The sequence below is a fragment of the Gossypium raimondii genome, chromosome 2 (assembly GCF_025698545.1).
Source record: "Gossypium raimondii isolate GPD5lz chromosome 2, ASM2569854v1, whole genome shotgun sequence".
Lineage (NCBI taxonomy): Eukaryota > Viridiplantae > Streptophyta > Magnoliopsida > Malvales > Malvaceae > Gossypium > Gossypium raimondii.
The window spans coordinates 40,254,225-40,325,953 of NC_068566.1; the positions used below are offsets into that span (position 1 = coordinate 40,254,225).

At 34.2% G+C, this 71,729-nt stretch overlaps 5 protein-coding genes and 1 long non-coding RNA gene across 8 annotated transcripts in view; 3 read left to right on the forward strand and 3 right to left on the reverse strand.

Moving 5' to 3' along the window:
* The first annotated feature begins 23,186 nt into the window (after window positions 1–23,186).
* LOC105788752 (tubulin beta-8 chain) lies at window positions 23,187–25,372 on the forward strand. Its single transcript, XM_012615790.2, has 3 exons — window positions 23,187–23,688; window positions 23,778–24,047; window positions 24,497–25,372. The coding sequence occupies exons 1-3, from the start codon at window positions 23,295–23,297 to the stop codon at window positions 25,165–25,167; spliced, it is 1,335 nt and encodes a 444-aa protein (XP_012471244.1). The 5' UTR covers window positions 23,187–23,294; the 3' UTR covers window positions 25,168–25,372.
* A 1,278-nt stretch (window positions 25,373–26,650) lies between these two features.
* LOC105788753 (uncharacterized) lies at window positions 26,651–27,604 on the reverse strand. 2 transcript variants are annotated; one of them, XM_012615792.2, is made up of 4 exons: window positions 27,510–27,604; window positions 27,263–27,389; window positions 27,084–27,160; window positions 26,651–27,003 (listed from the first exon to the last, which is right to left on the reverse strand). In XM_012615792.2, the coding sequence occupies exons 2-4, from the start codon at window positions 27,361–27,363 to the stop codon at window positions 26,828–26,830; spliced, it is 354 nt and encodes a 117-aa protein (XP_012471246.2). In that variant the 5' UTR covers window positions 27,364–27,389; window positions 27,510–27,604; the 3' UTR covers window positions 26,651–26,827. The 2 variants fall into 2 exon arrangements, with proteins under 2 accessions (XP_012471246.2, XP_012471245.2); XM_012615791.2 differs by having other exon boundaries at window positions 27,263–27,383; window positions 27,510–27,582.
* Window positions 27,605–28,080: 476 nt separating this feature from the next.
* On the forward strand, window positions 28,081–29,818 carry LOC105788754 (mitochondrial import inner membrane translocase subunit TIM10). The gene is made up of 6 exons (XM_012615793.2): window positions 28,081–28,242; window positions 28,324–28,378; window positions 28,727–28,779; window positions 29,075–29,113; window positions 29,243–29,312; window positions 29,576–29,818. Exons 2-6 carry the CDS (start codon window positions 28,337–28,339, stop codon window positions 29,627–29,629), a joined length of 258 nt encoding a protein of 85 aa, XP_012471247.1. The 5' UTR covers window positions 28,081–28,242; window positions 28,324–28,336; the 3' UTR covers window positions 29,630–29,818.
* LOC105788751 (serine/threonine-protein kinase BSK5) lies at window positions 29,760–33,441 on the reverse strand. Its single transcript, XM_012615789.2, has 10 exons — window positions 33,071–33,441; window positions 32,776–32,987; window positions 32,557–32,692; window positions 31,899–32,032; window positions 31,691–31,796; window positions 31,445–31,530; window positions 31,121–31,309; window positions 30,670–30,834; window positions 30,292–30,405; window positions 29,760–30,166 (listed from the first exon to the last, which is right to left on the reverse strand). The coding sequence occupies exons 1-10, from the start codon at window positions 33,141–33,143 to the stop codon at window positions 29,924–29,926; spliced, it is 1,458 nt and encodes a 485-aa protein (XP_012471243.2). The 5' UTR covers window positions 33,144–33,441; the 3' UTR covers window positions 29,760–29,923.
* Window positions 33,442–36,434: 2,993 nt separating this feature from the next.
* Window positions 36,435–41,367, reverse strand: LOC105788755 (uncharacterized). Of its 2 annotated transcripts, none has more exons than XM_052627511.1 (3): window positions 41,026–41,367; window positions 37,175–39,729; window positions 36,435–37,073 (listed from the first exon to the last, which is right to left on the reverse strand). In XM_052627511.1, exons 2-3 carry the CDS (start codon window positions 39,623–39,625, stop codon window positions 36,783–36,785), a joined length of 2,742 nt encoding a protein of 913 aa, XP_052483471.1. In that variant the 5' UTR covers window positions 39,626–39,729; window positions 41,026–41,367; the 3' UTR covers window positions 36,435–36,782. The 2 variants fall into 2 exon arrangements, with proteins under 2 accessions (XP_052483471.1, XP_012471250.2); XM_012615796.2 differs by having other exon boundaries at window positions 37,175–39,768.
* Window positions 41,368–70,429: 29,062 nt separating this feature from the next.
* Window positions 70,430–71,729, forward strand: part of LOC128034809 (uncharacterized) — a 2,009-nt gene continuing 709 nt past the window's right edge. The window contains exons 1-2 of the long non-coding RNA XR_008190881.1: window positions 70,430–70,618; window positions 71,194–71,266. This is a non-coding gene — a long non-coding RNA (uncharacterized LOC128034809). The remainder of the gene's footprint in view (window positions 70,619–71,193; window positions 71,267–71,729) is intronic.

Genomic DNA, 71,729 nt, shown 5'->3' on the forward strand with positions numbered 1-71,729 from the left:
GGAGATGGCTTATGAACTTGAGGTAATTGCATTTCCCATTTATTAGGGTTTACATGGTGTTCTCATTTATTAGGGTTCAATGTTTAGAATTGGCGTTATGTTTGTCTAGGGTTACCTCTTGTAGAAGGCGTTTATCGGGATTCAGAGGTCGAATATGACGAAGATTTTGAATGAGGTGGGTAGTTTAAAGAATTCAAGATGATGTTTGTTGCTTACTGGCGTTGTCAACAAATTTAATCTCTTTTTTCTTATTAGGGCATTTGCTTGTTGATGGGAAAGTCGTTCTTAGACCAACCTCTTTTAGCATGAAACGATTAGAGGTGGGGAAACTGCCGGGATTATTACATTTCCTGTAAGACCAGATCCTTGACGTTATTTATTGGGAAAAAACCAAAAGCAGCAGCGGTGGCAAAAACTGATCTCGTGCATGATTATTAACTCGTGCTATTTAGGTCAACAGAAGCCCTAATCACCATTCCTAATAAATATTAACTTTATTTATTGTTGTTATTGTTGACACCATTTTTTTGATAAAACGGGGTTGACTTGGATTTTGAAAATGAAAACGAAAATGGGAGTCGCCATCAATCTTTTTTGATGAGGTGTGATCGGGCCACCTCGAAAAGTGGTTGTTTTTAATAAACAATTTGATTTTATTAAAACAACGATTTTGGGTCCACGAAATTCAGGAAAACGGGTTCGGGAGTCGGTTACGTACGAGGAAGGATTAGCACCCTCATAACCCCAAAAATTGGCACCTAGTTGATTAATTAGTGTCTTAGTGTCGAAGATTGAAAATTTTGAAGGATATTAAAAATACGATCATTTATTGAAATGTTGAAAATTTTCGAGAAAATGGCATATTTCACATTAATCGAGGGAAAGAATTATATCCAGTAAGTGAGGACACAATATCTTGAATTCCCGATGCGCGAATGGATGCCAAAAATTTACTTATTTGAAAGATATTTGGTTATCTCGGTTTTAGAAAAGACCATATTCCGTAAGTTAGAATACAATCTTTTATTAATTCTCGAGATTATTTAAAAAAAGAAAAAGAAAAAATTTGAAAAGATTCATGTATTTAGATTTATCGCAAAAATCGAAACCCTGTAAGTTAGGGTACAACTTTCTCGAATCTAACACAAAATTTTGCTTATTCAAAAGTCATAATACAAAAGGATATTTTGCTATTTAGGTTTAACGAAGAGATCGAAACCCCGTAAGTTAGGGTACAATTCCTCGAATCACCAAAGCACATAAATATTGCCTTATCGGGACTTCATTTATCTTTTGAAATTTTAAAAGGATATTTTGCTATTCGGTTTTAGCGAGAAAACCGAAACCTCGTAAGTTAGGGTACGATATCTCGAATCACTAAAACGCAAAATATTGCCTTATTTTTTTTAAGTTTTTTCTTCTTTATAAGTTTGGACAAAATTATGAGTTACTTAAAAATATACGATGAAATAATATAATGTGTTGATGTAATTGTAAAGATGAATCTAGCATCAATAAACAAGTCACAACAAATAAAACCATAGAGCGAAAATGCATGATAAAAATAACGCAACAATGTTTACAAGCAAATACACAATGAAGTACACATATATAAAAGAATGACAAAATAATAAAAGTATTTGGTTAAATGATTATAAACAAATAACTAATAATAAATAAATAACTATACCAAAATAAATAAATATGGGTTATAAAAATGCGATAAAAAATCCATTTTGAAATCAAATAAGAGTGGGTTACCATTAAAATGGATTTTGAGTCCAAATTTAAATAAATAACTATAAGGATATAGAAAAAGACTAGATTGAACTCAAAATACAAGAGATGGGGAAGAAATCGAAAATAAAAAACTAACTGACTAAAATGATAAGCGCAAGGTCAAAAAGGGGGCTGAAAAGGGAATTATTCCCATTCCCATGCGCACCATTTCACGCAGGACCAACATGGAACACGCAGAAAATTTGTAGGGCCAAAATTAAAAAACAAACAGGACTCAATTGCGCATACTGGAAAGGAGAAGGGGCTGATTGTGCAAATAGCCCCTCAAAGCCAAAACGCGCGGATCCTGGCTATCGGGTCGGGTCATGCATGGGTACCCCCATACGGCGCCATTTTGAGGCCACTAAAACAGACCTCAAACAGCGTCATTTTGCATTTCTTATAAAGGTAAATTTTATTTAAAAAAATCGTTCTGCCATTAGAAAATAAAAAAAACTGTTAGAAACTCTCTCCCTGTTTTCTCTTCTTCCCCAAATCTGGCCAGAGCGCCAGCGAGCTTTTGCGGTGGCTCCGCCGCAGCTCCACCTTAGCTCTGCCATGCCGAAAGGCTGACTAACTTCTGAAACCCAAAAAATTATTTTTATTTTTTAAAAAATCTCATATTTTCTAAAATACCCAACCGATATAGGTGCTGTGAAATGAAAGTAAAAAGAAAAAGAAAAAGAAAAAGAATGGTCTTTCGGCCTTACTGCCCTGTCAATTGCGACCCAGGCAAAACCCTAGAGGGTTCTCGCGGCCTCGACGAACGGAGGAGACCTCCGACGATGGCGCGCGGTCTGGCCACAAGTACGTTTCCTTGCCTTTTTTTATATGTTTGAATGTATATAAAAGAATAAATAAAAATATTGAAAAGAAATCACATAAATATTGAAAACAGAAAAACGAAAGTGCAAAATCACATTAGTTTTTTATTTTTATTTCTTAGTGTTCGTAAAAGGAAGAAGAAGATTACAAGCATCAAATTAAGGCCTTTATAGCTGAAATACAAGATTTATTTTTGTTTTCTTTTCTGTTTTTTTCTTTGTTTGCCTGCTTCTGCTTGTTGGCTTCTTGTTGGCTTCTTGTAGGTGGTGTCAGAGAAGCGTGAAGGTGACGTGCAGCAAACGCGTGAGGCCGACGATTTGTGAGCGGCGCAAGTGGAGCGTATGCGACGCTGAAGGCTTAGGGCTAGGTTTTTTTGCTAAAAATTTTTTAGTTTGTGGGCTAGGGTTGTGTTGTTTTGTTTTAAGCTTTGAGATTTGGGTTTAATTGGGCTTGATATGTAATGGGTCATTTTCCTTGTAAATGGACTATCTAAACTCCATCATTTTGGTTTTATTTTGGGATATACTGGGCTCCGGGCAAAAATGGGCTATTACAGCTGCCCCTATTTACTCGTTGTCGTGTAACAAGAACAGAGCAAAGACTAAGAAAGACGAATTTTGCCCAGTCTCGTTGAGTCTTGACTTATTTTAGCGCTTCTCTTTTCAAGTAGCTTCATTCCAATCCACTGCGTCTTGTTGCTTGGATATACTCCACTGCACTTCAGAGAGATACGACTTGTAGCTTCAATCCACTCTGCTGTAACTTCAAGGGAACGAGATTGGTATCTTTAACCTGCTCCACTGCAACTTCAGGGAGATAAGACTCGTTATGGTAGATTTAATCCGACCTACTACAACTTCATGGGTATAGGATTCATCGTTTTAATTCGCTTCACTACAACTTCAAGGAGATAGGATTAATAGCTTCAATCTGCTCCGCTGTAACTTCAAGGAGATAAGATTGGTTTAACCTTCTCCACTGAAACTTCAGGGAGATAAGGTTTGATATGATCTGCTCTACTGCAACTTCAGGAAGATGAGATCTGTTATGATAGATTTAATATGTTCCACTGAAACTTCAGGGAAATACGATTCGCTATCTTTAATCTGTTCCACTAAAACTTCAAGGAGATAGGATCCATCATCTTAATCCGTTCCACTGCAATTCCAGGAAGGTAGGATTAATAACTTCAATATGCTCCACTGCAATTTCAGGGAGATAAGACTTGTATCTTCAACTTGCCCCACTGCAACTTTATGGGGATAAGGGTTGCTATTTCAACCTGCTCTACTGTAACTTCAGAGAGATAAAGTTTGATATGATCTGCTCTACTGTAACTTCAGAGAGATGAGATCTGTTATGGTAGATTTAATCTGTTCTATTGCAACTTCAGGGAAATACGATTTACTATCTTTAATCTGCTCCACTACAACTTCAGGGAGATAGGATCCATCATCTTAATCCGTTCCACTACAACTTCAGAGAGGTAGGATTAGTAACTTCAATCTGCTCCACTGCAATTTCAGGGAGATAAGACTTGTATCTTCAACTTGCCCCACTACAACTTCATGGGGATAAGGTTTGCTATTTCAACCTGCTCTACTGTAATTTCAGAGAGATAAAGTTTGATATGATCTACTCTACTGCAACTTCAGAGAGACGAGATCTGTTATGGTAGATTTACTCTGTTCTACTGCAACTTCAGGGAAATACGATTTGCTATCTTTAATCTGCTCTACTGCAACTTCAGGGAGATAGGATCCATCATCTTAATCTGTTCCACTACAACTTCAGGGAGGTAGGATTAGTAACTTCAATCTGCTCCACTGTAATTTCAGGGAGATAAGACTTGTATCTTCAACTTGCCCCACTGCAACTTCATGGGGATAAGGTTTGCTATTTCAACCTGCTCTACTGTAACTTCAGAGAGATAAAGTTTGATATGATCTGCTCTACTGCAACTTCAGAGAGACGAGATCTGTTATGGTAGATTTAATCTATTCTACTACAACTTCAGGGAAATACGATTTGCTATCTTTAATTTGTTCCACTGCAACTTCAAGGAGATAGGATCCATCATGTTAATTCGCTCCACTGCAACTTCAGGGAGGTAGGATTAGTAACTTCAATCTGCTCCACTGCAACTTCAGGGAAATAAGACTTGTATCTTCAACTTGCCCCACTGCAACTTCATGGGGATAAGGTTTGCTATTTCAACCTGCTCTACTACAACTTCAGAGAGATAAAGTTTGATATGACCTGATCTACTGCAACTTCAGAGAGACGATATCTGTTATGGTAGATTTAATCTGTTCCACTGCAACTTCAGGAAAATAAAATTTTCTATCTTTAATCTGCTCCACTGCAACTTCAGGGAGATAGGATCCATCATTTTATTTCGCTCCACTGCAACTTTAGAGAGATAGGATTAGTAACTTCAATATGCTCCACTGCAACTTTAGGGAGATAAGACTTCTGTCTTCAACTTGCCCTACTGCAACTTCATGGAGATAAGGTTTGCTATTTCAACCTGCTCTACTGCAACTTTAGAGAGATAAAGTTTGATATGATCTACTCTACTGCAACATCAGAGAGACAGATCTATTATGGTAGATTTAATCTGTTCCACTACAACTTTAGGGAAATACGATTTGCTATCTTTAATCTGCTCCATTGCAAATTCAGGGAGATAGGATCCATCATTTTAATTTGCTCCACTGTAACTTCAGGGAGGTAGGATTAGTAACTTCAATCTGCTCCACTGCAATTTCAGGGAGATAAGACTTGTATCTTCAACTTGCCCCACTACAATTTTATAGGGATAAGGTTTGCTATTTCAACCTGCTCTACTGTAACTTTAGAGAGATAAAGTTTGATATGATCTGCTCTACTGCAACTTCAGAGAGACGAGATCTGTTATGGTAGATTTAATCTATTCCACTACAACTTCAGGGAAATACGACTTGCTATCTTTAATTTGCTCAACTGCAACTTCAAGGAGATAAGATCCATCATGTTAATTCGCTCCACTGCAACTTTAAGGTGGTAGGATTAGTAACTTCAATCTGCTCCACTGCAACTTCAGGGAAATAAGACTTGTATCTTCAACTTGCCCCATTGCAACTTCATGGGGATAATGTTTGCTATTTCAACCTGCTCTACTGCAACTTCAGAGAGATAAAGTTTGATATGATCTGCTCTACTGCAACTTCAGAGAGACGAGATTTGTTATGGTAGATTTAATCTGTTCCACTGCAACTTCAAGAAAATACAATTTTCTATCTTTAATCTGCTCCACTGCAACTTCAGGGAGATAGGATCCATCATTTTAATTCGCTCCACTGCAACTTCAGGGAGGTAGGATTAGTAACTTCAATATGCTCCACTGCAATTTTAGGGAGATAAGACTTGTGTCTTCAACTTGCCCTACTGCAACTTCATGGAGATAAGGTTTGCTATTTCAACCTGCTCTGCTGCAACTTCAAAGAGATAAAGTTTGATATGATCTACTCTACTGCAACATCAGAGAGACGAGATCTGTTATGGTAGATTTAATTTGTTCCACTGCAACTTTAGGGAAATACGATTTGCTATCTTTAATCTGCTTCATTGCAAATTCAGGTAGATAGGATCCATTATTTTAATTTGCTCCACTGCAACTTCAGGGAGGTAGGATTAGTAACTTCAATCTGCTTTACTGCAACTTCAGAGAGATAAGACTTGTATCTTCAACTTGCTCCACTGCAACTTCATGGGGATAAGGTTTTCTATATCAACCTGCTCTACTGCAACTTCAGAGAGATAAAGTTTGATATGATCTGCTCTACTGCAACTTCAGAGAGAAGAGATTTGTTATGGTAGATTTAATCTGTTCCACCTGTAATAGCCCATTTTCGCCCGGGCCCAACGAAATAAACCAAAAATAAATAAATTAATAGTCTCAGTCCATTTACAACCCAAGCAGCCCAATTACGCATTAACCCTAACCCAACAAGCCCAAAACTAAACAAGCCCACAAAGTTAAAAATTTTCAGCCAAAAAACCCTAGCCACATGTAGCCACTGCCCTCTAACCTACACGTGGCCTCCTCGCACACCTGCGCCGCTCACCAATCGCCGGCCTCACGCATCTACCGCACGCCACCTCCTCCACACGTATGACGCTTCTCAGTCCCTGTAAAATAACAAACAACATGCAACAACATGGAAGAAGTCTACAAGCAACAAACAAACGCAAAACGACAACAAATAAGGATTAAAAGTTGTTTAGATCCGGCTATAAAGGCCAAAAAAAGAAACCATTGTACTTCTTCTAAAAGAAATTGAATAAAAAAAACAAAAACAAAAGACTTTGATTTCAAGGTGATTTTTCATTTTTTTTTTGCGTTTTAGATCTATTTTTTATATATATATGTATTTAATTTTCATCTACAAAAGCTAAAAAAAAGGAAGGGAAAGGGAAATACCTGAGGTTGCCCGCAAAGCCCGTCACTGGAGCCTTATTCGGTCGTCGAAATCGGGACGGGAGAGGGCGTGGGTTCTTCTTCTTCTTTCGGTCTTAGGGCCCAGAAGGCTAGGCCTTCAAATCTATATTTTTTGAATCAAGCTGAAAATCTGATCTCCGCGTCGCTCCAACCACCGCCTATGGTGGAGCCACGGCGGCACAGAGGGTAGCCCTATTAGCCGGATTTGAGGCTGTTAGAGAGAGAGAGTTTGAAAGCTCTCTGAATAATTTTTAAAAAAATTTGGATCTTCACCATTTTTATATTTTAACCGCTGCAATTTTGAACCCGTTTCAATTAGGTCCCGCGCAAAACGACGCACTTTAAGGGTCGGGGATTAATTTCCCACTTGGCCCTCGCGCTTTTGCATGCGCTTCAATTGACCCCAGATTGCTCTTTTTCGGTCCAAATTTCTCCCACTGATTTTATTTTAATTCCAATTCGATCCCCAGTTGATTTAAATTCAAATTCTATTCTTTTTTAAAATAAAAAAGGGGCAAAAACAGTTATTAAATATTTTGTTTAATATTTCGTTTAATTATTTGTTTTCAATTGTTAACCAAACTCATACATTTTTCGTTTTATTTATAGTTCATTTGTTTTATGTATATTGACTTAAGCATATTATTTTTGTTTTTATTTTTACTATCTATTTATTTTTTTAATTTCAAATATTTCCAAAATTTAGATTCATTAGTTAGTATATGCATTGTCGTTGTTATATTCGTATTGTTGTATTTGTTATTTGTATTACTATTATTCATGCATGTTGACACTAGAACTTAAATATCAAAATATTCGTACTTCATTATGTTTATTATGCCACGATTATGTAAATGCATGTTGTATTATTATTAATAGCCATGTATAATTCCTTTTGTGTGTCAAACGATTTCTTTGAGAGCATAACGAATCAAACGTGTACCTCTTAAACATTTTGTTCATTCTTACTCAAATTCATCAAGAGAAATATCCAAAAAATAAAGAAATATTTTGCATGTTAGAAGTACGAGAAAATCGTGCCCTAACTTACGGGGTTTCGGTCTTTCTCGTTAAAACTAATAGCAAAATATCCTTTTAAAATTTCAAAAAATGAAAGGAGTCCCAATAAGGCAATATTTATGCGCTTTGGTGATTCGAGAAATTGTACCCTAACTTACGGGGTTTCAATTTCCTCGTTAAACCTAAATAGCAAAATATCCTTTTAAATTATGACTTTTGAATAAGTAAAATTTCGTGTTTAGATTCGAGAAGGTCGTACCCTAGCTTACGGGGTTCCGATTTTCACGACAAATCCAAATGCATGAATATTTTCAAACATTTTTTAAACGATCTCGGGAATTAGCAAAAAATCGTGTTCTAACTTACGGGACATGATTCCTTTTCTAAACCCGAGATAATCGAATATCCTTTAAAACCTTTCAGCATTTATTCTCGAGTCGGGAATTTAAAGACATTATGTCCTAACCTACGGGACGTAATTCTTCATCTCGGTTAACATAAAATATGCCCTTTTTCCTCAAAAATTTTCATCGTTTCAATAAAGGATCGTATTTTTAAAATTCTTCAAAATTTTCAATCTTTGACACTAAGGCACTAATTAATCAACTAGGTACCAATTTTTGGGCGTTACGAGGGTGCTAATCCTTCCTCGTACGTAACCGACTCCTGAACCCGTTTTCCTGAATTTTGTGGACTCAAAATCATTGTTTTAATAAAATCAAATTGTTTATTAAAAACAACCACTTTTCAAGGTGGCCCGATCACACCTCATCAAAAAAGATTGGTGGCGCGACTCCCATTTTCGTTTTCATTTTCAAAATCCAAGTCGACCCCCCTTTTAAAAAAAACGGTGTCAACAGTTATTATATACAAAGTATATAATTTTGATTTTGATAAAATTATTGGTTATTTATAAATTTATTTTAACATCTTTAATGAGTGGATTAATACCCATCAATTAGTAGAGAAACATATTTTAGAGGCCAAGTCGATTTGATGGTTGTTAAATATTGGATAAGAAAATTTTTTGAATTTTGATCCATAGATTCATAATGTTTAAAGTAGTTTTATGAAGAAAAAAAACTATAGAAAATAAAATGAATTAGAGCTTTTGATTGTTCCATTCGAGTAAAGGTATTGAATTTTTTGATTCTTGTGTACATGGAAGGGAAATAATTATTCTTAAGAAAATTTTCTGGAAACGCCTTACCTTTACAAAATAGCGATTTTGGATCCAACAAATTTTTATATACAACAATAAATACAACTTGCAAACTCATAAGAAAGGTGTCACTATTAAGTCTGGCAGTTTATGAAATATTTGACATGTGTCTTATGATTGTTGTTACAATCTTTTATACGAACCACTATATAGTGAAATTTATATTGAAATCCTTTAAGAATTTAGAATGCTAGAAACATATAGAATTTTCTAGGAAACTGTTCAATATGTTTGTGTAATTATTTATATGAATTGAAATTATTTAAACATACATAATAAATTATTTAAAAATTCTTTTAATTTTTTAAATCTTATTTTACTCGTACATTTTTTATCAAAATTATTTACGCGTTTTTATAATTTTATTAATCTATACTATATATAAAGTTGTTGACTAAGTTGATATCACGAGTCAACTCGACATCAACTTAGTTATGAAATTACTAAAATATCCTTACTTTAAAGGGTAATGATTATTATTATAAGGGTATTTTATCGTTTCATACTTTCATATAATATTCAAATAAAATAAATGAAAAACATTATTTGAAAATCAAATACAATACCAACAATTTCATAAAAAATCCTTGCCACTCCATTGATAATCATTGTTAATATATTTTTATAAATATATTTTTAATATAAAATATTTTCATTCACCACATCGTTGATGTGATAAAATCTAGTTATTATCATTTCTTTAAAAATAATAATTATTAAATATTTCGATTTTTATGCACTTCTATTTTTCACTCTTTTATTGAGTGTACTAGTATACGTAAAGCAGTCTATAACAATCCAAAATTCAATATTGTCGAAAAATGTGGTTTTGGAATCTCATTTTCGTCAACCATGTTTGTAAATATTAAATATTAATATTTGCGAGGTTAGTATAGAAATATATTAAATTTTGATCTAGTAATTTCGTCTAATTGGTAGTTAATTAAGGTACAAGTGTAATGACCCTAAAGTCAGTGGTGTTGGAAAATCTAATTTTTTGGACCCCATTTCCGTAAATTGAGATCGTAAATATTTTTATTAAATATTTAAGGAATTATATTAGAAGTGAATTGAATTTTGGATAAGCAATTTTATCGAAATAGTGATTTATTAATGCACAATGATTAAATGGTAAAAGTGGAAAAAGTTCAATTGCCAAATAATCTTTAATTAGAACTTAAAGTAAAGGCTTAATGTGGCAAATTTACCACTATAAGAATTTTAATGGATGGTGGCATAATAAATTATAAGGATATGTCATAAAATTTAATTAAAATTATAATATTTATAATAAAAATAAAAAATGAAATAAAGGAACAAAGTGGAAAGAAAGAGATTCATCTCTTCTTTCTTCTAAAACCACAACTGAAATTAGAGAAGAAGAAGGGTTCAGCCATAAGGGTTTCATATTTTGGAGCTCAATTGGAGCAATTTAGTCTCTCTTTTTTTTGTAATTTTTATATTTTTGAAATCTTGGGAGTTTAATTTAGTTGATTCGTGTGTTATTTTTTGAAATTGTTAAAGTTTTGTAAAGACGCCATTGATGGATTCTTAAATTTTAGTGTTAAATAGATAGATTTTAAATTTAGGAGTGAAAAGGACTAAATTGTGAAGTTAATTTATACTTTTGTACAATAGGGACTAAAATGCACAAATCTCAAAATTGTAGTAAAAATAGAAATAGGGATTCCTAATTGGACTATAGTGAAAACAAACTCAAAATATGAGTTTTAAATTGAAAGTTATGTTAGTCCCGATTTTAGGGACTAAATTGAATAAAATGAAAATTTTGTATAAATTGATGATTGATTCTTAAATTGTTTTTATTTTGATAGTGCTATGTGTTTATGTTAATTCATAGCTAACGTCAACCCAAATTTTTCGAAAAGAAAGGGAAATAATAAAGTCATCGACGAATAGCTCAGAGTTTACAATTTGTATTTCTATAATCCGAACCTTTCCAATTGCTGCATTTATGAACTATGTTGCATGGTAAGATCATAAGGTAAGTTGAAAAATGATAAAACGAGCTTATTTGAATTGAATTTGATTGATTGATTGTTAGCAATAATGACTAAATTGAATAGTTTTGAAAATATTGTATATTGTTGTAAATGTGCAATTGAATCTGTTTTGTGTTGCAATAAGTTGTTTCATATGTGGAATTGAGAAATTGATTATAATGAAATTCAAATAAGGGTGGATAGTGGATATCGAATTATATAAGGCCAAAGATGTGAATTTGATATTGCACGATTTAATCGATTTAAGTGATATATGGAAAAATGCATATGTTGCAACTATGATAGCTCGATTTAAGATAAGCAAAATAAATTGTATAATCAAGTGATGTATTAGGACTTGTAGATTGACATATTAATTTGCACTTGAATTTTTGTTTGTTGGTTCATGCATTACATGTTTTATATTATGTTCTAATGTTCGAATATAAAAATATCATTGAGTCATACTCAGTAGAGGTGCTCATGGGCCGGGCCGGGCTCAACTAAAAATGTAGGCCCATTTACTAGGCTTGGGTCAGGCCCAACCCAAAAAATGGGCCTAAAATTTTGCCCAAGCTCGACCTGAATAAAAATGATAAAACCCAGGCCCGACCCGGCCTGCCAGTATTAATTTTTTATATTATTTTTATATAATTTTAAATATATATAATACTAAAAAAATACTAAAAAAATCAAAATAAAAATTTCCCAACAAATTGAAAATAAATTTTAAAAAATATGTAGACTTAAATAACACTAAAATAAATGTAACTTAATAAGCAAATGCCTCTAAAATAATAACAAAATCAACAAATGCCTTTAAAATAATAACAAAATTAACAATAAAATAAGTTTTATACAATACCCAAACAATAACAACAAAATAGTAGCAACATAATAGTAAAATAATAGTAAAATATGGAGAAAACAACAAGAAAATAACATTAAAAAACAAAAAAATAGCATATTTTTTTTGTCCTTCAGTGAATTAGGGCCGAGCTCGAGCCAAAAATGCCTTACCCGAGGCCCGACCCTTCTTTAAACGGGCCTTATTTTTTGTCCAAGCCCATTTTTCGGGCTTATATTTTTGCCCAAACCTTCCCACATTTCGGGTGGGCCTCCGGGCCGGGCCAGGTGGTCCGACCCATGATCAGGTCTAATACTCAGTATACAATTTTGTTTTCTATGCGCAGGTTTGGATTGATCCCGGACATAACAAGTGGTGATGTTTCTTGTAGTTTAATGGCATGAGTCTTATGCTTATATAATGTTAAATTTGAAGATGAATTGGTATTTTGATGTACTGTGTATATAAGTTGGTACGAATTTTTGGTATGGTATGAACCATGTGGATGTATCATGGTGTTCATGATGTGTGGGTTAGGTAAGTATACTAGTTAATGTGGGTATGTTTTGGAGATGCTAATAAATGCATTGGTTAAAAATGATTTGGATAGGGTATTAGCATATGCATATATATATGTGTGTGTGTAAAGGATGGAAAAGGTTGGAATTGGTGTTGCTAGTTGAATGTTATTGAGTGATGATAGTGTTGGTCATGTGGAATTGAGGTTGGTATATTAAATGAATGTATTTTTGGACTTGTTAAAGTGTCTTGGTACTGTTCATTTGGTCATTTTGAGAATGAGAATAGCTTAGTTGGGTGTTAACTGAAAATTGCATGTTTTGTGAGTTATTTTTGCAGAAACAGCCTGTGATGTTACGATGTCGTTCGTACGTTGTCGCAATGAGGGATCCACATCGTGACGTTAAAAATAGAGACGTTGGGATGAGATTGAGCCCAAGTCATGGCGCGACGAGGATTTACGTCGCTGCTACGAGAGCAAGATAGTGAGTCACGCCGTGATGAGGAACTCCCTCGCGTCACAACATCGACCTTGAAATTTTGAGACTTTTCATTTTAGTCTTTCATCGGTTTTAACTTTGCTTTAGAGCTTCCATAAGCTCATACAAAGCTTGGGAATGATTGCATTTCACATTGAATGTATAATTGTTGATTCGTTTCAATAAATTGCAGAATTTGATCATAAATTATTGTAGATGCTCCGATACTGAATATGACATCCCTTCGCTCGGACTTGACGACCGAGTCGGGTAATTGGGTGTTACATAGTCGAGACGGTGGGTTTATTATATCTAATACTTAATATTTATAAAGAACCTGATTGAATTTGGTGTCACATAATAGAGGCCTAACTCAATCATGAAGTTACAAAAAAAAGTATAGTTTTCTTATAAAAAAAACCAATATTATTTTAAGTGTATTTTTGTTAGTTTAAATTATGTAAAATTCTAAAAAAATGTATTTGTTGGGATTTGAATAAAACACCATAATTTTGGTAAAAGTATCATGAAGGTCTTTGTATTAAGAGTTAGATTGCATTTTGTCCTCTCTATTAAAAAAATGAGCAAATTAGTTCCTATACATTAAATCAAAGAGCAAATTAGTCTTTCCGTTAAAAAATTACCCATTTCAATTGTTAAAAATTGGTCCTTACATGTCAACATGGCATGCTAATATCATTGTTTGGTTAGTCTATCAACCACGCTAGTTTTTAACAGTACAAGTGGATGAAATTTTTAACTAAAATGACTTATATGCTTCTTTGAACTAATGTATAGGTACTAATTTGCCAATTCACTCATATCATGTCATGATCTACACATGGCATACTACGTATCACTATTTTATTATTCCATCAACCACGCTAGCTTTTAAAAGTACAAGTGGATGGAGTTTTTAATAGAAATGACCCATATGCTCTTTCAACTAACGTCTAGAAACTAATTGGCAGTTCTTTTAGTAGAGGGGCAAAATGCAATCTAACTCTTAGTACAAAAGCCTCCATGATACTTTTACTTAGAGGTGATCATGGGCCGGGTCCAGAAAAAATTTTAGGCCCGTTTTCTAGGCTCAAGCCCGGCTCGGCCCAAAATATGGGCCTAACAATTTGTCTAAGCCCGGTCCGAGAAAAATTGCTAAGCCCGAGCCCGGCCCATATTAAATATATATAATATATATTTGATTAAAAATAAAAAATAAATATTTAATATATAATTCGGGCCGAGCTGGGCCGGGCCCAGGCCAAAATATTTTTACCCGAGGCTCGACCCGTTTTCTAAACAGGCCTCATTTTTTTGCCCAAATCCATTTTCGGGCCTATATTTTTACTCGAACCCTCCCATTTTTCGGGCGGGCCATCGGGTCAAGCCGGGTAGCCCAACCCATGATCACCTCTACTTTTACCCCATGGCTTTCAATATTTTAACTTAACTTCACCATTTCACTAAGGCTTATATGAAAAATATGCACTCAAACTATGCAAATTTTCTCATTTAGACACCTAAAGTTTTTTTTTTGGGTCAAAGTAAACACCTAAAGTTTTATTATGTTACCACTTTAGGTATCAATTGTTAACTCCAATTAAAAACTTCTAAATCAATCAAATTGTGACACATGACATTTGTAAATATTTTTATTTAATTTAAAATGCCACATGTCATAATTTGAGTAATCCCGATATTTTTAAATCGAGTTAACAATTTAAATATTTTTATTTAATTAAAATGAAACATGTCATGATTTGATTGGTTTAAATTTCTTTTAACTGGAGTTAACAGTTGATTACCTAAAGTGGTAACAAAATAAAACTTTAGGTACCTAAATAAGAAAAGTTGTATAATTTGATTATCTATTTTTCATATAAACCTTTTCTTGAGGCTTCATTTTATGATATTAATTCCTAATAAATATATTTGGTATATAAAATTTTTTTACAAATATCATAGATATGTAATCCATTCTCAATAATAAGTTCAATGATTTGTGAGGTAAAAGTACAATGAAGAACCCTGTACTAAGAGTCGAATTGCATTTTTCTCCCTCAACTAAAAAAAAAGATCAAACTAATCATTCTACATTAGATCAAATAGCAACCTGATCATTTTGTTAAAAGTTTCATCAAATTTTGCTATAAAAAACTGAATTTTATACATTAACATGAGGTTATCGTTGGATTATTTTGTTAGCCACACAAACTTTTAACAGTATAAAATGTGACTCTTTGATCTAACATATAAGGACTAAGTTACCCATTATTTAAGTAAAATAGACAAAATTGTAATCTTTTGTGATTAATAAGGGTTTGGTGAAACCAAAATATCACCAAAATTCAAATAATCTAGAGTCCATTAGCAAAACTATGGGCAAAACACTAAAAAAAACCCAAATTTTTAAAAAAATTAACAAAATAGGCCCGGTAATAAATTAATTACCCGATTAGCCCAATTCCCAGAAAGCGCGTCCACATCAATGCGATGTCAGGGGACGTGGCAGGAAAACGCTTCCTCAAGGAAGCGCTTTGCCTACGTAGCAACAAAGCGCGCCCTTAAGGACGCGTTTTCCTGCCACGTAAGCGCTCCCCTGGGGAAGCGTTTTGGCCGTGCGTGAACAGTAGCAACGGCTAATTTTTTGACCGTTGGTGACCCCCCCAACCGTAAAAAAAACTATAAAACCCCCCACCCTTTCATTTTTTTCACAAATAAATCCTTTCTCTAATTTCCTCTCAATTTGCTCTCAATTTCCTCTCAAATTTCTCTCAAATCCCTATTTAAAAGAGCTTTAATTTTTTAATTATTTAAAAAAAATTAATTTTTTTGAATTTTTTAAATCGTAAAAATTTGTACGAATTTAGCAATGGCCGGAGAATTGATTCGTCTTGATGACAAGCACATATCCGTCGAACAAATGAAAATGGTAAGTGTTAAATTTAATTTTTAAATATTATTTAAGATTTTTTTATTTATGCAATTTTAAATAATTATTAATTTATTATTTGTTTTAAAAGTCTGTAGATCAGATATTACAATGCTATATTCGTAATATGCATGGTTCTCCATCACCGTTGGTAGAGAATTACCTGCGGGAAGCGGGTTTTTGGCACGTGGTGACGGTAGGCTAGGGATGCAAGTTAGACCCGAAACTTATCAGTGCGTTGATTGAGAGATGGAGTCCCGAGACGCACACATTTCATCTTCCATGTGGAGAGTGTACTATCACTTTGGAATATGTCAATCTGCAATTGAGATTGCCGGTAGACGGGTACCCAGTCGCCAGGTCTATTCAATCTGGTGATTAGGGAGCAGTATGCTACGAGCTTTTGGGCGCTATTCCAGAGAATATTAACGGAGGTAGGATCGAGATGGGCTGGTTACGAGACACGTTCCAGGATCCAGATGATGATTCAACCGAACTAGAAAGAATCCAATATGCTCGGGCATATATTCTTCAGATAATTGGAGGTTATCTGATGCCAGACTTGTCACGAAACCTCGTACATCTAAGATGGCTGCTGAAACTCGTTGGTTTTAGAGTAGCTGGTGAATTGAGTTGGGGGTCGACCGTGTTGGCAACACTGTATTGAGAGATGTGCGGGGTGACACGACCCAATAAAGCGAAAATCGAAGGTTGTCTGTCACTACTGCAGTCATAGGCACGATTTCGCTTTCCATTTTTACGTCATCGAGTGGACCACCCATATACATTCCCACTCATAACGAGATATATTTTATATTAGATTTTACAATTATTACGTAGATTTAAAATACCATAGTATGCTAAAAATTTATTTAATTAGGTGGAACCATCCGACAAGTTATGCTGGATTACCTAGCTGTCTTGAAGATATACGACTTCTATTAGACCAAAAGTCGGAAGCACAAGTAAGTATTAAATAAAATTGATATTTTAATCATGAGCTAGTCGATTGGTATTTAGTATTTTGTATTATGTATTATGTATATAACTAATATTTCTATCATGTTCGTATAGTTTGAATGGACACCATACGAGGATCCGGCAATTCGGGCAGTAATTTTGGATGAGTACTTCCAAAATCCAAACGCTTGGCACATGAAAGTCGCGTTGGTCAACTATGCGACCGTAGAGATGCACCAGTCGGACAGAGTATTACGGTAATTTGGATTCCGACAACCGATCCGCGTGGCACTTGAGGTGTTGGATGATCATCACAAAATCGACCTGCGGCAATTGCATACGGATTGGCTGAGATTCTGGTCACACTACATCCAAATGTGGGAAGATCGGTATGATTATATACCTACTCGGGAACCGGTCATCCTTCCTGAGTTAGCGTATGTGCCGGAATACATGCCATGCTTTAGGATCCATAGAAAGCCGTATTTACTGTTGGCAGATGAGAGGCAACAACAATTACGTGTTCAAAGGGAACGACGTAGCCCTTTAAATCCAAGAAAAAGGGACGACGACGCATGCCCATCAACGAGGCCCAGACATTCACCTGGCCTATCATCAGCGGCCATTCAATCACCAGGCCCAGCGAGAGGACCGACACAGCCACCCGACCTAGCAATTCAACCGACGATATCCACGACACAGCCTTTTCAGATGATGCCAGGTGCGTATCTCAGCCCTTTTATGTATCCTAACCCTTATATGTTTCATTTTTCTAGTCATATGGCAGGTTGGAGTCAATGGTCCGGTTTATTTCCATTATTCGTTACGCCGAGTGGACTGCCGATGTATGTGCCAACGTCACACGAGAGATCGCAATAGGGGCTGTCGGAGAGCTCTTCTTTTTACTAATCGCCTTCACCGTATGAGTTTCAAACAGCTTCGCCGTTAGTGATGCAAACACCTACACAGTCACTATTCTATCAGTGTGGCTCATCGTCCTAACACCGACAATAAGATACCCTACTGGAGGAACCAAAATCCCCGCCGGAGCAACCACAACCCCTGCCGGAAGCTAGACGAAGGAGGAATCCAGCACGTAACCGTCGACGGCCGCCTTGTGGCACTGACTCCGGCGGACACAGAAATTGATTTTTATTTTAATATATTTGTACAAACATTTGAATAATTTGATATTATTTGATGTAATAAAATAAAAATTCTTCTATATTATTTCATGTTCTAAAATAGAAATTTACTTTTACATTTTTAATATAATAGAAATTCTTTTAAATAAGGCAATATGTTGAATAAAATAATTATAATTTACTTTAATATTTTTAATATAATCGAAATTCTATACAATAAAGTTTTAAATAAGGTAATTTTTTATTTAAAAAAATATAAATAATACAAAGTTTTTTATAATAACATTTAACTATTGCAATTTGGGCATGATCGGCTTGTATGGCCCGGGTTCCTACACCATCCGCACAACTTATGTTGACTGACTGTTTCTCGGATATCCATATTGTTACGTATTCTAGTCAAGCAAGGTCGACCCTTTGGCTTGTGACGTAATTCTCTATCCGGTAACAGCTTAAAGGGAGCAAACGATACAGACGGCCACTTACATTCATCTGGGACCGGTGGGAATACGCGTCTCCAAACGTTGTACATGTTTTCTAATTTGTAGACTTCGTCGACATAACTCATCTGATCCAGACGGAGATTCTGACAAGCTGCAATTACATGAGCGCATGGATAACGAAGTGCGTCAAACATCCCACAGTCGTAAGACTTATTTCGCAAGTGTACCCGATATTGCCCGCCAATAACACCTTGGTGCGGTCTGTCAAACTCTGTCACGTGAAATCATAAGTTGTCTCGATTGTGACAGACTGTGTGCATGGTGTTCGCCCGCGCATTGGCTTTGTTAATTTCTTGCATTACCTTACTGCACCATACATGGCCTCCCTGCATCTGGCCTGCATAACTCCCTGCTCGCTTTGGAAATAGCACCGGTAAATGAAAATATGTCCCTCGCACAACCAATGTTATCAATAGATAGTGCGTTCCTTTTAGAACGAAATTTATGCATTCAGCTAGGTTTGAGGTCATATGACCATATCGTAGGCCGTCATCGTATGTTTGTGCCCACTGTACGAAAGGTATGTTGCAAAGGTAGTCCGCACCTTCGCCATTAATTGAACGCAAAACTACCAACATCTCATGAAAACGATCTTTATTTATTTTATACCCTGCCAATATAAGTTCATAGCGAATATTACATATCACTCTTTCAATTAGAATAAATTAAAAATGATAAACGAAATTATATTAATTGAGACTAAATACCCATGTTGGTCACTTGTCGTCGTTCACTCTTAGATGGATATTGCCTATGGTAGTTGGAAGCAATGTGCCTTAGGCAATACCGATGGTGTGTGCGCTGCCATAAGCTTCCCTGTCGATCAATTACAGCTAGTATGACGGTGTCCCGATATGAAATTACATAGATGTCAGGTTGGGGGCACACATGCCTGCTTAACCTAGATAGAAAGAAATCCTAATCATCACCTGACTCCCCCGGAGTTATTGCAAACGCAAGTGGAAGAATTATCCCACTGCCATCCTGTGTCATTGCTACCAATAGCCGATGCGTATATCTACCGAACATAAAGGTACCGTCAATTTGTACCAATGGTTTGCAGTATGAAAATGCGTCTTGGCATTGCTTAAATGTCCAAAATAGGCGTTTGAACACTTGGCATCCACGTAGCAATCAGTCGTTGTAGTATGCATGTTCGGTTTGAAGGTCCGTTAAGCAACCTAGGACGTATCTCTCTAGCACATGACACCACTGCCATATTTCATTATATGAAGCGTCCCACCCACTATGCATCTTCTCCTACGCCTTCTACTTAGCTATCCAAGCCTTGCGGTAAGAGGGCGTATACCCCATTTGGCTACGAATATTGGTAATTAACACCGGCACTGAAGTTATGGGATCTACCTTCACCGTGGGCAGTATCAAGCTAGCTAACATAGCTGAATCTATCTTGGGATAATCTTGTAAAATACCTATAAACGGAGTACATTAAGTAATGCAACATTACATAATAACAGTATTATTCAGAAACCCTAAATACTGTACCTGCAACACATATATGTGGACCTTTGTACTTTTTAATCTCCCACAACTCTGTCCTTTTCCTTAATGACGCGTAGATTTTCCATGAACATGTATCATCTTGCACTGCACACTTGGCCTCAAACTTATCAGTTTTTAATCTCTCACGCTATGTTGTTTCAAAGCACCAATAAAACTATCATTGTTGGAAAACTGATTACCAACTTCAATTTCACCCGAATCCAGTACCAAACTTGTACGATCACGCAACCGGTGTAGTAGGTTTGGAAACTCTAATTCATCATCTGCAAACAGATTGACATTATGCATGTGGGCTGGAGGTGAGTATGCCCTGAATCGTGGATCTTCTTCTTCATCTGAACCCCCTTCAACATCTTCAGGTTCGGTTGGAATAGGCTTCGATTTAGAAAATAATTCAACTTCTGCACCATCGGGCCCGGGTTCTCGAGGTGGATCTACATCAGAGTCATCTTCTAACCCACCATCATCTACAACGTACGAGGTCCACTCACCGGTGGACATCATAGGGAGTACATATCCCTTCTTCTGGGCGCTTCATAACGTCCCAAATTGGATGTAGATTGCCAACCAGTAGAAGTTGATGCCATTCCCCAGTACGTATTTCCAGTATCAACTATCGACCCACCAAGGTGCATGTCTCATCCACCGACAGAGTGTCTTGCACGGGTTGTGTATTCCACACTGCTACCAAACATGGGTCGCTCCGTATTTTGTAACCCACTAACTGAGTGTCGGGTAGGGGTCGCATATACCTCTCGAACACCAGTCGCAGGTGCATCATTTGGCGATGTAAATTGTACATATAACTCAATATACGGTGCTCCACTAGCGAGATGAGTCTGCACCATTGCCTCCAAGCTACGGGCACCTTTTATGTCGAACGAGTCATATGTCACTGGATCGACAGAAGAACAAAATCGATACGTAAAAAACAGAACTTTCATTGGTGTCGATCTAAATATTTTACGCCTAATTCTTTTACGAAGTTCTGTCAAATCTATGTTCTGGTTAAAAACCAGTCACACTGTATTCTTCGACAAAAAAATAGCACCGTTCTCGGTGTGGCAAACCTCACCATCATAGTAAATAACAACACTAATACGTTCATTCATCTTCAATTTCTATCCTTCTTAGACTCTCTAAATTTTTTTTTGTTGTAAGTAACTTATGCAATATGAGGGAAAATTTTACCTTATTTATAGCCTCAGGCCATGCGCCACTGTAGCAAAAGCGCGTCCACGTGGGAGCTTCTTTCAGTACTTCTGTTGACAAAGCATCCTACTTAAAGCATTTTTGACACTGTTCGCTCAGAAACATCTACTCAAAATTATTTTTTTAAGAGCTACTGTAGCAAAAGCGCGTCCACGTGTAAGCTTTTTTCAATACTTCTGCTGACAAAGTATCTTGCTTAAAGCATTTTTGACACTGTTTGCTCAGAAACGTCTACTCGAAATTATTTTCTCAGGAGCCACTGTAGTAAAAGAGCGTCCACATGGGAGCTTCTTTAAATTAATAATTTAATTATGTAATCGTAAACCCCAAATCCTAATTCATTTGAGTTTTTACTTAAAAACTCTAAAACACTAAACCCTAAACTAATTTATTATAAATTTATAATTAATTTACTCAAGTAACTAGGCAAAAACTAAAACAAGCTCAATTTTTAAAAAATTTACCGAAATGGGCTCGATAATTAAAAACCCTAAACCCTAATTTATTTAATTTTTCTTAAAACCTTAACTCTAAATCCTAATCGATTTTTAAAATTTTTTAATTAAATTACTCAAGTAACCCTAAACCCTAATTTAATTGCTTTTTCTTAAAAAATAATAAACACGAAAACTAATCCAATTTTGAAATTTTTTTAATTAATTTAATTGACAGACCCTAAGCCCTAATCCCTTATTTATTTAATTTTTTCTTTAAAACTCTAAACTTAAAAATATCAAAACCCTAACTCTAACCCTAATCCTAAACTAATAACCCAAAACCCTACCGCAGGAGACACAAGCAAAACGCGTCCTTGAGGGAGCGCTTTGCCTACTTGGACATAAAGCGCGCCCTTAAGGGAGCGCTTTTTGTCCACGTAGGTAAAACGCTTCCTCAGTGACGCATTTTCTTGCCACGTCCCCTGACATCGCGCTGACGTGGACGCGCTTTCGGGAAAATAGGGACATTCCGGTAAATACTTATTTATTGGGACAATTTCAATAAATTTTTTAAAAATTGAACTTTTTTTAATGTTTTGCCCCAAAACTATAAAACATTTTAGAAAATTTGTATGAAAAATAATTATAAAAGTTGGTTTGGATACTTTATACTTACAATAAAATAAAAAAGAGTGGATATTGATGGGGTTAAGGGCCACATGCAATTGGGACTTGCCAGCTGTGTTTTAAGGTAGAGGTAGAAGGCGCCACCCTCGTAATTTGAATTTTGTTTCAGCTACCCGACAATGCCATCCAGCTGTCTCTTAAAATTTTTTGAATTTTAAAAATTTCTCCTTCTTATTTCACTCCCGCTTCTAGCCGTTGCCTTTTTCTGCCCGTTACCCGTACCTCGTAACCTCCCCCATCATTAATAAAAAAGGCTAATTCTATCTCAAGTCCTTATACTTTTCAAACTTTTAAAATTAAATCTTTTAATTTTTAATTGTTTAATTGTGAATTTTAAAAATTAAATTAAAATTAATAATTTTATTTAACTTTGGTTAAATTTGAATATAATTTACGAACATAAATTTAATTTTTAAACCAAATATTAAAATATTAAAATGTTATATAATTAAATTTACAAAAATAAAAAAATGGACTAAATTTCAACAGTTCAACGAGTAAAGGGACTGGGGAAAAATTAAACAAAAAATAAATAATTTTTTATGAAAATAAATCAATCTTATCTCTGCCATCTTTTAAAATATATAAGCCCTAGCTCTCTCTCATTTTCCTTTTCAATCTTATACCCTGCAGCAACTCTCATCCACCCATTTCTCTAAATTTCCTACATTTTTTTCTTTAAAAAATTTCAGTTTCTCCTTCTCTTCACAAATCAAAATGCGTGAGATCCTTCATATTCAAGGTGGCCAGTGCGGCAACCAGATCGGAGCGAAGTTCTGGGAAGTGGTTTGCTCAGAACACGGCATAGATCCCACCGGTCGTTACCAAGGAGACTTGGATCTTCAACTCGAGAGAATCAATGTCTACTACAATGAAGCCAGTTGTGGTAGATTCGTTCCTCGTGCCGTCCTCATGGATCTTGAACCCGGTACCATGGACAGCATCAGATCTGGTCCCGTCGGCCAGATCTTCCGACCCGATAACTTTGTTTTCGGTCAGTCCGGTGCTGGTAACAACTGGGCTAAAGGCCATTACACTGAAGGTGCTGAGTTAATCGACTCTGTCTTAGATGTTGTTCGAAAAGAGGCCGAAAACTGTGATTGCCTTCAAGGTAAATGAAAGATCTGAGGGAAAGTGAACTTAAATTGTGTAAATAATTGGTGTTTAAATGGTGTATTCTGTTGCTTTGGTTCTTTGTAGGGTTTCAGGTTTGTCATTCTTTGGGAGGAGGAACTGGATCTGGAATGGGAACACTTTTGATATCGAAGATAAGGGAAGAATACCCAGATAGGATGATGTTGACCTTCTCTGTTTTCCCATCTCCTAAGGTCTCTGATACCGTCGTGGAGCCTTACAATGCTACTTTGTCAGTTCATCAGTTGGTTGAAAACGCTGATGAGTGCATGGTTCTCGATAATGAGGCCTTGTATGATATTTGTTTCAGGACACTTAAGCTCACCACTCCCAGCTGTAAGTCTTCCCCAGATTTAGTCCTTTTTCATTTAATATCTTTTATTAGACTCTGTTTGTATAGTTTTAACGTGGTAGCAAAGGTTCAGAACCATGCATTTTATTTGCAATTTTACTACCGTTCAATCGTTGCTGATCTGGGTTGTGAATGACAATAATTTCCTGAAAGGTTAAATTCGAGTTAGTAAGAACTGGGATCTGTTTATTTAGCTTGGGGATCTTCAGAGTTCTTACATTGTTTCATTTGATCTGTGAATTGTTTTCTTGTTTCATTTTTTAGTGCTTTTCCTACCTAGTGGATGTAGGATTTTGCCTTATGATCTGGCCTAGGAATAAAAATAGTTTCCTGAAAGGCAAAAATTGAGTTGGTAATAACTAGGATCTGTTTATTTTAGCTTGGGGATCTTTGAATTCTTACAGTTTGCTGTTTTCTTTTTGTTCTTTGACAGTTGGTGATCTGAATCACCTGATATCTGCAACAATGTCTGGGGTTACATGCTGCTTACGATTCCCTGGTCAGCTCAACTCTGATCTAAGGAAACTTGCTGTGAATCTCATCCCATTTCCTCGGCTTCATTTCTTCATGGTGGGTTTTGCTCCACTCACTTCAAGAGGCTCCCAACAGTACAGAGCCCTGACAGTTCCTGAGCTAACTCAGCAAATGTGGGATGCAAAGAACATGATGTGTGCAGCTGATCCACGACATGGCCGATACTTGACTGCATCGGCTATGTTCCGTGGCAAAATGAGCACTAAGGAAGTGGATGAGCAAATGTTGAATGTTCAGAACAAGAACTCTTCCTACTTTGTTGAGTGGATTCCTAACAATGTGAAGTCAACAGTTTGTGACATTCCACCCACAGGCCTCAAGATGGCATCCACATTTATCGGCAATTCAACATCCATTCAGGAGATGTTTAGGCGTGTAAGTGAGCAGTTTACAGCTATGTTTAGGAGGAAGGCTTTCTTGCATTGGTACACAGGAGAAGGCATGGATGAGATGGAGTTTACTGAGGCAGAGAGCAACATGAATGATCTGGTCTCAGAGTATCAGCAATACCAAGATGCAACAGCCGATGAAGATGAGTATGAGGAAGAGGAAGCGGAGTACGAGGATTAGGAAGGAAAAACTTTATGCCAGTTAGGCAAATACTAATCTCAACTTCCAGTTGCTGAAAGAAATAGTCATTATGCTGTGACTGTTGTTGCATTTATGTTTCTAAGTGAACTTTTTTCTTGAGCTTTTCATGCTCAATACTTAGCAAAGCATGCGCAGTTTATGTACTCTACTCCTTTTAAGTTTCTAAGTAACTTTTTTTGTTTCATTTGCTCTTTATATCCCGAGCGCCTTGAAAAAGATGATCAAAAACCAAATTGGCAATCTATATATTGAGCTGATCAAAAACCAACATACTAATCATGAAAAAGATGATGTTAATAGAGCCGAGGTGTTTCATCAAGTTAATTTTTTTAAAAATCTTGTGAAATTCACTTAGAATTTTGGCTTGTTAATAAAACGTACAAAAGAAATCATTTTGATTATTACCGGTTGCCAAGATGGAGACCTTACTTCATGCGATTTGAAAATTTGAGGCTAACTTTCCTAAGGTTGAAGGGTGCATAGAGGCATTGCAAAGCATGGGGATGGTATCTCCTTTGCTGTAATCTATAATCACTAAGGAGGAAATATTTATATTGGTAGACAGTGTCATATTGGTTAGAAATTAGAATTTTAGGGTTTAACCATGGGGTTGGGGGGGGGGGTCCTGCTTATTATGGTTGCTCAGTTTAGATGATATTTTTCCATTCCAGTGAAATTGGCAAGTAGACTTGTGTATGAGCTATTGATTTCTTTGTCCGGTCTCATGCTTTTCTGATGTCATTTTGATAGAGTTTATTCCCTTGACACTCTTGATCCCTGGTTGGAAAACTACTGGTTTTTTGTTGAGTTAGGAGCTCTGTCAATGGAAGAAACAAATGTGTAATGATTTGGTACCGGAAGAGACAACCGAAGCAATGAGCCCAATGAAGTTAAACACAATTTCAAATAACTTCAGAGGTTTCTAGCAAGCAGTGAGATTTTATAGGTTCTGGAAAACAAATGCAAACCGAAACTCAATCATTCGGTTAGTTGATTGTATGGTTCCATTTTGGTTTTAGAAGTGTTCAAACCACCGTGAGGCAATCTTAATGTAGAAGACAGGAAATATTATAGTTTGTGCGGAAATGTGCATAAGAATATTGTGTATTGTTGTTGTATTTGATTGTGGAGCATATGCACATGTGTAATCCCAGAATTTGTAATTGATAACTGAAGGAATAGATATGATTTCTGCATTTACCTGTTATAAAATGGTAGTTGATGTTTATCGACGCTTAATGAAGGCTAGCAAGGAGGCTGAGGATGCTCCCAAGAAGATAATCAGAGTTCAAAAGTGCTGTTGGAGATCCATACCACGTTTGTCGAAGCCAGGAAAAACAACTCCGAACTTGATGAAACCAAACAGAAAATCCCCAAAGCCTGAAATAGTGGATGCTAACAACATGCTATTGCATTCTCCCTAACTCATTCCTTAAATATAAATAGGTTTGTCAAAGCAAGGTAAACCGAATAGCTTGCATAGGCAACTCTAGTTTGCAAATCCAATGAAAATGGTTGATGATAAGTGAGATATCAAACGAAAAGCTTTCGATATGATAACAAAAAGAAGTAATTCAGATTGAGCTAATGACCACATGATAGTCTTAAGATGTGAAAGATAGATAGTAGGAAATCATTTTCATTCACTCTCTTCTGAATCATCACCACTACTGTCTTGTGAATCAATTTTCATGGCCTTCACAGCATTGCTTGCTTTAAAATCTTCAACAGCCTTGTCAAAAGTGCACCTCACATGCCTACACATCAACATCAGATTTTGACATGCATCTTTCAATACCTCTCTTGCTGGATCACCTGCAAATTTTCACATAGAACAACTAAAGGAACTTGAACCCAACCAAAGTACTTGAAAAAGAGTGTTATATTGAGTTTACCAGTGGTTTGAACTCTAATATTAACTCGAGCCTCTGAAGGATGAGGAATACTGTAGCCACAGAATGTAACCCTTGGGCTGCACAACATAAAAATGATAGCTTCCACTTTCAATACAATCACTTAAAACAAAGAAAACCCAGCATGAATCAAAGCCAAAAACAGAGGTGAGTGAACTGACTCTTGATTCAAAGTGAATCTAACAGCGTTAGCTATGGTATGATCCTCATCAGTTAAAGAAAAAGTGGCAGCACTATTATCAGTGAAAGACCCGTGTTCCATTGTTTCCTTTAATCCAATTTCTAAATCTCCAAACCAAGAAACAAAACTATTAAAAGGATGAAATTTAACCCAATAATCGTTGGGAAAACATATTTTTAAATAAAAAATCAAAAGAAAAAGAGAAGCACAAATTCTCTTTAACTTACCTGCCTGCAAAACCCTAAAGCTTTAACACCTTCTCTCTCTCTCTCTCTTTCTCTTTTTTTTCCAAATAAAAAGAACTGAGAAAAAGGAATTACGTAAATTACAAATTTAGCCCCGGCTTTTAATTTAATTTACCATTTATTTAATTATTTATAAATAAATTATTAAACTGTAATAAATTTTTAAAAAAAGTGTGTATATCAATAGCTTATCATTAGCTTCAAATTAGTGATTTAATAATTTTATAATATTCATAAAAATAGGTTATCAGATTTTGATAAATTTAATAAATTTTCAAGTTAATTTTTTCTATTTTAAATTTTGTGATTAATTTTTTTGTTAGTTTTGTGTGTTCAAAGTGTCATCAAATTATACCATTTTATATGTCAATAAATTATTTTATATAAATATTTATTTTTCAAATGTTGTACTCATGCTATTTTTCTTGTCTATTATATTTTAATTAAGTAAGTTGGAATCTATATTTTCTTAATTATTGTAATATTATACTTAATTATTTTCCTAATTTTTAAATTAGAAGAAAAAATTAAATTGGAGTTTAGGAAGTATAGTGAGGGGCATATTGTAGTAAAAAGTGAGTGGTCGAGCGATTCCTAAAACCCTAATTTCAATCCTAGTAAATAACTAAGAAAACTTCTGCTGCCATTTCCTTGTTTCGGCGAATCCTTAAACCCTAACGAAAACAAAACTTTGATCCAATCAGAGGAAATTCTTGTAAGTAAATATATATTTATTCTGTCTCTGATATTGTTTAAATGCTTTCCCTTGAAATTATGGATCTTGTTGGTTGCTCAGGGTCAGGGCTCTAATGGCTGCCAACAACATGCCAGCTGGAATAGACAAAGAGCAGGTTAGCTGAGCTCTCTCTTTTTTTTTTCCCATAGTTTTAAATAACTTTGCTTCGAATTAATACTCTTGAATTGAAGAAAGACTTGATCTTTTTCCATTGATCGGTTTGGGCTTTTTGTTTTATTGAGTTCGGAGTGTTGAAGTAAATGTAATGTTTGGGTCACCGCTAGTCTCAATGGATCAAGGTGTTTGTTTGTAATGGAACTGACTGGAAATGGTGTTTTGAGATTCATTTCGTTTTGGGTTTTTGTTGAAAGATTGTGAATTGTGATTTTATTTATCTGTGTTTCTTGTTTTTCTATTTTTCCGATCCGGGTGATTTACAGTTCATGTTTTGAACACATTGCAGGCCTTTGGCATGGCGGAAACAGAGATGGAATATAGGGTAGAACTTTTTAACAGGTAAGGCAGAATTGCCCAAATTTTGATGAATATGTTTAGGATTAAACAAGAAATGTCATAATTGCTATGCGAAATGCATGTAACCTTTGTTTCGCCGTGTAAAACTCCCTGTATGCTCGATATTATCTGCTGAGCAAGGAAAATTTCTTAGTAGAGAACTTGAAAAAGGACCTCAATGGCCCGGTTTGATTCTGTGTTATCAATAGTGTGGCAGTATTTTCTGTTACTTTGCAAGCTTTTATGCCACCAATACTTGAATTTCTGAATTCAGCATGGTTTTGTGAATGTCGTTCAGGCTTGCACAAACATGTTTCAACAAGTGTGTTGATAAAAGGTACGAGTAGTCCCAACACCGTGTTTCTTGTTGTTTTGATCTATCTATTTAATCGATTTAGACTTGGTAAAGGGTTAATGTTTCTCCCTAAAAAGTTACAATGTCCATGACAATGCAATTCTGCTTTAGGTACAAGGAATCTGAGCTAAACATGGGGGAAAACAGTTGCATTGATCGCTGCGTTTCTAAGTATTGGCAGGTAAACTTAGGTTTCGTAGATTTTCATATTCATGTTTTATTGAACTTTTAAGCATGACTTGTACTAATTTTACGTTGTGTTGTATTTATGGCCGATATGCTTGGCAAAAGGTTTCTATAATTCAGCTTTCTTGTTTGGTTCGAACTATGCTTGGTTTGGATACTTATGACGCTTTGCCTTTAGAATCGTTTATCATTGTGTTTATTTCCTAGTTTGGTGGCTGACATTTGGCACTTATACGCACAACCTTTCGTGTTTTGTAGGTGAATAGCATGATTGGTCAGATGCTCAGTGCTGGTGGTCGGCCTCCGATGTAAAACAGAGTCATTGTCATCCTCCTCCCATCTTGAATTCGTTTAAAATGTAAAACAAGGCTAAGTCCTGCAATCGACATTAGCAATTTATCTTTGTTTGGAACAGCTAATCAAAACTTCTTATAAACCAAGCTTTCATCCATAAAAACACCATTGCTTTTTGATAAATAACACATCAAACTTGCTTGTTAACTGCAAATAATCTCAATTACATTGCTCCAATCTTTAACCAAATTGGCAAAAAAAATGCGAAAGGGTGACATAAGACAGGAAGATATGAGGATATTTTATACAGTTTCAGTTTCTATGATTTTTGGCTTCCAAGTTTGTACCATCTTTTAGGGTTTCCTTGGCATCATTGTCCATCCCAAGGCTAAACAGAGCAGCTGCTTGGAGATAGAATGCTGCGGGCCACTCCGGAGATATTACCTGTGCTTGCATGGCATCTCCAAGGGCTTCTTGTGGCATATCATTCATCATGTAGCACAAGCACCGTCTTGCTAACACGGTTGGCGATACCATTGTCTCGCTATCAATGAACTAACACAAGGCGCATTGTTAAAACAATTAGGCCTATTGTTGAAATTATCCAAAGGTACTGAGGATTTTGATTGCAGACAATGAAATGGCTCTGCAGATCGCCCAATTGTAAACAAAAGACTTACATGAGTGTAACATTCGATGGCTGTTCCAAAGTCTTTTGCTCGGAAAGCGGTATCGCCGCTTTTTTTCGAATTTAGGGTCTCCTGTATTTTATCTGTCCACATTTGGAAAGAAAGCTACAAAGTAGCAAATTGCAAAGCCACTTATCATAAAGCAATTTTATCAATACATGTAAAAAGTTCACTTATATGATTTTCATGATGCTAAAGAAAGTAAATAACGCAATTCTCTTCTTCTAGCAGCTTGAATAATAAAACTGCCAACAATGAAGACAATAAGAACATTATTATATTTATTGAGTTCGTGTCTTACTAAAAATTGTTTTGTGAATTCACCAATGACTCAGATTTGAAACAACATATAATATATGGATTGCTAACCTCATTTGCAGTTCCCTCGTCATCTTTATATCCGATCTCTTCCAGTATTTCGTGTATTGCAGTAAGATCCATTCTTGAGCATGCTTCTCCCAGAGGTGTTAGTGACATTGTATGCTTCAAGGACGTTGTTTCATGTGAAATGCCCATCAAAACATGTGATGGAACCTGTTACATAGAAAAGGTAAGGGAGCAATGGTTAATTCAACTAGTCGCATACTTACGTGTAGCAGAATAATGAAACTGGGCTCAGCACACAATGTTTTAAAGAAAAGCTACACTTTACCCCTACCATAAAGCTTCAAGCTAGTGTCAAGTACATTATTCACAAAAATTACAGAGGAGGGTCCTATCTGCCAGCAAACTCTGAAAGAGACTGATTATAAATTATACTAACAGAGCATAGCAAGGTCTCTATTTGAAGGTATAATAGTGAGGAATAATATGAGCATACCTCAGTTCCCTTCTGAAGCGGAGTAAGAGCAGTTACAAGAGACTTTATATTTGGCCTCTCACGAGGTTCATACTGCAAACAGCGAGAAGCTAAGCGGACTATTTCAGTCCCATCATCATTTGAAAATTGGCCCTCCAGACATGAGTCCATTAGCATCAGAAAATTCTTACCACGTATTAGGTCAAGTGCCTGTGACGATGATAACAATCCAGCATTTAAGCATTTAAATTATCTCCTAAGGCCATCCTACCATGCAGTTGGATATCCACAGTTCGAGTAGTTTCTTCAATCACTATAGAAAAGATTTCAGAAGAGAAAACTCACATGGCTCGGTGGTATATGCTTGCCACTAAGAAGATCAAGTAATAGGGTACCGAAGCTGTAAACTACACTCTCTGGTATAACCCTTCCTGTCAAAATAAGGTGCCTAAACTCAGCTAAAGAGACTTTAATTCCATGTGTTATGAGAACCTAACATACATACTAAGCTTAATTGATATACCCTTATGGATGGACTATTGCAATATGTAAAAGAGTTCCATAAACTTTATCTGTTTAGCATATATTTACCGGTCCTTAGGTATTCTGGAGGGGCAAAAGCCAAGTTTGTACTATAACTTTTTCCATCTCTGCTATTCTTCATAAGGCCAAAGCTCGAGAGCCTGGGATTACCGTCCTATCAAGAAACAAACAGCTAAAGATAAACACCACAAAATTCAAAGTGAACATATGCAGTAAGGTTTTAGGTTCAAATAAGGATGATAAAGATCGAAATTACCTGATCAAACAAGATTCTATAAGCATTAAGGTCATGGTATAAAGCCCTTCCCCTACAACTGCAATATTCAAGCGCTTGCGCTAGAAATAGAGCCACTCTCAATCTCATTGCCCATTTCATATGCTGATTTTCCCCTACACCCATTGCAAGTTGCAGCCAAACACAAAATAATTAGTTAAGATATTCATTTCTTTACTCATTTCTTACACCAGTATAATCGAATCAAACTATGGATCACATATAAAAATGGTGAATTGAACTAAATGTCCCCAAACTATCACCGAGATTCTAAATTGATCCTTAAACTTCAAAAGGTTCTAATTAAGTCTTCAATTGTATCGATTAGGATATTCTGTCAGCTTAGCCATCAATTTAGTCATTAAATGCAATTCAAATGTGACAAGGATGATTAAATTGTAAAAAATATACATTTGTGCACTCTATTTACAAATTGATCCACGCATTTTAAAAAATGATCAATGTCATATTTGAGATAGCATTTACGCTCAAGCTAATGGTTATGGTACAGATATTTTGAAGGTCCAATTAAAACATTTTAAAATTTTGAGAATAGTCTCAGGACGTTTACTGCAATTAACCCATTTAGAAACCCCCCCGGGGGGGGGGGGGGAAGGTTGAAGAAAAGAGTGGAAATTACAGTGAAAAAGATGCTTAGAGAGAGTCTCATTAGGCATAAACTCAGCAACCAACAATCTTTCATTTCCTTCACAGCAACAACCAATCAAATTCGCCAGCCTCTCGCTTCCTAATTTGCCAACTGCTTTCGCTTCTTCCTGTAAATCAAGAACAATAAACAAAACCACAATCAAAATAAATTATAGTAAAAATGGAGAGAAAAAAGAGAGTAAATATATACAAGGAACTGTCGAGGATCAGGCCAAGCGGATCTATTGAAGCGTTTAATGGCGACCAAACGATCCTCGCCGTCGAGCTTCCCTCGGTAGACTACATTGGGAGCTTTCTCCCCATGCTCCGATACAATGTTGTCGGTACAGAAGCCGGACGTGGCGGCTTTTAATTGGTCCAAGCTGTACTCGATGAATCCAGGTAAGGATTCCTTCTCATTCTCTAAAGTAATAAGAAAGGAAGGAAATCACTAAAACAGTAAAATATTGGGGAGAAAGTGATGGAAAGGAGTCAACTGAACTAACCGAGATTGGAGGAGTTGTTGATGTTTGACGGGCAGCAGCAGCAAAGCGATAGTTTGGAGCAACGAGCTCCCATTGCTTAAACAGAGAATAAAAAAGTACTCCACTTTTCTTAGCTTTTGAGATTGGCAATGGAATTTGAAAGAATGGAAGAAGAAAACTGATACTGCTGCTACTACTAAAACCAACAATGGGGGTGTTTGAGAAGCGAGAAAATAAGTAAAACAAGAAATTTTTTCTTTTTATGCTTTTCAATTCACACCATTTTCATCAACAAGATTTTGGCTTCAATTCATTAATTCATTTATGTTCCTCCTTATTTTATTTATTTATATTTATATTTTATTATTTTACATCTAAAATTGAAATATATAACATGTTGAAGTCATTTATGTGCTTTAATTATTGCTGATTCTTTCGGAGGTAGGACATATATTCTTTTCGTTCAAGTATTATTGTATGCATATGCTAGAATTATTTGGTGTCCTGCTTTTAATCTTTGATTCAGATTTTTTTTATTAATTTCGTTTTAAGTTTTGATTATATCTGTTCTTTTTTATACAATGCATTGAACTATTTATAGTCTATTTCTAACCCATAAATAAGAGGATAATCGAACACATATCGTCCTACATTGAGAATAATACTTATATCAATCGAATTAAGACTCAACCGACTTGGTTGAGATTTAATATTGATATTTTTTTCGTTTTAATTTAGTTTTTTAATGTTATTAGTAAATTTAAAGATAGGGACTTGCATGTGGTTTGGTCTTCAAAATTATAAAATTTCAATACGATAATTTTAAAATTTTTGAAATTATAAATTAATATAAAAATAAAATTATATTTGGATATTTTAAAATTTTATATTTTAGTTTTTCTTAAAAATTATTACTTAGATAATGCTCATCGGATTCCCACATGGCACTGCCTATGTGTTTGGAAGATAATAAGAGAACTTGAGTCATCACATTAAGGAGAGCAAATAGTGATAAAAACATTATTAAAAAAATCGAACTATATCAGAGTAAAGTAAAAATAAATAAATATAAATTTTTCAGCATAGTAGAAGGACTAAGACCATTATCTACTTGCTAAAGCAATGGTTTCACAATGCTGTGGAGTTGCTTTCAAACAGCTTTGGTATATATATATATATATATATAATTTTTTTTTAAATCAAGATGTACATTACAAGTAACAGTGATTAATTCTTTCATTGAAGGTATTCTCTTAAAAGGTAAACAGTTGACCATGAAATATACTCTATTCCTATGGACAACAATCAAACTTTCTATCTTATAGTTAAGGGATGAGATATGCAAACACTAGACCACACCTCACGGTTCTCTTTTTTATGTAGCACATGCACTGAAAGCACTTGGGAAAAGGAAACAAAAAGGAGGAAAGTTGATGCAACTGCAACAAAATCTACTTTACGAAAAAAGGATTGACAATGAAAATGGCAAACAAACGAGATTTTCTTGGCATGGCATCCCCCTGTACCCGTAGATTTTAGCATTAAAGAAAAAGGAAGGAAACAGTCGCTTTGATGGTGAAAGCAACTATGAAAAGCTATGCAATGTTATATGTGGCATCTCCAATATCATATCCTCCTTTGGAGAAAGAGAATATAGTGCTGATACGAGTCAGAAAATTGCTTTAGGAAGAGTTTAGAAAAGAGTTATAAACTTTAGGAGAGTGATAGTACAATTTTACTATCATATTAACTTTTAATTTTACAAATTTTGAAGGGACCAAATGAGAGATTTACCATTTTTAGGTTGGCCGACGGTTTGATGTCTTTTAGGCATATTTTATATTTGAATGAGAATGAATGTTGAGAAAAAAAATTTGCTTTACATTCTGACCCGGTTTGACCCCAAATGAATCAAACCTAATGTGACCAAGGTATATTTGAGAGACATTACAGAAACACCGTTAAGCAGGGTGGGTGATGAAAGTAAAATTTGGATTCCGAATCATAAATTTTATTAGGAGAGATAATGTTTTTGGGAGGGGGTTATCAATTTGGTGATAAATTTAGAGGGAAAAAAGGAATAGCAATGGCAAATGGCAATTATTTCAAAGAATAATTGGTGGAAGCCAGCTTCCTATAAGCCAAAATGAAAGGCATCACATGTTATGTTCCCTAATCTTTGTCCACTGTATAGTGTAATAAAAAAGCCCTACCAGTGGTCTTCAATGTGTATCTTTCAGCTTTTGCTCATTTTCCTCCTCATCTTTGAATATGACAATTGAGTCGTATATAATTGGCTATTGTGAAGAAAAATGGGTAATGACTCATTCGAGCAACCCTTTATTGTTGGATTTCACATCGAGTGTCTCAACATCTGGAGATGAGGTAGACAAAAATGACAAAGTAACTATTCACGAGGGCATCACAAGGATGTATTAATGAAAAACAAATCTTTGAGCATACAAGCAAACTGCCATGGAAGACGTGTATATTCTATGACAAAAGGAAACAGAGTAATACTTCAAGCAGCCATTGTTTGTCCGGTTTCATAATGTAGGCAGGGTTGACTAATCGTGACTCCATGCCATATCCCTGATGATAGGGTAGACTAAAATGACAAAGAAACCCTTGACATGGGCGTCACGAGATTGAATAGTGGAAAAGGTCACGACAAATAGTCAAATACCCTAAAAACAATATGCAGGATGCATTAATGGTAAAAAAAAAAAATCTGCCCACACTAGGATTATGTGTGTGTGTGTGTGTATATATATTCAATGGCCTCAAGCCCACACAAGGAAACAGAGTAACACGTCAAATGACTAAACAAAATCAATGAGAGGAGGTCACATGGAATTTGAAGAAGATGATATTTCATTCCATTTCAAAGGGGGTTAATTACATCTTATAAGTAACCGAACAGAGTAAGAGTGTGAAGCTATCATCAGCTTGAGCTGACATAATCTAAATCACCATTTATCAATCAATCCAACTGCAATGTTGTGATTGATTGATAATACCTGATAAAAACACCTAACCAACCAACATGGATAATAACCGCAAATTTTTGCTGATATTTCATGCTGAGCTTGTAATTGCCAAAGAATTCCCATTTAGGAATGCCTGATGTCCTTTGCCATCCCTATTATTTCTAGTCAGCTTGTAATCACCTACAAGTGCAACACAGCTAATCCTACAATAGTACAATCAACCATCCAAAGGAATTGACATGTACAATCTAGCCATTGAAGTGAATGGCCCTAAAGTGACCGATACTGGATATACTAAAGTGTTAGAACTCAATGAATCAAAATTTTAAGAAAATGGTTCAAAAAAAGAACCTGGAAAAAAATCCAGCAAGTACTGACGATAAGGATTCAATTCCTTAATGCAAGAAAGGCACCATCAAGCATGCTGAAGTTCATTGATTAGGAGAAAAGCAGATAGCAATATAATAATTCCTTGATTATATGCACACTTACACTGATAGAAACTTTTGCTCATACTACATCAGTCATTGCTTCTTTTGTCAAAAGTGAAACAAAATATGACGACCTGAAGCTCAAAGGGAACCTGTCCCTGGCTTTCACAAATGAGCCTTGTTCATTACTTCTTATTTTTCATCGGTGACAGATATCTCACAGACCATTGCCTAACCAAAAAACAGAAATATATATGATATATAATTCTACCTTTACACTTATTTACATCATCATTCACATTAGTGAAATTTCTAGACCCTTCCAACTGGTGAAATGGGTGGATATGAGACATACCTAGCAGGGCCCTCTCCCTCAATTTGATTAGGTTCATTTGTTCCATCATTTAATATGGTTTCCCCTAAAGTTCTTTCTTCATACAAGGGAACTGATTCTGAAAGCTCACAGTGGTTTCCACTATCCCAAACAGCTATACAAATCGAAAATGCTTGCATAAGAGAAAGCGATGAATTGAACTCAACTGAATAGATACCGTCATTGAAAGAGGCCAAGCTGAAAAAAGGCATGTTGTCTTGTGCACCTCCCTGTTAGTTATAAATTAAAACAAAGACAAGATTCAGTTGACATTTTCTATTATAGTATAGTGGATGCTTTAGATTGATTAGAATAGGATCGAAAATCATACCTGAAAGAAAAGTTCAAATTGATTAGAAATTGAAGAACCTCTCAAAGAACTAGGGCGCTGGTTGCATTGGTTCTTATTAGACAGAATCCTAAGTTTGCAACCCAAATCCCAGCCACCGCAATCACATGCTCCACCAGATTTCCATCGTTGGATCAGTGATGAAGGTTCGCCTTTATTTGGCAGGCTATGTACACCACTTGGAAGTATGACTGTAGCATTAATGTCTCGAACACCCTCAAAAGAATCCTTTTTCCCGGAGTTGAGTTCAAGTTTTATGTCTGGCAGACATTCTTTTGATGTGGCCTCAGGCAAGCTCTGACGCTTATCAATCAGATACCCATCTCTGATTGAATTTCTGCTGTTCTTTTTTGGGATCTTGACAATAATAGCAGCCTGCTCATCATTTGGCTGGGAATCAGATGCTTGTGTATGTGCCTGTCCTACGTCCAAGGTAAGAAGAACAAATTCTCTAATGCTAAATTGATCCACATAGTTTGGCCTGGACAAATGAGAAAACTCAGAACCAGAAACCTTCATCTGGGCAACAATTTTAGGGGCATAATCCTGACCTTTGCCTTTTCCTCCTTGATTTATCCACATACCGTTCTTTTTCCTGACTTCTTTAACAGCAAAGAATGTGTAAATGCATCCATAGTCACCCTTACTTGAAGAGCTTAACATCTTCACTGTAGCAGCAAGGATATTACTCTCATTATCAACAGCGAATGTGAACAGAGGTAACCCATTCTTTACTTGAACTCTGAGAAGAGCTTGAACTGCTGAAGATCCGCACTTTTTGTTCAGTGCTGAATCATTTACTATTGTGCTGGTTGTGTCTGATTTCACTTTTGCTGGCTGCATAGTCATAGTTGAATGTCTTGTCCGTTCTGATGACTTACAGCCACCCTCTGTTATAATTGACTCCTGTAATTGATTGGTAAAACTGCGACAGTTCACTGCCTTTGGTTTCAGAAGCGGCTCTATTAGTCTTCTCAAAGGGCTGGACCTTGCTCTGCTTTTAGCATTGAGTTTATCACCACAAGAAGTATCAACACCAGAAGCAACAAGATTCTCTGGCTTGGTTTTGGCAGAACTACATGTTGAGCTCATCTTAGGCATAGAAGAGCCCTCTTTGAGGCCAGAACTTTTGCCTGTATTACCCATGCTGAAGCTAAAACGACGGAAAGGTGAAGTGCTTCGAACTTTTTCAGATGCAACCTTGGGTACTTCTGTCTCCAATCCTTTGCAAGCCTCATTTGTAGCAGAACTTGTGTCTGTTGCATGTATCATTTTTTCCTCTGGATTTCTGCTTCTGGAAGAACTAATTTCTACCTTTGCTGCACGAGGTACAGATTGAGATCTCTCTGATTTAAAGCCATTATTATTTGCATCTACCAAACCCATGGCTTTAATCTGTAAATGTTTGCTACCATCAAGTTCAGAACGCAATGGACCTGAATGATAGAAACTGGAACTAAGCTCACCACGGTGAGCCTCTTTAAATGTTTCTGTGAAGGTCCTCTGCCCAGGTTCTGTTTCCTCTTTACACAACTTCGTTGTTAAATCAGAAAGGTTAGCTGGTCCTGAATGGTTCGTTTTGGCTAAATCTCTGGGCAAAAGGAGGACAACTGTGTTCCTTTTTTCAGTGACATCTTGGTTAGCCCCTTTTCCAACAACTTCTTGATATATCTCTGCCTTTTTCATAAATTCACCACGTTGGTTCTTCATTTTCACCTTCTCACATGATGCCATGTTATCTTTTACCCCATTTGGCACAGTTACACTTTCTGAAACAATCTTTGGGAGCATTTCCCTTCTCTTGAACTTGTCTGGCTTGATATGTGGATTACTTTTGCAAGAGGATTTTTCTCTGATGAATTTTTCTTGAACAGTGAAGGTGCTTCTCTGGGTAGTCTTGAGATCTTGAAACTTTCCACCGCTTTCCCTAAAAGGCTTGACAAATTGCAAATGGCCCTTTTTGGGAACTGACATTGGATAAGATTCCAGTGAAGGTCGCTGTAACCTTTGATGACCAGGAGAGCAACTGTGACCTGTGCTTGAACGTGCAGATGATTCATCTGTTGATAATGAGGAAGAAGTGTTGCTGCTGGAAAGAGAAGAGATGCTAGTTCTATGTGAAATCTGTTTATGGCTACCCTGCCATTTTTCAAGACGCCCCCACTCAAGGACCCCAACATTTAAAACTTTCTCTTGAGGTTTTTTTGCTCCTCTCTCCAGATAACTTGGTAATTTTGACATGTACTTCACAAGCTCTTCTTCATCATTCGCCTTGATATCAGCATGTTGCTTTTTATGCTCCCATGAAGATTCAGGTGAGACATCTTTTCCACCTTTGGTAATTTCTGGATGAAGATCGGTGTGTGACAAGTTAGGCCTTTCTGGTTTAAACCTGCCTTGCATATTTGCCCTCCAGCTTGCTTGGTGCAACATGGTCTTTACAGAAGTTCCAAAGGATTAACCTCTTGAATTCCGTTTGAGCTCTAATTGGCATTCCATAGTCTGTATAGGTATTAACAACTTCAGATCCCTTTCAGCTGCACAGTTTGATTCAGTTCATGATCATTCATACCACTCTAGACATAAGAAAAAACATTATATAAGAATATTATAGAACCAGATCAAATTGAAAACAAAACAAGTCAATCACATGCATAGTGGCATAAGATTCTTGAAACAAATGTTGGATGAAACTTTAGTAACTAGAGCAACCAAGAGAACATAACCCCTAAAGCAACAAGCATTGATTTTCTTAACATTGATGAAGTTGTGGGATATCCCCACAAGCAGCAATGTCTATAGTATTGAGTATTTAACTAGTCCTTACCCTTTAATAGCTAAACATCATTCAAAAAATGGCCAAAACTAAAAGCTCTTAATCTTTTTTGCAATATTATTATAACACTAAATAAACTTAGCATAAGCATCCCCGAGCACTTAACAGTTGACATTAAAAATACTAATACACCAATAGAATGAAGAGCAGCAAATGCCAAAACTAAAGATTGCAACAAACCAGTTACGCCATAAAACTTATTTCTCAAATAATATCTCCTAACTCAGTAAGCACAAGGGTTCCAGTCAAATTTGTTTCCTTCTGAGTACACCATAAACCAACCACAGATTGCTATGTGATTCCTAGCTAAACAATTAAAATCCATGCACTTTTCTTTTAATACTTTCCAGACTATGCATCAAAAACTAATTCACAATCACCAGAGCTCAAATCACTTAAAAAAACAAATTCACTACAAAAGTAGACCTATAGCGAACAATTTCCACTAAACGGTTCTAAAAATCTTATTAAAAGTGAACGAAATTCTCAAAAGTTTAAAGAGCTCAAGGTTGATAAATTGAAAAAGGGCGGTGAATGCAAAATTGGAACTGAAACTGAAACCAGAGAATCTTGATGTACAGTTTGAAAAGAACCGACAGTGAGTGGTCCATACGACAACAAATAATCGAAAGTAGTTCTTCAGATAAGGTAAAAATGAAGAGTTATGACCAATCCGCTTTAAGCTCAATGAAAAGAGAAAATTGTCCTCAGCTTATTCAAACTCAAAAGCTTCTATGAACTAAAAACCTCGTTTATTTCACCAAATCAATCACACGCGATTTATTTTCTCTTTTTAGAAAAATAATAATTTCTTTAAAGAAAGATTCACTTCACTTTATCTCTTTTCTCTTTTAGGAATCCAAATTCTAACAAGTGTCCAATGTTTATCATATCATTCTTTACAAAAAAGAAAACAAAAGAAATGTACTTGTTAACTTCAACACTCAACAGCATTAAAAAATTTTCCCGGGAACCAACCAGAAAATGAAAAACATACCGGTCCGAGTACTGGAAAATGCAGAACGGAATCGCCGTCAGTAACGGAAAACACCAACGCCTAAGGGAAGAAACGCCACGTTTAGGCCGCGCATTGGACAGTAAAAAAAAGGACAAACCAAAGAAGATCAGAGACGAAATACGAGAGATAAAAACGCCAGAAACAATGATGAATCTCCTCGAAAACAAAAACAAAAACAAAAAAACAATATAGCTTTTATGAAACAAAAATTTTCACTTCAAAAATCCCAAAGCACAAAACAAAGTCGCAGCCGAAGAGAGATTTATTTATTTGGTTTAATGGCTCGAAGTGTAGACTAAAGACAGTCAAAGCGAGCCGAGAAAGTGGGTTGGGATAGTTTGTTGCAATTGATTAATGTTTTTTTATTAAAAAAATGTAGTTTTTTAATCGGACGGTTGTTAATGGAAGATTTATGAGAAATGATTAAAATCAAATGGTCACATCAGATCAGAGAGATGGGAGACGGGAGAGGGTCATGTTCGGGCGGGCCGTACATAAAAAAGCTAATATATGAAAGTGGTGGGTCCACCGCTTGATTAGATCTTATATTTTGTGATCGGCGTCCATTATTGATTGATGAACGGTGTGATGGAGTTGTTGATCATCTGTATATATGGGAGTTCTTCCGTCTTCACCATTCTGAATTCTTTCCGACTTAGGGTGGGTTTGGATAGACGATTGAGTGCGGTACGGTGCATTTAGCTTACTTTTTGTCTCACGCTACAGTATCACTATAGTATCTAATTTTACCGCTACCGCTGTTTTTACACTAATCGCAGGTAAACGTACCGCCCATCTAAACTTTTTTTTATCTATATATAACTTATATAAAAGTACAAGCATGTCAACTGGAAAAAATATTTTTTTAAAAATTATATTATTAAATTTACATTTAAAAATAATTATGATATTTAATTTAAAATTATTAGTTAAATAAGCTTAAATGAAATATAAGTTATGATAATTAAAACATTGAAAAATTATAATGTAATAAAATGGTGAGAATTATATATTTAAAATAATTAAAATTTAAATTACAAAAATAAAATATAGAAAAGACATTTGTGATAATTATAATTATAATTTACAAGTATTAGTTAAAAATATGTTAATTTTATTATTGTAAAGTAGAGTTATTATTTAAATAGAATTTTAAACATATTAATTGCCACTTAATTAATTTGAGTTAATTATATTAATTAGTTATTATTTTGAATAATGTTGCTTTGCATTAATTATACAGAGTAAAATTATATTGTATGTTGAGTATGTTATATTTTAATTATTATTTGAAATCTTTTATTATAATATTTGAATTGTGATAAGTTAATACAATACTAAATATGTAAAATCACGTGCATGTGACATTAAAAATTAGTAAAATTTTCGATACAATTACAATTTTTAATTACAATTTTAGAGTCTTGGATGGAGCTAACATTGTTCGAACTCGTGTCAAATAAGTGTTTAATAAATATTTTAACGATCGCTCCAATAAAATCAAGAATATTTTAAATTATTATAATTGATATTGGAATTATTTTTATTTATAGTAATTTAACTTTTTACAAAAGTAACACAAAGCATATAAAAAATAAAATGGTACACCAAATACTAAAAATCTACCAAATATAAAACTAGATAATAGAAATGAGACATTGATTTATGATAGTCTATAAAAATAGCTAATAGAATTGATTTCAAAGTTAAATGGTAAAATTAAATTAATTCCAAAATTAGTTAGAAAATATAATTTATTGAGTAAAGTATGTTTATAATCTTTGTACTTTTAAAAAATTAGGATTTTAGTCTTTGTATTTGTATTTTTAAGAATTTAGTCCCTCTACTTTTAAATTTCAAAATTCAGTTCAAATTTGTTAAATACTATTAATTTTTTTGTTAATTTCAGGCTAATACAACATGCTTTTTAATTACATAGCTATCAAGTGAGTAGTTTTTTTCAAAATGTCACAACAACAATTTTAACTAAAAATTAATTATGTTAATAGTTGGACATAATTTTAGAAATTTAAAAAGTAAAAGGACTAAATTTCTAATTTTTGAAAAATGCAAGGTCTATATGCACATTGTAACCTTATTTACTATGATTAATAGTGGATCTTAATTTTTATTTTAATATTATAAAATTGATGAGTTCTTGGTCTTATTGCATCATGAGTTCTTCTACTTAAGCTTAGCTTAGATGGGTGGTGCGTTTATCTCCGGTGATGTTAAAAATAATAATTGCGGTGAGATAGTTACTGTAGCGATGAGATTCGATACTGTAGCAGTGAGATTAGAAATTGTGGTATGGTGTGTGTTTGGATTCAAACACAACTGTAGTAGTGAGGTGAGAATAGAAATTGACTATTAAGGATAATGGTGAGCAAAACTCTATTCGATTTGAAAAAATTGAAAAAAATCTGAATTTTGAATTAATTGAATTGAGTTATTTGAATTATTCGAGTCAACTCAAATAAGTAATTCGAGTTTCGAGTTTAAACTGAGTTAAATTTTACAATTCGAATAACTTGATTAATTCGAATAATTTGAATAACAGATTGGTGTAAATATCCTTTTAGTCCCTATCGGTTTGAAAATGAACAAATTAGTCTTTCTCAATAAAAATTACAAAAAAATCAAAAATTTTAAAAATTTAAAATAAATTTTAAATTTTAAAATATTTATAAAAATTCAAAATTTATATTTTGAAAAATTATAATAATTTAAAAAATCTAAAGAATATATAAAGAAAGTTTAAAATTTAAATTTTTTCTAAAATAATAATTTTGGGACCTAAATAAGTTAATTAATAATTCAAGTTTATCATCCTAAAATATCTTATTATTATTATTATTTTGCTTTCACAAAGTTTTCAAATATATGTGGTTTTAAATTTATCTGCTTAAATATGAAATTAGTTATATTGTAACAAGATTTTAATTTGACATGTTTAATTTTTTTAATTTAATTCGAATAATTTCACTTGATTCGATTTGACTCAAATTTCATTTTACTCGTCTCGACTCGAAAAGAATTTCAAATCTAGTTAGGATGATAAAATAGGACTCGTTGACTCGATTAGCTTGAAATTTTTTCACTTGATTCGATCAAATGCTCACTCCTAATTAAAGACATTAAATTAGAAATGATATATAATAGAAGTTTTTAAAATTATTTTACTTTTATGAAATTATTAAAAATATGTGAATTTATAAATTCATTTAATAAAAAAATTAAAATTTATCTTCCGATATATTATTAGAAATATTTTAATTAATTATATAATAACTATTTAGGTTCCCAAATCTGAAAACAAATAAGATTAAGACAGAAATTAATTTAACTTTCAATGATTAAAAAAAAAGAAAAATAATAAATAAAAGTATGAGTATTTTTGTGAGTTAAAAATATTTTCTGCTTTATTGTGCTGGACTAAAGGTAAAAGCTTTAGTCAGTTTAAAGGCTGCCAGGGTGATTGAAACTAAGTTAAGTTAATCGCACTATTGAATGTCATCCAAACATTGCACCAATGAGATCGGTAGGAGTTTTTTATGCCGACTGCACACAGCGACGTTAATTGCCAAACCAAATGAGGTCTTATGATTGTTTCTTATTTTCCCTGAAATGATATGATTTATAAATTTACTGTAAGATTTTCTTATTTTCCCTGAAATGATACGATTTATAAATTTACTGTAAGATTAGAATTTTCCAATAGAAAGGGAAAATTAGAATATGTTTATTATTAATGTGGAGTATGCCTCGCATTTTTTGGCCGAAACAAAGTTGACGTCCTGACGAGGCGACATGTTATGCAATTTTCTCTGTTTTCTTCTTGCAATCAAATTCTAATTATTTGCCCCAGTTAAACTCTGATTAGTGTATGTCATTTTAATATTATTTGACCTACAAATTTAGCCTATAAATAGATTTGTTTCCACCCTAGAAAAATAACTCATAGCACATTTAGATATTAACTTTTACAAGCTTTCGGAAAAATTTTATATTTACGTTTTGATGGTTCTTATTTCAGATTTCGGGTTTAGTTTTATTTCTATATTTGTACTCTTCATTTGCCGTTTTAGTTAAATTATCATTGCCCATAGCTTTTTATCCTCTTTAGAGGGATCTTTCCACGTAAAATATTTATGTTCTATCCTTTCAATTTTTTTGTTGTTTTACTTATTCGTTGCTTAATCGAGTTTATCTCCAACAATTAATATTAAAATTGAAATCAATTTAATTTAAATAATTTATCTTTTATTTAAATTCATTAAATATGTAAATTTAATAAGTTTTGAATTTAATAATTTTTTAAACCCTATTGTCTTAAAAAATCCATTTAGAAATAAATTAGTGCGACAGTGAGAATAATAAAAGAGAAAAGGTTGATTTGTAATTATTACATATATTTTGGTAAAGTTTGGAAGTGATGATTAGAACTATTATTTTCAAAATCACTTCTTACAAAGCAATAAAAAAGATATTGTTGTCATCACATCATAGGATCTGTTTTTGTCTTTTATCCCTTTTTCCTTTCTACACCTTTTATTATTATTAATAATGATAAATGTACGATATTATTAAGTTTTTCTTAACTAGACGTAATTTCGATATTAAGCCCTCGATACTTCTATTTGATGTCAGCTTATTTTGCATTTTTTAAGTTCAATTTGACTATTGATCTTTAAAAAAATCGAATTTGACAATTAATTTTTTTAAAATAGTTGAATTGTTGTTTTTTAATAAAAATATTGACTAAAATGTTAATTTTTTAAGGGTAAATTACACCAACAGTCACTCAACTTCGGGGCAACTGACAAAACAGTCACTTTGGTTTAAATTCAGTCACTCAACTTTTAAAAAATAACAAAACAGTCACTAACGTTACCGAAAAATGACAAATCAGTCACCTACTAACAGTTTCCGTTATAGACCTAATGAGATAGGTGATGTGGCCAGTTAACTAGCTGGCCACATTCCACAGTGGAAACCCACCAAATTTAATAAGAAATTGAAAAAAAAAACCCTAATAACAGAAGAAGAAGAAGAAGAAACGGCCCCAATACAACCGACCCTAGAAACAAACCAACAGCACCGACGACAGGTGCTCCGGCCTCTACCACTTGCACTGCCATTAAACTGGGTTAGGGTTTTCTTCCCCAATATTCTTCTTCTTCCCTTAGTTGTTGTTGTTGTGGATAAATTTCAACCTCTTCCAACGCTTGCACAGCCAAATATATAATTCACTAATTTTTCTAAGGCTAAACTTTGTTCCACGGATAAACTTCTTTCTAAAATATTAAATCACCAGGAAAAAATAACCTTCTCTGCCTTTTTTTGGTCAATAACAAGGTTGATTTACCAATAAAAGCTTAATTTTTTTTTATAAATTTACCGAAATGGGATTGATATTTTATTATTTACCGGAATAGGCCATTTTCCGGCAAATCGCGTCCACGTCAACGCAATGTCGGGGGCGTGCGAGAAATCATGGCCATGTCGAGCACTTTGCGGCGTGGCAACAAATCGCCCTCGTGGATGCGATTTGTTGCCACGTCAGCAAAGCGTTCTGACGTGGCCACGATTTCCTGACTTGTACGTTTTTGGATTTTAGGGTTTAGGGTTTTAGAGTTTTTAAGATTTTTAGGGCTTTAGAGAAACAAGTAAACAGATAAGTCGCGCCCACGTGTACGCGCTTCTTTATGGAAACATCTGCCCTTGAATCTACAAATGTTGAGCATGCATTCACTGAAGTACTAACTCAAATACATCATGTGATCAGTTGAAAAGCACTCGAAGGAGGGAATGATCAAACAACATTGCCCAAGGGACAAACCATCAATGTCGGCTCTCGGGATGATGTTTCAACTGTGAAGAAAGACGGCTGCTGTTCTGCATAATTGTTAGATGATTCCGAGTGTCCAAATTTGCTTCCTCATTAAGCACAAGCTTTCCTCACCGTGATCTTTCTCGAGATCTTTCATTGAAGACGAAGAAATCACAGCATTCCAGGGATTTTCTTATAGTTTGTTCAGACAGATCTAGTTTTAGTATTTTAAATGATTTTCATTAGTTGTGGAGAATAAATTTTAAATTAGCTATCATAATGTTTTGTATTTTCAAAGGAGTATTTTATGTAATATAACAAATAAATAGGGATAATTTAGGTATTATAAATAATTTAAATAATTTAGTGCAACTATATACATGAAATTTCATTAGTTGCACTGTTCACGCACGCTGACATGGCAACAAATCGCCCCCTCGTGGAGGCGATTTGTTGCCACGTCAGCAAAGCGCGCTGACGAGGCCGCGATTTCCTAGCATGTCCCCTGACATCGCGCTGACGTGGATACGATTTTCCGGAAAAGGCCCATTCCGGTAAATAATAAAATACCGGGCCCATTTTGGTAATTTAAAAAAAGGCTTTTTTTAGTAAATTGTCCCAATAACAATATAGAAGTAATCAAAACAATTATTGAAGGACAATAAGAAGAATAAAACAGGAGAAAGAGAGAAAGACATGGGTTTTTAGTATTTTATCAGTTTCTAAATCCTAATTTTGGTTTCAATTTCTTTTTATTGTCTTCTCCTTTCATTTCAAAGTGATTAGACAGAGGAAACAAATAAGGTGAAAAAGAAAAACACTCAACACAGAGAAGATGAAAAAAAGAGCTTTCAGATCTGGGTCTCCCTTTTCATCTTTTGCTTCTCTATTATTTTTCTTTTTCAGATCTGAGTTTTTTCTTTTTTTCTTTTTCATCGTTTTCACGTGGGATGCCGACATGGCAAGTCAATGGGCCACATCAGCTTTCTGTTACGTCTGTAACGGTTGTGACTGTTTTGTTATTTTTTGAAAGTTGAGTGACTAAATTAAAACCTGAGTGACTATTTTGTTAGCTACCCCAAAGTTGAGTGACTGTTGGTGTAATTTACCTAATTTTTGAACATGATAACATGCATAGCAATCTACACGTACTTCATACTAGTTTTTTTTTTAATTTTTATGAATTTTTTAAATTTTTTTGTGCAGTTTGAATTTTTTATTTTTGAATATTTTTACAGCTTTTAAAATATTTTTTCAACATGAATACATGCCAACATCGTTACAAATTTAATGTTTTAGTCAATATTTTCCTTTAAAAACATTTTGACCTTTTTGAAAGGTGAATAGCTAAATTTATCTTTTAAAAAACTAAATTAATAAAATGTAAATATTAAGGACTATATTTGACATTATACCTCTTAAATTATTAAACTTAAACTATGTGAAATAGATATGTGCAGCATACATAATGTTGTGGCAACATTATCTTATATAGGCAAATCATATGTGTAGTACTTGTGGATTGAATAATTTGAATTGATAATAGTTTGAACTCAATCATTAAATAATCTCTATCTTCGTTCATAGTAAAGAAAAACATATGAATAATATAACAGTTAAAATATACTACAAGCCCTTGCACTTTTGTAGATTTAGAATTTAGTCCTTTTATTTTCGAATTTTAGTCTTTTTACTTTTCAGATTTCAAAATTCTAATCTAACAATTAATCTTATTAAGCTTATTTTGTTAAATTCACTTGTCCAAACCAATACCTAAACTATACCCTTTTCCCCCAAATTAGTACCTAAACCTTTTTTTTGGTCACAAGTAGTACTTAAACTATACTCTGTTATCCAAATTACCTAGTCGTTAAAAAAAACCAATTGGCCAATCATTTCATGACACATTGCAATTCTTAATTTAAAAAATCCAGAAAAAAATTGAATATTATTTCCTTAAGATTTTTTTTAAACATAAACATATTCATCTCTTTTACTTTTCAGCCTAGAACTCTGGTGACTGAAAATTCTAGAACCCGTCAAAAAATTTATCCAAACCTTATTTTTGACGAAAAAACCCAGATTGTAGCAAGCTTCTTCCATTTTTAAACCTCGATCTAGATTCTTTTTCGACCTGATTCAAAATCTATATATTATTTTTCTTAAAAATAACTTTCATCATTTTTTTCTATATACTTTGAATAAAATAGTCAATGTTGGGTGAACCCGTTGGATCTGATAACCTGAATGTAGTATATTCGTTTGTAAACTTGTAATTTTTTCAAACAGATTGGTTAAAAAAACAATTCATGGATTACATGAATATACTTTGTATAATTGTCCTTATATGATTTTTGCATTAAAACAAAATAGAAGCAAATATTGGCTGTCTAATATTTAAACTAAGACTAAGCGGTATTACGTAGTCGGATCTTAATATAGAAAGACAACTTATATTAGTAGATGAACCTAAACATGTACTTAGTTTAATTGAAAATGAGCAAATCAATTGAAAGACTAATATGTCATCTATCAAGTCCAATTGAGAAGATGTTTTGTCTTGGGTATCAGAGCAGATGACTCCTCGAAGATAAAGACATAGATGTGACTGACTGGACTGTTCGTAAATCGGACTATGTATGCGTTTATGGATAGATCCTAAATTCGTCTATGAATTTATTCACTTGTGACATTCATAGTGTGGCATACCTAAATCCTGAGTGGATGACGAACTATGTATGCGTGACTCGTATACTCTGATGTAAGTAAAAGCCTAAGTTCAAACGGATAAGGAACCAAAAACTGGTGCATTGGGTATACGGCTTCTGTAGCATGTAGCGTCATTCACAACAGTGGAATTCATAGCCCAAGACATGGGTAAATGATATCATCTCATTGGCATTACACAGTTGATGAAAAGTAAACGTGATCAAGGGTCGTTCGTTTTTGTGATGAATAATTTGATTAGTATTTGATAGTAATTGACTTTTCATGAAGGAAGATGTAATGGTTACCATGAAATAAAATATGATCATATTGGGAGAACGAATTTTTCCTAAAGAGATTAAGGATATCCTATGAGTGTAACACACTTATGACAAGGTCATTGGACGAGCACTGATTGAGTTGCTTTCGTAATGGTATGTTGTTGGGGAGAGCCCAGTCACGATACTATAGTGGAATGGTTTCGTGGCTAAATGACTTTATAATTAATAGGTGAAAAGCTGAAACTTAATTATAAATCATTTGAGCTTTAATTGCATATGTCTAATCGATCCCTCCGCTAGCTTGTTGAAACCAAAAATAAATTACATGTTGAATCAAATGAACATAAATGAATTGAAATGGTGAAAATGGAGAAATGTGAAACATTTGGAAATGAATGTGGTTTTCTCCAAAATGAAAATGAAAAATAAAAACAACCTGAAAATGAATTTATGATTTTCGAATTAAATGAAGTTTGAAAATGAGAATAAATCATTTGGTTATAGTGAACTAGTTGAATGTAAAAATATTAAATATATTTTCTCATAGATTTTTATGGTAAAGTCGTCATGATTTTAACGAATTAGAATTGAGTAGAAAATTATTTAATTGGAAAATTAATTGAGATTTTTATTTTGGAAAATAGAAAAACAAATATCGGGTTGAATCAAGTTATAAAGTATTGAGTTACATGTCAAAAGGGAAGGACAACAAATCCTAGTATTATTAATTGGGTTTTCGCCCCCTATATTTCCAATTAAAGTAGGAGTTTGGTTTTTCTATTTGAAATAGACTTCTACAATTCAACAAAGGTTTCACTTCTTCTCCCTATAAATAGATGGCACCGATAGGGCTAAATATACAACTATAAGATATTGTTACTCTGCCTGAAAATAGTGAGAGTTTTATTCTCTAAATATTAAATCAATTTTCTGGAATAACAATTCTACTAGTTTCTATTAAGAAGATATTTTTTTCATTTTCACACTAAAACAAAGATAACTATTTCTGGTTCTGTGTTCGATTCAAATCATTTGAGCCCACACTCAAAGCAGTTTGTGGTACGAAAATAGCGGAGAAGGTTAGTAACACCCCTAACCCGTATCCATCGCCGAATCCGGGTTACAGAGCATTACCGAAGTTTACAGATCAAACATATAGAAATTTCATACATTTTATATCATATAATTTTCAGGTTAGAAACCAATCAATCTCATACATATTGTCCCTTATTCAAGCCCTCGAGACCCAAAATACGCGTTAGAAACAAGACTAGACTAATTCAGAAACTTAGAATTTTTCGAGATACATTAAAAATTTTCAAAGCTGCAGGGTTCACACGCCCGTGTGGTCAGGTCATGTGACTCACACGGCCAAGTCACACACTTGTGTGTCTGGTCATGTGGGCATTCGAAGTAGGGACATACGACCGTGTCCTAGCCCCGTGTCTGTGCCCATGTAACTCTCTGACTTAGGTCACACGGCCAAGCCACACGCCTGTGTACCCTTTGAAATGGCCTCGCACGCCTGTGTGCTAGCCGTGTGGACCTAAAATGTGCTTTAAACAGCAAATTTACCATTTCCTACAAGCTTGGACATTAAACAACTCAAAAACCATTCATTTAACCTATCCAAAACACGATCAAAAACATTCAAAACATGCGAAAACAATCATCCTAGGTGCCTAACCAATGTACCCTCATTGGTACCACATTTATATCATCAAAACATCAACCAAATTAAAATTATAAACATGTCAAAATTCATCAATTTGACCCAACTCAAAACTACCTAAAACATAACTTAAATTCATATGCACATATCTAGATTTGGTTCAATTTACCATGCCATAATATGGCTTCAAACACAAACACATGTTTATATGTATATACCAAACCAACATTACATTTATAACCTCATTTATAATCCATCCACAAAATAACTATCATTTAGACGTCTTAGGTACATGCCGACACAAAAGATAAACATCACCACATTTGAGTTCGGGATCGTTGTTGGATGCTAGATTGACGATCAAAAGTGAAGTACCTAATCTGCACATGGAAAAACAAAACCGTGAGTAAAACTCAGTGATATTTCTATAATCCGAATATTTAAAGTCAAGATAATATAATATGCACAATTGAAATATAAACACATATTAATGACTAAGATCACAACTATCATATGTCAACCTTTTGAATTCATACATATTAGCACATCATTTCAACATCATTTCATACTATACTCAAATTGCACATGCTAACATCTTTTATTTAATTAACAATGTCCCAATTCACACGATTGCTATATAAATAGCTATTCACATATCAAACCACAATTGTTTATACATTGGCAATAACCATTCAATATTCAATTCATGAGTACATAACTCATATATCTCATTTAGTCACAACATATCTCATTTTCATGTTTCAAATCTCTATCCCATTTTCAATTCACATACAATATCATCCAATATCAATTATAGAACCGTTTTATTTAATTACCCCTATTAACTCGACTTAGACTCGGACGGATACACACACCAGTTTGGCACCCAGTGCCTCATCGGATAATCAGAAGTAATATGCGCCCAGCGCTATATAAATTTGACACCTAGTGTCTCATCGGTTAAACCAAAGTAAATTGGCACCCAGTGCCTCATTGACTCGAAGTTGAAGAAATATCTGAACTCTTCCTATCCTATGGCATGCCATCTATATCCGACTCAGCCTGATACAATTAATAGAGTTTAATTTCACATTTTAGATATAACCAATATCCAATATTAATTTTCATATAATCACATATATACACATGAATTAAATTCAATCTATAATAATAAATACATTTAATATGTATCTACCAATTAAATCCATTTCAATCAATTATCAAAATGTCAATTACTCACCTCAACTCTTACCACATACATTAAATTGAATTATAACAATTAGCAACTAAGTTCGGATTATAGAAATACAAACCAGGAATTTCGAGCTATTCGACGTTGATTTTATCTTTCCCCTTTTAAGTTGAGGATTCCAATATGACGTTAGCTACAGAATTAAAACAATTAAGATTCATCAATACAATAAAATTTCAATTTCATATTGAATATTGAATATTTAAATTTTTACTCAATATTTTTCTAAATTCCAATTTAGTCCCTAAATCGAGACTAATTTTTATTCTTCATATTTAATTATATATTTTATACACATTCTACTTTAAACTAAATTTAACTCCTATTTTCACTTAAACCCTAAATTTTAAAATTTTTACAATTTAGTCCCTATTACTCAAAATTTACAATTTGTTCTACAATTTAATCCTTTTCCGTTTCTAACTTAAAATTTATCAATTTAATCCCTAATACTAAAATTATTCAACATTAACAACACTTAAAAACTTAATAATTTCTAAAATTTCAACATGGGTCGGGTAATACTTAACATCGTAATTCCAAAAATATACAAATTACAAGAAAAAGGACTAAATTGACTAACCAATTAAACTTTGAAATTTTGAAGCACTTGGCCTTGCGTGACTTCTTCTTTGTTTCTTTCTCTTTTCTTTCAAATTTTGTTTGGCTTTATCTTTCTTTATTTCTTTTACTTATTTGTTTTATTATTATATAATATATATTTACTTAATAGTTAAGATAAAATATTATAATATATTTTAACTTTAATTATTAAATATATAATAAATTTACACATAATTTAGTTAATGCCGTCGCACCTAAAAAATAGCGTAATTGCTTCTTTAGTCTTTAATTAATCTTTAATTTATAATTCAACTTTAATTTAGTTTTAATTTAAATAAACTTAATTTTATAATTTAATTTAATTTAGGTTTATTCTATTGTATTAATTTAATTTTAATTTGAAAGTGCCTCATGTCACAAAATGATTAGTTAAGAGATTTTTTTACGTCTAGGGTAATGGGGTAACGGATTATAATTGAGGTACTACTTTGGATAATAGAATATAGTTTAGATACCACTTGTAACTAAAAAAAAGTTGAAGTACTAACTTAAGAAAAAGAGGTATAGTTTCAGTACCAATTTAAGAAAAGGGTATAATTTAAAAACTATTTTGTGGTTTAAAGGAACTAATATTAAAAACTACTTTTTTTTAACAATATCATTATAAATTCGAATTATATCTGTTCTTTTTGACACAATATTTAAAATTACTCAACCCCTCCCCAACTCATAAATAGGAGGATAATGCGCTTCAGTGCGCTTAAGCCTACGTCCTCCTACATTGACAATAATACTCATACCAATCAAACTAAGATAAAGAGTAAAATAATTAAAGATTAAGTTTGGAGTTAAATGATAGAACAAACGGTTGTTTGCCTTAAACGTAAACATCCAAAATTATGTAATGCTAAAGTCATTTGTCTCATCACAATCCATTGCTTAAGCAGATTTGGAGTTTTGTGGAATGTTACTATCACCAATAATTCTACTCCCTCCATTATTTAACTTGGTCATGCTATCATCTTTATATTTCTCCTCACAAAAATTATTCATGATTATTCCACATTCATCTTACAAGTCAATATTTCAGCCAAAAATTAAATGAATTGATCTTAAAATTAGATCAAATTGATAAAATTCAATAAGTACAGATGTTGTTAATCGTTGGGTTAAGAGGTAGAAGAAGATGAAATGCGTCAAACATCTATTAGATTAGAGTTGGGTGCGAAGGGTTCTTTGCGGTGATGTTTCTGGGTAGAAGAAGAAGTGTATGTGTGTATGTATGAGTTGTTTACATGAGTTCTTTTATAGTGGGAGATAGGTTTAGTTACTTGTCTTGATGTTATTGACATGGAACCAGTTTAAATTTTTTTTAACAGTGATGCTAATATTATGTATTAGGATAAATCACCTTAGGATGATTGGTAATCAATAATTATGAGCTCCTACGTGGATTTCGCACAAACTTAGCGGAGATGCATGGTACTTGAGGCTTGCTAAGCTAAGGTTTGTTAGTCAGCATGTTGAATATGTGTAATCTGTTGGAATGTTAACTTCATTAGGAGACACGTATCAGGTTCTATTTAGATATATTATGAAGTCTGTTGTATGAGGTACAATAAATATACAAAATTAAAATCAATTAGTTCAACCAGAATTAATTGGGTCAGCGATTCAATTATATAAGTTCAATAAAAGACATTTAAAACTCAGTTAAAAAACCATTTAAAAACTCAAAAGGAATTTTCAAAAGATTAAAAAGTTATTCATAAATTTTAGTTAATTTCCATCATCATATTTTTGCAAATATAATTTTTCCTAATTTTATTATTATTATTTTCACTTGTCCAGATAAAAGGGTTCAACATGTTGAACCTCTAATATGATTTCTTCAACCATGCAACAAAAAGCAAATTAAACTCAATAACTAATAGATGGCCAAAAGAACCCTCAATAACTAGTATTGATAAAAGTTTTGTTTTTCATTAATGTTATTACTTTCTTTAAAAAGATATTGTTTTAATTACATTTCTTCTATAAAGAATAATAATGCTAATGGACATGTTAAATTTGGGTCACTTAGACTAAAACTTTTGCATTAAATTTATTTAATTTGAATTTTAACTTTTTAATATTAAATATACATTTTCTTTATTTAACAGAGGATTTCAATTGCACTGAATTATTAATATTTCCAAAAATTAAAATTAGAATTATACAATTTCTTCAAAGGAGTTAAAGATTTATGATTACACTTTATCTCTACTCGAATAAGTACATTTTAGAACTTTTGTTAAACTCTAGCATGGATAAAAGAAAAACTTTTAATATGTTATACATAACATCAATAATGGCAATAAAAATGATCGCAAAGCAAAAAGAAAGAAAAATAATAACACACATATTTTACGTTAAAAATCTTTATCAGAAAAAATTACGGGTAGAGGAGGAGAAATTCACTAATGTTGAAAAATCAATAATACAAGAGGAGTTCGACTACTCCTATTTTAAGGGTTAAACAATCCTGTTATAATCAATGTCTAAAAGAAGAAGTATAGTCCTATATGGATTCAATTTGTGCGATCCTCGATCTTTCGCCCCCACAAATTTCCCTATTTTGCCTCTTTATTTTATTTCTTTAAACAAGTGACGAGATTCGGATCACACAACTCTAACAATATAAATTCAAAAGAATTAGTATATTATAAATATGATAAATGGGTGCTTTTTGTGTGAAATTTTCAATTGAGCCACATGAGGGTCAAAAGATGAATTGGCAATGAATTATTAGATATGATAATGAACAAGAATTCTATGAAACATTGATTACTGAAATTAACATTTGCTCCATGTTATAGTTCCTTATTGTGGTGGTGCACATGTGGGTCTTTAAATTCCCCACTCATTACACTAATCTAAAACAAAACCTTCATTACATAACATACCTTTCTTTGTAAAGGATGAAATTATTCCTACATTTTCTAGTCTTGGGAGACTATGATAGCAATTCTTCATCCTCTAACATAAATGGATCATTCATAGGTGTACTTTTATAACATTTTGAATAAAATCATTTGGGTCCTATTTAAGGTGTAACAAAAAAATTAATTTTATGTTTTATTTAATTGATTATTTTTTCTCTCAATTATTTTGATTCGTGCTAATTATTTATTGAATATGTCCGTATTAAATCTACTTGCATGATCAACAATTTGTATTACTATGATAATATTGATTTGTCTTGAAAAAATTAAAGTTGAGATATAAATTAAATAGATTTAGGTTAACATTAGTGGCGATAACTAATAAGTTATTTGTGGGTAAGATAGGAATATGCCTGATGCACTAATCAACTGATTAAATTTGTTTTTAATGAATTAACTCAACTTGCCTAGCATAACTATTGCGAGCGGGGAATAACTTAGCTAGATATTGAAAAAATCTAGTTAATATATTTGTATCCTAAATAACTTAATTAGATATTATGTTAAAAAATAAATATGATTAAAATTTATAATAAAATTATTAAAAAAAAGTCGTATAAATTAAAAAACAAAATATGAACCCTTTATATAAAATTGAGGCATTTATGGGGCCAAGCCCGTCGCTGGGGGCCGCCCTAGAAGTAGCAGTAGATAAAATAAAGGTAACCCATTGAAATGGATCTTTGAAAGATTTTGGGTTGTCTTCTTGGTCGTCTGATGGATCACTTTCATTTCCTCCATCATTCATTTCACCGACAGTGGAGTGGCTCTTAAGTTTTCATGTCACATTCCAACTGTTTTTGCTTACAAATATGGTTTATATTAACACCTCTTTATTTGGGTCGGGTCGATTTAAAATTTTAGATTCATTTTTTAGGTTCACTTTAGTTAAAAATAGGTTTAAAATTTTTTTCCAATTTTAGTTCAGATTAAAAATGTTAAATTTAAGTCTGATCCATCCATATTATTTTATTTGAGATTACTTTTTGTATCAAAACAAATTTTAAAAATATATTATATCAAATACACTAAAAATATTAAAATAAATAATTCTCAAAAATTGAAAATACATTGAGAAAAGTCTTTATACTTAAATAACACTAAAATAATTGCAACTTAGCAAGCAAATGCCTTTAAAATAGTAGCAAAATTAACAATAAAATAAGAGATATACAATATCTAAACAATAACAACAAAATAATAGTAATATAATAGCGAAAGGGTAGCAAAACAACACCGAAATAACAACAAAAAATAGTAGCGAAACAATTGATTCGGGCCGGGTCGAGCTCAGGCCAAAAAATCCTATCTAGTGCCCGACCCATTTAAAATACAGGCTTTATTTTTTTTATTCAAGTCCATTTTTCGGGTTTATATTTTTGTTCAAACCCTTCAATTTTTCGAGTGGACGGGTGACCCAACCCATTAGATCTATTCATATCCAATGCCCAATTAAATTGACGGAAGGATTTTAATGGTACAATATTAAGGGTATTTTACTAAAACAGACCCATTTCCAACATTATTTACAGAAATGGGCCAAAAAAACTCAAAATGGCCCTATGTGGAAGTGTTTTAAGGGGAATTTTTTTTTAAAAAAAAGTGCCTCCTCGAGGGAGCGATTTTGCCATGTCAGCAAAAATGCGCTGACGTGGAAGCACTTTAGATCGTGTTTTTCTAGGGTTTTTGGGTTATTTGCATGTTAGTGATTAGGGTTTATGGGTAGGGTTTTAGTGTTTGGTTAGTGTTAGAGTTTTTGAAAAAATAAATTAAGGTTTTATGGTTTAGGGTTAGTGTTTTTTAAAAAAAACTAGGGTTTAGGGTTTTAAAAAAATAAATTTGGGTTTAGGGTTTTTTAATAGGTAAGTGATGCATTCTGAAAAATTTATTTTGACGAGATGATTTTTTTTGTACAGTCAGTAAATGTACAGAAAAAGCTTCTAGCTGGACGCTTTTTTTATATAGTTGATTCTGAAAAAATAATTTTGAAAAGATAGTTTTGAAAAAATATCTCGGGATTCACGTGAAATCTGATAGTTGGGGTTAAAAACACTTCAAGTAGGATGCACTGTCAGCAAAAGTACTAAAAAAAAGCTCCCAGCTGGACACTTTTTTTGTATAGTTGATTCTGAAAAAATAATTTTGAGAAGATGGTTCTGAAAAAATAGGTTGAAAAATGCTTCAAGCAAGATGCACTATCAGCAAAAGTACTAAAAAAAGCTCCCAGCTAGACTTTTTTTTTTGTACTGTTGTTTCTGAAAAAATAAATTTGAGAAGATGGTTTTGAAAAAATAGATTGAAAAACGCTTCAAGCAGGATGCACTGTTAGAAAAAGTACTGAAAAAAGCTTCTAGCTGGACGCTCTTTTCAGTTGTGTTGGTGACTGTGCATCCTACTACCTCTTACGCTATAAATGAGCCAAATTTCATTCTCTTGTTGCATAAGTTACAGCAAGAGAAGTTGAAGAAGTTCAAAAGAATAAAAATTGAAGAAGTTCAGAAGAATAGAAATTGAAGAAGTTGATAAGATATAAGTTGATTTATCGTATTAATATTTATACAAATCATTATATTTTTGCATAATTTTTTTTAAATTTCTTTCGATAGATAATTTGGTTGAAAATGACTGAACATATTAGTGTTGTTATTTACTATAACGGTGAGGTCCGTGACACCGAGAACGGTGTTGTTTTTTTTATCGGAGAACAGAATGTGATTGATTTTTAACCAGAACATAGATTTGACAGAACTTTGTAAAAGAATTAGGCGCAAAATCTTCAGAACGACGCCAATGAGAGTTTCATCTATAAAGTATCAATTTTGTGCTTCGGCTGATCCCATGACATATGACTCATTTGATATCAAAGGTGCTCGTAGCTTGGAGACGATGGTACAGACTCATCTCGCTAGTGGATCATCCATCTTGAGTTATATGTGGAATTTTCATCGCCAAAAAAAACACTTGCGACTTCAACATCTATTGTTGTTCGGAAGGAATATATGACCCCTGTCCAACACTCAGTTAGTGGGAGGCAGAACACAAAAGCGTCTGTTTTTTGTGGCAGTATGGAATACACGACCCCTACACGACACTCTGTTATTGGATGAGGCATGCACCTCGGTGAATCGATGTTCAATGCTGGAAATACGTACTACGGAATGACATCAACTTCTAGTGGTTGACAATCCACATCTGATTAGAGATGTTATGAAACGTTCATGAGAAAGGATGATGTACTCCCTACGACGTCCACCGACTAGGGGACATCGTACGTTGTAGATATTGGTAGGTCGGATGATGAGTCTGACATGGATCCACCCTAGAGCCCGGCTCCGATGGTGTAGAAGTTGTATTATTTTCTGAATCAGAGCCTATTCAAACTGAACCAGAAGACAGTGAAGGGGGTTCAGATGAAGAAGAAAAAGATCCACGATTCACAGCATACTCGCTTCCAACTTATATGCATAATGTTGATCTATCGACAAATAATGCATTGGAGTTTTCAGATCTACCACACAGGAGGCGTGACCACACAAGTTCGTCGTTGGATTCGAATGAATTGGAAGTTGGTAAGGAGTTTTCCAGTAATGATGGTTTTCTCAGTATATTGAAGCAATATAGCATCATGAACAATGTTAACTACCATGTGGTTAAATCTAAATCTGAGAAGTTTGAGGCCAAGTGTGCAGTGCGAGACGGTACATGTTCATGAAAAATCATGGCTTCGGCTAAAAAGGTGACAATGTTCTAGAAGATAAAGAAGTTCAAAGGTCTACAAATGTATGTTACTGGTACAGTATCACTGAGTGTTTAGGGTTTTTAAATATTACTGTTATTATTTAATGTTGCATTATTTAATGTACTCATAGGTTGATAGGTGTTTCACAAGATCATCCTAAGATAGATTCAGATATGATAGCGGACTTAATACTACCGATGGTGAAAGGGGATCCCAGGACTGTTGTGTCGATATCAATTACCAATATTCGTAGCCAATTCAAGTACACGCCTTCTTACCGTAAGGCCTGGATAGCTAAGCAGAATGCGTTGGATAATATACACAGTGGGTGGGATGCTTCATATAATGAGGTGTGGCAGTGGTGTCAAGTGCTGGAGAGGTATATCCCAGTTTACTTAACAGACCTTGAAACGATTCCTGCATACTACAATGATTGCTTGCTCCATGGATGCCAAGTGTTTAATCGTCTATTTTGGAGCTTTAAGCAATGCCGGGACGTATTTTTGTATTGCAAGCCATTGATACAAATTGACGGTACCTTTATATATAGTAGATATACCCATCGACTATTGCTAGTTGTGGCACAGGATATTAATGGGAGGATCCTTCCAATTACGTTTGCAATAACATCGGGAGAATTAGGTGACAATTGAGATTTCTTTCCTTCTAGGTTGAGGAAGCATATATGCCATCAACTTGATATTTGCGTTATATCAGTTTGGGGAGCTGGAGTACTAGTCGCAATTGAGCAGCAGAAAAGTCTATGAGATCCCACACACCATTGGTATTGTCTAAGGCATGTTGCGTCTAACTACTACGGGCAATATCGGTCTACCACTGAACAACGACAAGTGACCAATATGAATATTTAATCACCACCAATATTATTTGGTTTGTAATATTCAATATGTTTTGAATGAAAAAGTGGTATGTAATTATCATTATCCACATATACTAACAGGGTATGAGATCAATAATGACCGTTTCCATGATATGTTAGTGATTTTATGGTCAATTAATGATCAATGCACAAAAAGGCGGTCTACGATATGGTCATATGGTCTCAAACCTGGTTGAATGCATAAATTCTGTTATAAAAGGAACGTGTCATTTTCTGATAACCTCGACTGTGTGGGAGACATACTTCCATTTGGCAGCACTATTTCCAAAGCGAACAACGAGTTATAAAGGCCAAATGCAGGGAGGCCATGTATGGTGACGGAAGGTAGTGCAAGAAATTAATAAGGCAAATGTGCGGGTCAACTCTATGTGCATAGTGTGTCACGATCGCGACAACCTATGGTTTTGTGTGACAGAGTTCGACAAACCGAACCAAGGTATTACCGGCAGACAATATCGTGTACACCTGAGAAATAGGACTTGTAACTATGGGAGGTTTGACGCACTTCATTATCCATGCACTCATGTAATTAGAGCTTGTTAGAATCTTCGTTTAGATCCCATGAGCTATGTCGACGAAGTGTACAAATTAGAATACATGTACAATGTGTAGAGACACTATTTCCATCAGTCCTAAATGAACATAAGTGGTCGTCTGTATCGCTTGCTCTGTTTAAGATGTTATTGGATAGAGAATTACGTCGCAAACTAAAAGGTCGATCGTGCTTGACTAGAATACGTGGTAATATGGAAATTCGGGAGAGAAATAAACCAACAGATATTGTGCGGGTGGTATAGGAACCCAAGTCATACAATTCGAACATGTTTAAATCAAAATAGTTCCTAATTTATTAAATGAAACTATGAAAAAATAATTTGTACAAAAATATTCAAAAAAATTCTGTTTTATTAAATGAAACAATATAAAAATAGTTTGTACAAATATATTAAAAAAATTAATGCATGTGCCGGTCGGAATCAGTGCCACATGGGGAGGTAGACGATTATGCGCTAGATTCCTTCTTAGTTCAGCTTCAAGCCAGGGTTGTGGTTGTTCAGAATCAACTTCCGACAGTGATTATGGTTGTTCTAGTTTTGGGTGTTGGGAAGATGACCTACCTTGATAGAATAAAGATTGCGGAGGTGTTTGCATCACCCATGGCGGAGGTGTTTGAATCCCATAAGGCAATGGGGATTGGAAATAAGATGAGCTCTTCGACGGTGTCTCCTGCAGTTCCTCCTACGACGATAACCTATATATAGTCTGTTGAGTCTGAATCATCGGGAAAGGAGATGCATTGGGCCATGCATTCCAACCTTGCACAGTACTGGGAAAAGGAAGCATATAAGGGCTAGGATACACATTTGGCATAATCTGAAGAGGTTGTGGTGTGGGCATCGTCACTTGCTCCGTTGGGCCGGGTGATTGCATAGGTGCTATTGATGGGCCCGCCCCGTCAGCTCTTGTACTGTCCATGGATTTAAAGGGCTCTGTCGTTCCCTTTTGACATGGAATTGCTGACACATCTACTCTTTCAAGAGCAAATATGGCTTACCATGGATTCTAAATCATGGCATGTAATTTGGCTCGCATGCTAACTCTAGAATGATAATTAGTTCGCGAGTAGGTATATTATCATACTAATTTTCCCACATTTCGATATATTCCAAGAAGAAGATTGACCAATGTGTATACGGTCGTTGTAAGTAGATTTTGTACTCTTCATCGAGCGCCTCAAGTGCCACGGGAATCGGTTGTTGAAATTCGAATTGTCGCAACACTTTATCTTAATGGTAGCGTAGTTGACCAATGAGACCCTAACATGCCAAATGTTCGGATTCTATAGGAATTCGTCCAAAATTACTGCCTGAATTGTCGGATCCTCGTATAGTGTTCATTGAAACAGTAATGACCCATTTTTGCCTGGGCCCAAAACTAAATAAATAAAACCCCAAAAAAAAAATAAACAGTCTATAGTCCAAAAAAAATTACAAGCCCAAATGCCCAACAATAAAAAAACCCTAGCGGCCCGATTGGCCCAAAAGCTTAAACCTATTTTCAACTAGAAACAAACCCTAACCTTGCTGCCGCTGCCGCTTCCTCACGCGTCTAACGCTCACTTGCCACCACCTACTCCATGACTGTCATCTACAAGGAATAATAAACATGCAAGCAGTAGCAAACAAAAGCAAGAAACAAAAAAATATTGTAACATATCGGCTATAAAGCCACGCAAAAACCGATTGTAATAGGGGTGATTTTGAATACAAAAAAAAAACAGAGAAATAAAATACAAAAAAAAAGGAGAACAATCAGATTCAAGCTAAAATTTTAAATCAAAAGTAAATCTTTTTTTTCTTTTAAGGTATATTTTCATTTTTATTGCATATTTATTTTTAATATAGAAAATATATATTCATATATATTTAAAATAAAAAAATCTTATCTTTGTCGCGACCAGAGAAGACAGAACCGAAAGGTTCTCTTTGTTTTTGATTTTTAGGGTTTTTTAGGGCATTTTAGCCCCAAATCAGGGCTATACTAGAAAAGAGGAACAAAAAGGTGGTTTTTTTGACTTTTTAGCCATCGTGCACGGCGGTGCCGTCGCCAACGACCGGCTGCCGCCACGGTAGTTGACGGCCAAAGCCATGGCCGAAAATCAAAAGGGAAAGAGACTTGAGAGGAAAAAGAAGGAAGCTTTTTTTTTATTTTTTTAGAAATGGAGGCTGAAAATGATTTGTTTCACAAAAAAATTTTAACTTAAATAAGAGTTGAAAATGACGTCATTTTGGGTTTTAACTTCAAGCGCCAAAACGGCGTCATTTTGTGACGCGGCCCGACCCGCTCCAGGGGGATCCGCGTGTTTTTAATTTTTGGGCCATTTGCGCTGTAGCGATCTAAAAATTTTGAGCACGGGCGCTAATTGAATTGATTGTTGAAAATTTGAAAACGGAGTTTCGATTTTATTTAAAAAAGGGAGTCGCCACCGATCTTTTCTTTTTATGTGTGATCAGACACCTTCAAAATTCTCTTTTTAAAAGAAAATTTTATTTTTAAACTTTTCTAAAAAAGAGGTAATTTTAGGACTACGTTAAAATCGAGAGAAAATTATAGTTCGGGAGTCGGTTATGCGCGAGGAAGGTATTTGCACCCTCGCGACGCCCAAAATTGGTATCTCGTTAAATGCGCGTTGTCTTAATTTTCAAAAATGCGAGTTCAATTTAATATTTAATCGTGATCCGATTGAAACACGATATTTTTTAAAACACGAGATTTTTGAAACACCATAATAATCTTTTGAAAACACGGAAATTTTTGAAACACGAGAATTTTTTTGGAAACACGAAACTTTTTTGAAAAATTACGAAACACGAGAATTTTTTTAAAAAACACGAATATTTTTTAAAACATAGAATTTTTTTTTGAAAATACGAAGATTTTTGAAACACGGAAATTTTTGAAAACACGAAATTTTGTGAAAACATGAAATTTTTTTTGAAAAATGAATTGTTGAAAACACAATTTTTTCTTAAGGACGTGTCGTATTTAACACGAATCGGTGATATTTACTCAACATAGCAATGAAATCAACGAATTTGTGTCAAATCGATTTGTTGCCTTATTTATTAAAATTTTTTTAAAAAATAAAATTTAAGAAAACATAAATACAAAATAAAAAATAAAAAAAACACGAAAATTTTTGAAACACGAGAACTTTTAAGTTTCTCAATTTTTAGAAGGGCATCTCGTATTTAACACAAACCAACAATATTCACCCAACATAGCGATGAAATCAATGACTTAATGTTAAATCGATTCGTTGCCTTATTTATTTAAATTATTTAAAATATAATAAAATTAAATTAAAAAGCACTAACAATATTAAAAATATCATAAAATGCGCGAATTAAATTAAAATAGATATAAAAGAAATTACCAAAAAGCCCAAAAATACGAGTGATCGAAAAGGCTACACGACTCGAGCTCCTCTTTTTTTTCTTTTTCCTTTTCTTTATTTCTTATTTCTTTTTTTTTCTGGTTGGGCTGCCTGCGCATTGGGCGTGACTGCTGCTGGGCCTCTGGGCTTGGGGGCTGCTAGACTGGACTGCTGGGTCTGGGCCTATTGGGCTTGCTGCTGTAGGTGGCCTGCTGTTGGAGCTGGGCCTGGAGCCTGCTGCTGGCGCTGGGCTGTTGGCCTGCCTGCTGAAACTGGTCTGGGCTGCTGCTGCTATTGGGCCTGCTGATGTGGCCTGCTTTTATTTCTGCTGCTCTTCTTTTTTTATTTTTCTGGGTTTGTTGGTTTTTTTGGGCTATTGCTGCAGGCCTGCAGGGTCGGGTCGGTCAGTCGGGTAGGGTCGGTTTGACCCGTATGTTTTAGATTTTTTTATTTCTTTTATTTCTTTTCTTTCTTTTATTTCTATTTTCTTTCCTTTTTAGCTCTTCTTTCTTCTTTCTTTCTTTCTTCTTCTTCTTTTTTCTTTTTGTCTCTTTTCCTTCGGCAGTAGCTCCTTGTGCTGCCGAAGACGCTCCCCCGCCTGGTGCGACAGCCGACGCAGCGTGCGGTGGAGCTCTCCTCTTCTCCTCCCTTTCTCTTCTTTTCTTTTTTCTTCTTTGTTTTTTTCTTGCTTGTTATTTTTTTCTTTTTCTTTTTTTACTTCTTAGTTGCTTTGCTAGGTGTTGGGACGGTGGCATTGTGGCAGTAGGGACAGTGGTGCGGGCACGACAGCGGCGGTGAGCTTCTATTTTTGATGTTTTTCGCTCAAAATTGTTGTTGTTTTTTTTTTCTTTTTTTCTCTCTTGCTTCGGTCTCAATTTTTTAGGATTGAATCCCCTTTTATTCTTGATTTTTTCTTCTTTTTGTAGGTAGCAGGTGGCTAGGAAAGAGGGAGGCCATGCACTGGGCCGACGGCCGAAAATCGCAGAGGGTAGGTGCGCAAATCGCGCTTGTCTGCCAGAGGGATAGATTGTAGATGTAGTAAAACTTCTGGGGCCAAAGTGTAAATTTAGGAAAATTTTAGGTCAAAATGTAATTTTGAGAAAGATAAGGGTTAAAATGTAATTTTAAGAAAATTTAGGGGTCAAAATGTAATTTTTTTTAAAAAATTAAATTTTGTCCCGGAAAAAATTCAGTGATTACAGTTGCCCCTCTTTGCACATCGTTGTGAAACAGGGATAGAGTAAAGACTTAGAAGCACTGAATTTTGTTCGACTGCCCAAAATTTTCTTTTTATTTGAAAAGCAGAAATCGAGAATAGCTCGGTGTGCGACCCAAAGCTCAACTCACCTCTCGAATTATGAGTTGATTTTTTTTGAAAAAAAACATAAATTGAAAAACACCTCGGCGTGTGACCCGAGGCTCGACTCACTTCTTGGATTATGAGTTGATTTTTGAAAAAATAGAAATTTAAAAAATGCATCGGCATGTGTCTGAGGTTCAACTCACCTCTCGCATTATGAGTTGATTTTTGAAAAATAGAAATTTAAAAAATACCTCGGCATGTGTCTGAGGCTCAACTCACCTCTCGTATTATGAGTTAATTTTAAAAAAATAGAAATTTACAAAATACCTCAGCGTATGACCTGAGGCTCAACTCACCTCTAGCAATATGAGTTGATTTTTTTGAAAAACAGAAATTAAAAAAAATACCTCGGCGTGTGACCCGAGACTCAACTCACCTCTTGCAATATGAGTTGATTTTTTGAAAAATAGAAATTGAAGTATCTAGAGTGACTGTAGAAGTGTCGAGTCCGTTGGGGCAAACAGTATTAGTGAATCAGGTTTGTCCGAGATGCCCATTAATTATACAAAATAAAACTTTTCCTATTGACCTGTTGATTATGCCATTTGGGGATTTTGATATAATACTGGGGATGGATTGGTTGTCTGAACACGGAGTGGTATTGGATTGTTATAAAAAGAAGTTTAGTATTCAGACAGAAGACGGGGACAGAATTGAGGTGAATGGTATCCGTACTAATTGATCGACACGTATTATTTCAGCAATCAAGGCTAGTAAATTGCTTCGACAGGGTTGTACAGCATATCTAGCTTATGTTATTAATTCTGATTCGGTGGGTAGTCAGCGTAGTCAGATCAGAACTGTATGTGAGTTTCCAGATGTATTTCCTGAAGAACTACCGGGGTTACCACCTGACAGAGAGGTTGAATTTGCTATAGAAGTGTATCCGGGTACAGCACCAATCTCTATATCACCGTATCGAATGTCGCCCACTGAGTTAAAAGAGTTGAAAGTGCAGTTACAGGACTTGTTAGATCGTGGATTCATTAGACCGAGTATTTCACCTTGGGGAGCTCCGGTATTGTTTGTTAAAAAGAAAGATGGATCGATGCGGCTTTGTATTGATTACCGACAGTTAAACAAAGTGACAATCAAGAACCGGTATCCGTTGCCTCGTATAGATGATTTATTTGATCAGCTAAAAGGAGCATCGGTATTTTCGAAGATTGATTTGAGGTCCGGGTATTATCAGTTAAAAGTAAAAGAAAGTGATGTGCCGAAGACAGCTTTTCGTACAAGGTATGGTCATTATGAATTTTTGGTGATGCCGTTCGGATTGACTAATGCTCCAGCTGCTTTCATGGATCTGATGAACCGTATTTTTCAGCCGTATTTAGATCAGTTTGTGGTGGTTTTCATTGATGATATATTAGTTTATTTGAAGTCAGAGTTAGAGCATGATCAGCATCTCAGAACTGTGTTACAGATTTTGCGAGAAAAACAGTTGTATGGAAAGCTCAGTAAATGTGAATTCTGGTTATCAGAGGTAGTATTCTTGGGACATGTTGTATCTGCTGATGGGATTAGAGTTGATCCTAAGAAGATCGAGGCAATTGTTCAATGGAAGGTACCAAAGAATGTATCAGAGGTACGCAGTTTTCTTGGTTTGGCTGGGTATTACAGAAGATTTGTAAATGGGTTTTCGAAGATAGCTTTGCCGATGACCAAGTTACTACAGAAGAATGTTCCATTTATCTGGGATGAACAGTGTCAGAGAAGCTTTGAAACATTGAAACAAATGTTGACAGAGGCACCAGTTCTAACATTACCAGAATCGGGGAAAGATTTCATAGTGTACAGTGATGCTTCTTTGAATGGTTTGGGTTGTGTATTGATGCAGGATGGAAAAGTAATAGCTTATGCATCTCGACAGTTGAAGCCACATGAACGCAACTACCCGACACACGATTTAGAGTTAGCTGTTGTAATCTTTGCATTGAAGATTTGGAGACATTATTTGTATGGTGAGAAATGTTATATTTACACTGATCATAAAAGTCTTAAATATCTTCTGTCACAAAAAGAGTTGAATCTGAGACAGAGACAATGGATAGAACTTCTGAAAGATTATGATTGTGTTATAGATTATCATCCAAGAAAGGCGAATGTAGTAGCAGATGCATTGAGTAGAAAAGCAGCGGTTGAATTATGGGCAATGTTTGCTCGGCTTAGTATTAATAATGATGGAAGTTTGTTAGCTGAGTTAAGAGTCAAGCCGGTAATGTTTAATCAAATCAGAGCAGCACAGCTAGAAGATGAAAAGTTGATGAAGAAAAGAGAAATGGTACAGCATGGTAAGGTGGAGAATTTTAGTATTGACGAGCATGACTGTTTGAGATTTCGAAATCGGATTTGTATTCCGGCTACTTCTGATATTAAAGAGCTGATTCTTCGAGAAGCACATGGTAGTATTTTTGCTTTGCACCCTGGTGGAACAAAGATGTATCGTGATTTACGAGAACTGTATTGGTGGCCAGGAATGAAGAAAGATATAGTCGAGTATGTTAGTAAATGCTTGACTTGTCAGCGGGTAAAAGCAGAACATCAGGTACCAACAGGTTTGTTACAGCCTATTACTATTCCCGAGTGGAAATGTGATCGCATTACCATGGATTTTGTTACGGGGTTGCCATTGCCAGTGAGTAAAAAGAATGTCATTTGGGTAATTGTTGATCGACTCACAAAGTCAGCTCATTTTATAGCAGTTAGAACCGACTGGTCACTACAGAAGCTTGCCGAGGTTTATATTCGGGAAATTGTTAGATTACATGGTATTCCAATATCGATAATTTCAGACCGAGATCATCGATTTACATCGAGATTTTGGAGGCAGCTACATGAATCATTAGATACTCGACTTAATTTCAGTACAGCTTTTCATCCTCAAACTGACGGACAATCTGAACGAGTAATTCAGATATTAGAAGATATGCTTCGAGCTTGTGTCATTGATTTTGAATCAGGTTGGGAACATTATTTACCATTGGCCGAGTTTGTTTATAATAATAGTTTTCAATCTAATATTCAAATGGCTCCATATGAAGCACTTTATGGTCGAAGGTGTCGATCACCAGTGTGTTGGACAGAATTAAAAGAAAGAAACGTGATTGGGCCGGAATTGATTCAAGAGACAGAAGAAACAGTTAAAAAGATTAAAGATAGACTGAAAGCCGCTTTTGACAGACAGAAATCTTATGCAGATTTGAAATGGCGAGATATTGAATATTCCGTTGGTGACAAAGTATTCCTTAAAGTATCACCGTGGAAGAAAATTCTGAGATTCGGTCGGAAGGGAAAATTGAGTCCACGTTTTATCGGACCGTATGAGATTGTGGAAAGAATTGGGCTTGTTGCTTATCGATTAGCCTTACCTCCAGAATTACAGAAAATTCATGATGTTTTTCATGTTTCGATGCTTCGGAGATATAGATCGGATCCTTCTCATATTATTCCCACTGAAGACATTGAAGTTCGATCTGATTTAACTTATGAAGAGGAGCCGGTTCAGATATTGGCACGAGAAGTGAAAGAATTAAGAAATAAACGGGTTCCTTTAGTAAAAGTTTTATGGAGAAGCCATAGTGTGGAAGAAGAGACTTGGGAACCGGAAGAGACGATGAGAGCACAATATCCTCATCTCTTCTCAGGTAAATTTCGAGGACGAAATTTATTAAAGGGGGGAGAAATGTAATGACCCAAAATTCACGGGCATCGGAAAAGTATAATATCGGGCCTCCGTCTTAGTAAGCCGAGTCTGAAAATAATTATTAGAAATATTTATTAGACTAGTTGTGTGTTTAATTAGGTTTTAGATAGGTGAATTTAGCCTAATTAAGAGTAATTAGTAAAAATGATTAAATTACAATAGAAGTGAAAGTTTAATTATAGATTAAAATAAAATAAGAGGGACTAAATAGGTAAATAAGCCAATAGCTAAAGTTTAGGCATGGAAAAATCTGAGATTTTTATGTTTTATATATATTATTTTATTATATAATATAATATAATATAATATATATTATATTGTTTTATATTATATAAATTAAATAGATGACAAATGTATGGTAAAGATTAAGACAAGTGTAATAGTAATAATTATATAGGTACACTTGTAATAAAAATAAATATATACTTAAATAATAAGTAAAGATTTTTTAAATATATTATTATTAATATTATTAGTTAAAATAAAAGAAATAAAGTAAAAGAAACAATGAAACAAAGAAGAAAAGAAACAGAATAGCTAGAAAAGAAACAGAGAAAGAGACGAAAAACAGGGGAAGAAAAAGGGAAAGAAAATAAAAAGGGGAAATTTAGATTTTAAAGCTTCAAGTTAATTGGTAAGCTAAATTTAGCCCTTTTCTCTTCATTTTGATGTTTTAGAAGCTTTAAAACAAAGTTTTGTTAAAGTTAAGTGGAGGTTATGGAAGTTCATAGGTTTTTGAACATGATTCATTTTGAACAAGTTGTTAAATTAGGGGTTTAGTTGATAAAATTTCTAGTTAGAATAGATAAAAAGAATGATTTGTAAACTAAGTTGTAAGTTTTACATAGTTGGGATTAAGTTACAAAAAGCCTTAAATTAGGGTTTATGTTGAATAAATGATGGAATTGAGGGTTTATTTGAAAGAGTTTCTAGTTAGAGTTGATACAAGGATTAAATTGTGAAGTAAGCTACAAGTTTTGAATTTTAGGGATTAAATTGGGAAAATTCGAAATTAGTGAAAATGCTGAAAAATTTGTAGATAAAATTTAGTTTAGAAGAAATTTGAATAGAAATAGAGTGTGAATTAAATTAGAAAAGTAGATAAATTTAGTTAGGATTAAATTGGAATCAAAGTATAAATTAGATAGAAATTTTATTATTATTAATTTATGTTGTAATTAATGGTGTAAATTATTATTATTTTCGTAGCTAACAAGGAACTCGAAGCATCGGCACACAAAGGAAAGGAGAAGGTTATTGAGGAATAATCGAGTAAATTCGGGTTTGTATTACTATAATTCAAATTATTTAATATTAAATGTTAAATTTTAATTTATGTGTTTAGTAAATGAAATGTGAGGTAAGTATTAATATTAGTATTAGTATTAGTATTATCATTATTATTATTATTATTATTATTATTATTATTATTATTATTATGAGTGGGAATTAAATTGAATAGTTGATGTGAATTAATATTTGAATTGTTTGTTTATTGAAAGCGGGAAATGAATTTGAATCGAATTGTGAATGGTATTAAATTGTATGGAAATGTATTGAGTTGTGAAAATGTGTGAAATTGTGGATTAATTATTGATTGAATGGTGGAAAAATGATTGAATTGAAAATGTGAGAAATTGTGATTGAATTGAGATTATATGTGATTTAAATACCCTATTAACTAGTCGGGCTGAGTCGGATATAGTTGGCATGCCATAGGATTGGAAGAGTTCAGGGATACTTCG

Excerpts from the sequence above, each read along its gene's own strand:
- LOC105788752 (XM_012615790.2), top strand. The coding sequence starts at position 23,295 with ATGCGTGAGATCCTTCATATTCAAGGTGGCCAGTGCGGCAACCAGATC. Across the intron at positions 23,689-23,777 it reads AAACTGTGATTGCCTTCAAG|GGTTTCAGGTTTGTCATTCT; the intron begins GTAAATGAAAGA and ends GGTTCTTTGTAG. Across the intron at positions 24,048-24,496 it reads TAAGCTCACCACTCCCAGCT|TTGGTGATCTGAATCACCTG; the intron begins GTAAGTCTTCCC and ends GTTCTTTGACAG.
- LOC105788753 (XM_012615792.2), bottom strand. The coding sequence starts at position 27,363 with ATGGAACACGGGTCTTTCACTGATAATAGTGCTGCCACTTTTTCTTTA. Across the intron at positions 27,161-27,262 it reads AGATTCACTTTGAATCAAGA|CCCAAGGGTTACATTCTGTG; the intron begins GTCAGTTCACTC and ends TATGTTGTGCAG. Across the intron at positions 27,004-27,083 it reads TATTAGAGTTCAAACCACTG|GTGATCCAGCAAGAGAGGTA; the intron begins GTAAACTCAATA and ends GAAAATTTGCAG.
- LOC105788754 (XM_012615793.2), top strand. The coding sequence starts at position 28,337 with ATGGCTGCCAACAACATGCCAGCTGGAATAGACAAAGAGCAG. Across the intron at positions 28,780-29,074 it reads AGGGTAGAACTTTTTAACAG|GCTTGCACAAACATGTTTCA; the intron begins GTAAGGCAGAAT and ends AATGTCGTTCAG. Across the intron at positions 29,313-29,575 it reads GCGTTTCTAAGTATTGGCAG|GTGAATAGCATGATTGGTCA; the intron begins GTAAACTTAGGT and ends CGTGTTTTGTAG.
- LOC105788751 (XM_012615789.2), bottom strand. The coding sequence starts at position 33,143 with ATGGGAGCTCGTTGCTCCAAACTATCGCTTTGCTGCTGCTGCCCGTCA. Across the intron at positions 32,693-32,775 it reads CTGATCCTCGACAGTTCCTT|GAAGAAGCGAAAGCAGTTGG; the intron begins GTATATATTTAC and ends CTTGATTTACAG. Across the intron at positions 30,167-30,291 it reads CCATCGAATGTTACACTCAT|TTCATTGATAGCGAGACAAT; the intron begins GTAAGTCTTTTG and ends GCCTTGTGTTAG.
- LOC105788755 (XM_052627511.1), bottom strand. The coding sequence starts at position 39,625 with ATGTTGCACCAAGCAAGCTGGAGGGCAAATATGCAAGGCAGGTTTAAA. Across the intron at positions 37,074-37,174 it reads AATTTGAACTTTTCTTTCAG|GGAGGTGCACAAGACAACAT; the intron begins GTATGATTTTCG and ends TATAACTAACAG.